At 38.2% G+C, this 72,089-nt stretch overlaps 2 protein-coding genes and 2 long non-coding RNA genes across 8 annotated transcripts; 3 read left to right on the plus strand and 1 right to left on the minus strand.

The window, feature by feature from the left end:
- Positions 1-9,217: 9,217 nt before the first annotated feature.
- On the plus strand, positions 9,218-9,817 carry LOC148843715 (uncharacterized). The gene is made up of 2 exons (XR_016103224.1): positions 9,218-9,343; positions 9,486-9,817. It is a non-coding gene; the product is annotated as an uncharacterized LOC148843715 (long non-coding RNA).
- A 2,981-nt stretch (positions 9,818-12,798) lies between these two features.
- On the minus strand, positions 12,799-20,531 carry LOC148843716 (uncharacterized). 4 transcript variants are annotated; one of them, XR_016102867.1, is made up of 6 exons: positions 19,531-20,531; positions 18,919-19,069; positions 17,084-17,549; positions 14,889-15,296; positions 13,624-13,779; positions 12,799-13,032 (listed from the first exon to the last, which is right to left on the minus strand). It is a non-coding gene; the product is annotated as an uncharacterized LOC148843716 (long non-coding RNA). The 4 variants fall into 4 exon arrangements; XR_016102869.1 differs by having other exon boundaries at positions 14,889-15,042; positions 19,531-20,000; XR_016102868.1 differs by having other exon boundaries at positions 14,889-15,315; positions 19,531-20,000.
- An 11,215-nt stretch (positions 20,532-31,746) lies between these two features.
- Positions 31,747-34,391, plus strand: LOC148843717 (uncharacterized). The gene is made up of 2 exons (XM_088959931.1): positions 31,747-32,276; positions 33,882-34,391. The coding sequence occupies exons 1-2, from the start codon at positions 31,930-31,932 to the stop codon at positions 34,117-34,119; spliced, it is 585 nt and encodes a 194-aa protein (XP_088816057.1). The 5' UTR covers positions 31,747-31,929; the 3' UTR covers positions 34,120-34,391.
- Positions 34,392-55,304: 20,913 nt separating this feature from the next.
- LOC148843718 (Protein kinase superfamily protein) lies at positions 55,305-59,220 on the plus strand. 2 transcript variants are annotated; one of them, XM_088959047.1, is made up of 10 exons: positions 55,305-55,553; positions 55,907-56,028; positions 56,116-56,234; positions 56,640-56,758; positions 56,839-57,297; positions 57,385-57,639; positions 57,741-57,898; positions 57,975-58,190; positions 58,278-58,427; positions 58,543-59,220. In XM_088959047.1, exons 1-10 carry the CDS (start codon positions 55,376-55,378, stop codon positions 58,678-58,680), a joined length of 1,914 nt encoding a protein of 637 aa, XP_088815173.1. In that variant the 5' UTR covers positions 55,305-55,375; the 3' UTR covers positions 58,681-59,220. The 2 variants fall into 2 exon arrangements, with proteins under 2 accessions (XP_088815173.1, XP_088815174.1); XM_088959048.1 differs by having other exon boundaries at positions 55,910-56,028.
- Positions 59,221-72,089: the final 12,869 nt, after the last annotated feature.

Consider the following 72,089-nt stretch of genomic DNA (forward strand, 5'->3'; position numbering starts at 1 on the left):
TCACTTGAGGCTGTTAACCCTCATGGACCCTTACATTGTAAGGCCTTCATAGCCTTGCCCAAAAGCGTTGTCCTTTATGGCCCGCCCAAGGGTGCTACCCCTTTTTATCCTCTCACTAAGGCAAATTGTTCACAAGACAAATTGTTTATAAGGCCTCTTGTGGCCCTATCACAAGACACATTTTCTACTAAGACGAATTGTTCACAGGAATAAATGACAAGTTCAACATGAATTTGTTTTTCACAAGGCAAATTGTTCATATACAAAAAATGAGATAAAAATCAAAGTGGGTCACTATAAATTCAAAGTGAAGGTACAAATCCAACTTCTAATCCGAAAGTTCTCCTCTAAAGACTTCATATTTAATATTTTCTTTGACCCCCTATATCCTTTCCCTCACGTTCATTAATTGAATTTGCAATGCAACTAGGCTATCAACAATTTTATCCTCCTCCAAATGATGACCTTTCATCCACTTATGATTACTAGCCTTTTTAGAAAGTTCACATATTTCAATCCAAGGTCTTGGAGGTGTTTAAGAGTCTTTACCCAAGATTGAAGCTTTGCCAAGAAAGCTTCATCACTAAAATGTTCTTCAAAGTTGGTTGAAAGGTATTCACAACACTAGTACTACCCTCTACTATTCTGTAGAGAATTGTATTTGGCACAAAACCACCCTAGAATAGATATACAATAGCCTTTTCATTCGTGTGGGGCACTCTAAACATTCACTCAGATAGTGGGTAAAGCACTTTAACCGAGTCCTCAAATTTAGCTTCCACCTCTAGACTCATATGCAAATTAGAGGTTGTTGAGAATCTCAAATAGAACTTTATCTTAATGGATATCTTCTAAATCAAGGCTTAATATGATTAGGTTAACACTAGTGATGTTAAGATCAATGATACATAGACCATGATAACATAAGTTGGCAGCCAAATACACACATAGCATAAAAAATTAGTCGAGTACTCTATGAACTTACTTTTCTTTCCTCTGGTACCCGTGGGAGATGCATCCCATTGTATTGGAGTCTATTCATCAACATTATTCCTAACCACTATTGTACCATGAACCTAACTTCCTTCATTATCCATGAACCTAACTTGCTTAGTCAACAACTGTCAACACATGATTTTTGCTTAGTCCTTTGTTGGAGCCCCCAACTCAACCTTGAACACTTGATTAGACCATTCCAATTCCTTAGAAACATATAAAAAGACCTAAAGAGCCTGAATCTTAGCCTAGAAGCCCTTAGATCCACCTTTGAATATATCAATTAGCAATTCAATGACCCTAATTGAACCCCGACAACACCATGACCACCAAAGCAAATACAACCTTTTAACCTAAAACCTTGAAATACTCGTTTAGATCAAATCTCAGCTCCAAACTCCAGACTTTCATCAACAATCAACTAAAGATTTCATTCAATGGTTTCTGTTAACTGATACAATTAAAGCTTAAAAGCTGCTTCGTCTCACATTGTTGTTACATTAAATTTTACCACTGGTCTCAATTACCTATACCCAACCAACCTATAAAATCCCACTCAAAATTCCCTTATTTACGTCTCAATCAAACTAAGATTCCATTTCAAGCCCTTTCATCGGCTAAAACACTTATAGTCCATATTTCCTTGATCTCAAAACTTTTGAGCCAATCTAACTCCTCCAATTGATCTAAAATACCCCAAAAACCCTACATTGTCAATTTTTACTAAAAAAATACCTAGTTTACCCCTTTAACTAAAAAGATTCTCTTTTGACCAATCTCATTGCCCACATAAATAAAACCTTTATGCACCCTTAGTCCCATCTCTACCCTTCTTTCTTTGACCCAAAATCCCAACCATTCAATGAGTATTTTGATTTGACCCCTCTTAAACCCAAAATAAAAAAAACATCCCCCCAAATTCTTAAAATTACCAAAATACCCCAAAATTTCCCAAAAATTATTAAACTTCCCTTATGCTCGAAATATAAATAAACACCAAAGTTTTCTACTGCTTACCATCACCCTCTCGACAATAGCAACGTCTGGTACTAGGCAATGGTGGTAATTGTGGCCAAGTTTCCTCCATTCCTTGAATATTATTGTAATTTTTTCTCGTTTTCCAACCACCACTCCTAGTAGTGGTGTTTCAATCTCCCAACCTCCTTCTCCTTCGATCTGATCTCTTTCTTTTTCTTTCTCTCCCTCCCTCTCTTTGTCATCATCCTCGACCTCTCCCCCCTTGGTTTCTCCTATTGTTGTAACAAGTTGCAGCGGCAAGACTTGAGTTCAATAACCGATTTCTCTACACTTACTCAATCAACCCCACCGACCACCACCACTCCTCTCTCCCTCTTTTCTTCTCTAACTACGCTCCTAAAACCTCATTGATTGGGCTAGGAAAAAGGGGACCTCCATTGTTATTGGTCACAACTCCATGGATTCCAGTATGCTACAGTCTTTGTCGAAGTGGCCCCCCATTATTGCTACCTCCACACTTCTTGGTTAAGAGTCTTAAGAGTCTAGTGAAATCATTGAAAGTTTTGATATGTTTTATATAATTGCACCCAACTAATGTTATTTTAGTTGATGAAAAATCAAATAAGGTTTGTATAACTGTAAGCGGTTGAACAATCTATGTCTCACATAATCCATTTAAACTTGTGGAATTCAATTCCCCATACGGGCCCCACCTATTGGAAATGAGAGAAAGGTGCCTAACCCCTTCCCTCTCCCATCCAAATCTTACCTAGGGGTGATCATTTCAACCTAGCCTGAAGCTTGGGCCTAATCTTTTGGGCTCATCCTGGATATTTACAATAATATATATAAGTTATTTAAATATATTTGATAATTATATATTAATAAAGATTTGTAAGAAACTAAAATTCTAATCCTACATCCTTAACAAACTCTAATGTAATGATGTTTAATGAAAAATGAAAATTGCAAAAATTAAACCACTAACTAAATTACTGAACCCTGATCTTGACAATCATTTTGTCTGCCCTCTATCTCCCTCACTAGTTTCACAAAATCATTAGTTTCTCTCACATCAAAAGTCATAACCTTTACATATTGCAATTTTGAGTAACCCAACTACTTAGAATTGAAGGACACTCCTTCAAGAGAAAAATTGTTTTTGCCTCCAAGAGTTCAAGTTGCATAGACTGAACCGAAGGACACTCCTTCACCGCCAACCATCAAGATACAAGAGCAAGAAGTGAAACTTTGCAAGGTGCGTTTCATACTTTGGTTCCTTCATATGATAATATATCTATATTTGTGTCTTGTGTCACAAAACACTACTATGGCCTTGAAGATTTGAGATGACCCATGAATATGCCTTTTTGGTTTTTGTTATATGAGTTGAGACAAAGACAAAAAAAAACTTAAAAAGTAATCACAAAAGTAAAGAGTACATAACTTATCTTAACCACTTTTGCTTGTGATTGTGGGTTTAATCAATTACTTTTTTTTCAATGGCTTTGTTGGGATGCACATGCCATGCGTATATGATGATACACCAATCAAAGAAATTTTGGTTTTGGAAGATTTGGATTTAGAATGGATTTTTCCTTTTTTTTATGGATTGATAGCATTGATGGTGATAATCAAGATAATGATCACAAGATTAGCATCTCCCTCCCTTTCTCCCTTCATACTTTTCAATATTAAAAGTTCAAAGGAAATAGAATAAAGGATGACATTCATTTTACATACTTCCCAACAGAACCTAGATCTAGAGCTCTTAACTAGGATGTAGAGTTACCGCTCCCAACCAATCCGTATTCCTTATATTTAGCCATTTAGATGCATTACTATGTAGTAGAGTTTGCCCCACATTCAATACATGCCTCACTAGAGAGTATGCAAAATTGGGCATTTCATTGTATCCCTTAACTATATACCAGTTTAGCAATTTTTGATGCTATTATATTTTGTTTGTTTGAATGGAAGAAAAGGAGATATTATTGAGTCACAAGATAGAATTAGATGTTTGAAGATTTAAGATAGAATTAGATGTTTGAAGATTTCAGGTATAAGAAAAAAGAAATTTGATGACACTATTGTACAATTGTGTCTACATTCAAAGAGACATATCCACTACCAAATCGAACTCAACTTATGTGACTCAAATTTTCAGTTTGCTCCATTTGAAGATGAATGGTCTAAAGCAGGGCTTTTATGTGATTTTGTGAAAGTATTTAATGATCCTACAATCTCTTTTTTGGATCTAAATACCTAACTACCAATTTATATTTTTAATCTGTGTATAACATATGCATGTTTAAGAAAGACTTATAGATCACATTTATCCTTGGCTGACATGATTAAACCAATAAAAATTGAGAAGTATTGGGATAATTATAATTTGGTCGTGTTAATTGTTGTTATTTAGTTCTTCGTTTCAAAGTAAATTTGGTAGATTATTGCTTTAAAAAATTCAAGGTTTAAGTGTTGATGTACATTTGGATGAGGTTATGGGTGCTTTGTATGCTTTGTTTAAAGAATATACAATTCTTACAAGTTCGGCCCCTAATGTAAATGAATGTAACAATGTTGCAACTTGTGGTGGTGGTGAAAAAAGGATGAGGATTGTTGATGAATAAGAGTACTTGAATTTTGAGAGTTATAAGTTCAAAGTGCAATCAAAAGAACCCAATTTGGATTTGGAGGAGCTAGTGCATAATATGATAGAGGAAATGAATGCTTGGGAATGGTAGAAGGGGGATGCATTGAGATATTAGGAACTTGTAATATTGGCACTAGACTTGTTCATGGGCCGGGTAACCCGACAGCCCGGCCCGACCCGCACTCCGTTCTGGTTTGGATATGTAATTAAGCCCGTGGGCCTGACCTCAGGCTCAAAACAGCAAGCTTGATTGTGTTTCGGGCCGAGCTCGGTATTTGTCAAAAAAGCCCATCCCGGCCCGACTCAACATTATATATTTTATAAAATATATAATATGTATTTTATATAATATAAAATACATAATATTTATTAGAATATATATACATATATATATATATATTATATATATATATATATATATTGATAATTTAATATATACATCTATTATTTTTTCTTTATAATCTCTCTCTCTATATTCAGCCGCTTTAGTAATAGTAGCGACATGAGCTAGACTTCGGACTTGGGCTTAGGCCCAGGCTTTGGGCTTTTTATGAGGGCCAGGCTCGGGTCCAAGTTGTAGGCCCGATGGTTAGGCCAGTCTCGGGCTCGAGCCTTAGAAAAATCTATTAAAGCAGAGTGAAAGCCCGACCCGAGCCCAGCCCGACCCATGATAGGTCTAATTGGCACATGATGTTTTATCTATTCCAATTATAGCTGTAGCTTTAGAGTTTGCATTTAGTATTGGAGGAGAAGAGTGGTGGAATAATATCACGCTTTACTTAAGCTAGCCAAAAACTATTTTGGCATTTATTTGTCTCCAAGATTGGCTATACGAACAATAATCTAAAGGTAATTTAATTTTAAACTTTCTAATAAGTATTTATTTTCTTTTAACACATCAATAAATATTTAGTTTTATTATCTTTTGTAGATGTTCATGAAGAAAAAGACAAATCTTCTAGTGATGATAAATTTGAAGTTTAGAGTGGTTGCAAGTTTTAGGTAAAATTGAATCATTTTCAAGATTTTATTACTTATTTATTTTCATTGATATGAACTATTTTTTGTTAATTTGTTAATATGCTTTTTTATTTCACTTTTTATTTGTAGGAGTTGAATGTAAGATGGATCACCTTATTATAGAGATGTTTAAAGATGTTTTGTGGATATTACATGACAATGGATGGTTCCTTTTTGATAGATATTATAGGTTCTTTTGTTGTTATAATTAGAATCAACTTGTTACAATTATCATTTTTAGCATAGTGACAAATTGTAACTTATAGATTACAAGTTATAATTATTTATTTTCTTATAATTTATAAGATTTTTTTTTCTTGATATTAACTATTAAGGTTACAAGTTTCTTATACCAAAAAAGTCGTTTACAAATTCCTTATATGTTATAGTATACAATTGTTTAATTTTGTTAGGCTTGGAATCTCAGTCCAACCCAACCCTTGATCACCCCTAGTTTTACCCTTATTGGGTTAGCTAGTGCCTTAAGAGTTACTATTAAATGAAAAATGACTTTTGATGTAATTCCAAAGATCCCATTATCTCTATTTCACTTGATTGATGGGTGGCCACCCCATTTCAAACCAAGTGAGTTGGTTTTCGATGTTCACAACAGTGTAGTAAACAAGATTGCAACAACCAATTGACACAAGAACTAATAAAAGTATCTGATTTTATTTGTAATTAATGTTAATGCATACCATCCTATTGGAGCTAAGGGCATACATTGTTTATCACTAGAAAACCATTAAAAGTAAATATGGGGAAGTTATTGTCATTTGACATAGAACTACTTTTTGATTTAAAACTAATTTTGGGCAATTTTCAAATTACCCCGTCTCTTAAATTTTTATCTATTTGTATAATTGGGAGCTGTGACTGATGGGGTAATCTATCACAATACAAGGGTGAGATATGTATCAGAGGTGGGGGTTCGATATGCTCAAATTACTTCACTTTTTAAAAGGGTTATTTATTAAAACACCCTTATAGTTCGTAGATTTACTAAAATGTACCTTATGGTTTTCATCTTACTAAAACACCCCTATAGTTTACGATTGATTTGCTTAATCGACCTTCCATTATTTAATAGTAGAAAATGACAGTTTTGATCTGAAAATCCATTTGAATAAATCTAATCAAAAGAAAATAAAAATGAAAATGTCATTTTTGCCCTTAGTAAAACACAAGTAAGCACTATATTTGACTCTATTTAGTCAATTTTATTTTATGTATGAAGAAGTGTTAAGGGTGATTTTGGAATAAACAATCATGGGATCTTGCCCTTGAATGTTTTCCTCTCAGCTTAGGTGATCATGTTACTATTTTCTGATAGCAAAACAAACACTTCTTAATTAAAGGTTGACTAAATAAATAGGTTGCAAACTATAGGTGTATTTTAGTAAAATAAAAATAATAGGATCAGTTTAAATAAATTAGGGATATCCTGGTAAATGATTCTTTTGAAAATTCCATATGTCCATATGCCCAAAGCTGTCGGCTTAGGTCTAAGCCGTAGGTTAGCTCCTTTTGCTGGTAGTGTTTGCATAATTGATCATATATATATATATATATATTATTTTTTTTCATTTCTCCATCTGAAAGACACTATTATGGTCGTAGTGATGATGAGATGAGAGAAGTTCTTTGAGAAATCCATCAAAACCCTACAGTGTTTATCACTGATTGGCTTGAAAACAAAAAAATTTCAATTTTTTTAGTATTGAACCGTTAAACTCAATTTTTTAGTGTTGAACCCCATCAAATGCTCATATCAAAATAATTTCAGTTTCTTTCATATTATTCCTAGCACAAGTCTTCCTTTAAATACATTATACAAAAAACCTCAGATCTACCTCCAGTCACAGTCAGTGCCATCCACAGAATTGGACTCCTTTCTTACGCGTCATGTTTGGAGTAATAAATTATGAGCTTGTGTTTATAAATATAATACAATACCGGAAAAACTTACAGCCAATCAACAATCAGTATCATAAAAGAGGTGATCGATCAGGAAGTGTTTATCAAAATCACGGGGTGTTTTGATTGGTCAAAGCTCTTTGATACTATGTCTTTTGGGTATCTTAGATTTTACATACACACACACACATATCTATATATATATAGTTCTGCTATGATACTGAAAAGATGTGATATGAGAAAAGCTCACAACCAATCAACTGGTATCATAAAAGAGACGACCAATCAGGTGCTATTAATCAAAATTCATGAGAGGTGGTTTGATTGCTCAAAATTCTTTCGATACCATATCTTTTCTCTATAGTAGATTTTCCCATATATATATATATATATATATATATATATATATATATATATATATATATTAGTAGAAATTCGCCAATGGGCCGGTATGAAATAGATTCAAAACTATGTATAATTTACTTCAAGTTAAGAGGACTTGCTGACATGGCTACCTTATTGAGCCTTTTTTTTACTAAGGTAAAGGTTCTCTAATTGGACCAAGTAGGCAACTTCCCTATATGATCTGTCATATTTGTGCCATGTGGAGGGATGATGTGGCCAATCTGAGCCATGCAAGGTTGGGATTCTCCTCTGTATTTGCAACCTATACTCAATTTTTGCACTCCATGTCAGCTTTATATATCTCACCTTTTATTAATTAGTGTTTTCCACAAATAATATTAGGTCTTTGAAGTTCTAAAAGTATCACCTAAAGATGAGTTTATTCCTGCCATATGGCTAGTATCTTCTTAAATTGGGGTCCAAATTGACCCCTTAATAGAGGATGTTAGTACGAGGAATATGCCGTGTCAGGTGCTACATTATTGGGGGTCCCTAACCAATTTGCCACGTGGAAGATTCTTGGGTCATTTATGTGTCCTTCTGAAAAAAAGCAGAATAATTAGCAGAGACCCATTTTCTTAAACTAATGATGATTATGACGGCAACAAATTAAAGATGCTCTCAAGCAACTTAATTAACTAGAATAGTTTCAACCTGTCCCAGATAGAGCCTTCATTTGGTCAGAAGCTTATTCAATTTACATTTGGTTTGGCTAAATTAATAAACCTTTTTCATTAATCTAGGGGCAGATCTTAATTCTCTAGTTGTGTCAACACTAAAACCATGGAAGAATGGAACAAAGCCGAATAACCATTTTGACCTGTCAATGGTGATCACTATCAGACGTTATTCCGTTATTTATGACTGAGATAGTATAATAATGTTGTGATACTCTCTTAACTAATGGATCTTATTAATTACTTTTGGCAATTCAAACATTAAAACAAGATGACAAACATTATATATTTAAGAGAGTAAAAACAAACAGGAAGAGAGCTGATCTGAATTTGACTGAATTTGGACCATTCTGCTGCCAGTAGAATTGATCAGAAACCTCAAACCTCCCCCCAGTTTTCAAAAAGTAATGGTTGCACTCATCTGGTCAAGGTTCAATATTTGAGGCCATTGTCCAATGAAGAAGAAGCAATATAGACAGTCCTACACGGTGTTCATCATGACCATTGAAGAAATCCAGTCTATAAATATTCATGAGCTAGTTTTCATTGAGAAACACAAACAGACAAACGACCACTGTGTAAACCAAATAATCCTTCGTTTCCCTTAATCCATGGCTCAATTGCGTCTATCCATGCCTAAAGCTTTGTTTCTAACGCCCAAATTGAAACCCATCAATCAGATGAGAACTGTAATGTAAGCTTATCTTGGTTTGTTATAATAAGGACCGTTTTACTTCGACATTTTTCTATATCGTTTTTAATCAGTTGAGCAACCTTTCATGGTTATATAAATGTTATTGAATCCTTGTTTTTTGTTTTCCTTTCGATTTCTTCAGAAGGTATGCGACGTCTGATTCACCGAACATAAGTAAGGGCGACCCTCCTCAAACCAACTGTGCTCTCAAGGTCACGGATAGAGGAATGAAAGAAAGGAGTGTGGCTTACAGTGGTTCTGTTGAAAGGAAAGAGATGAAGAAAAAGAAAAACAACTCAGGAAAAGTTGATACTGGTGATAAGGAGCAAGAGAGTGATAGTAGTTGAACTCCTGGCTAGTTTATGTTGATTGTTTTTTATACTTAATTATATTACATGTGGATTTGTCATGGAGATTGATTCTCACTTTCTTTGTAAAAGAAATTTGAAATGAAGGTATGTACGTGGGAATTAATCAGTTGATTTTGGTTTAGTGACTCTGTTCGAAAACAATGTTCTAATCATCCAAGTAAGAGACATGTGGTAAGTGAGGCTTGGAGACTGAAATTCTAACTAGGGAGAGAGGGTCACAGTCTCACAGACTCACAGAGTCACAGCACGAGACCTTGCGACTTCCATTAGGGGATCTTTAACAGGGTGGTGATAACATCCTCGTGAGGAAAACCTTTAGACAAAAATAGTTGGATTAGAACTTTTCAATAAAGAATTGAAATAATACAATCTGTGCCCAAAGAAAGAGTGTAGGGCTGGTCCCCATTGTTGACCCTCAAATCCTTTCTATCTATATTATAATATAAAATGGAAAATGGACCTTAAGGTTATGTTTGGTTTGAAGGAAAAAGGGTAGGGAAAGACAGAAAAATCAATACAAGGGTTGTAAAAGTTTTCCTATCTTTTCCATCCTTTTCCTACATTTTTCTTCAAACCAAACATAGCTTAAGTATTTCTGGATTTATAGACACTGAAATATCCCAATTTCGGAGTTTGACCCTTCTCTATTGTGAGGAGGGAAAATGTATATTTGAATTATGACTTTTCAGTTCATATAATCTTTCTCATTAATTTCTATATTTAAAGTATTAATTCGTATTTATTAACTCTTATATTTAAAGAATTTTTGTCTCTCACCATGGAATTCCAATAACTCCATCCCTCATGGCTGTTGGATTGGCCACATGTTTAATCCTACAATTGATATCAACCATACATATGCTCCAATTTACATAGTTGGTTTTTAAAATTAATACTAACTATTCGTATTCTTTAAATAAAAACGGTTTTTATGGGCCCAGATTTGATTTCGTGGGCCTCTCATAAACAGTCCACTTTTTTCCAATCCAGTACAGAATTAGGATATAAAAGTATCGTCATTATAATTAGCGGTGCAAGTCGGGCGGGTTGATGGTCAACCAGCCCTGGCCCTAAAATTTGGGCTTAAAGTCCGAGGCCGGACCAAGTCCAATTTTCTCAACTCGAGTCCAGTCCGCACTGTAATTTGATGCACTCAATGGATTCGGGTTGGCCAATGAGCTTACTCTAAAATTAACACACACATATATATATATGCAAAATTAACACATATATACATATGTGTATGGTTGGGCCGAGCTTAGGCCGGGTTCGGACTACCTAAGGGCTAGGCCCGGACCTGTCCTGAAAAATAAAAAAGCCCAATTTCTTGGGCCTGAGCAACGACAAAATCCAAACCCAGCCTGTATAAACAAATGAGTGATAGATCATCTTCAGAACCAACATTCTAACTTGTAATTCTTCTGTATAATTCCTTTAGATTCTTCTGTAAATACACACACCCCTGAAAGCAATTTTGTTCGTCAAGAACAGTGTCGCCACCCCAAAATTCCTATGGTTCTAGATTCATATGGAAGAATGAATAGTAGGTGATATCCAATTCCTGTTCAAAGTTCTTTTTTCATGCAATTAGGTAGAAGTTAATGGATAGTGGGAATAGTAGAGCCTGATGGCACAACTCAAAAGGAATTCTATGCTTGGTTAACCCTAGAATTCTAACCAATGAAGTTATTATTCTAGGTTGTTTCCAAACAAAACTAGTACATATATATTTGGGGGGCGTTATTTTTTAGGATTTTGAGGGGGGAAATTTGGTCAATGGGATTTTGGTTCCCAATGACTAAGAATCCTATGTTCTTTTTCCAGATTTATGTGGGGATTATGGAAAGTTTATTTTCTTGGGTACCACTTACCCGGCATCTAATTCTTTTTATTAACCATCCAAACATTGACAGAAAAAAAAAATGAACAGTCCCAAATTCTAGCTTCTTCTAAACAGTCATGAACTTTTTTGAATAGAAGAGGCTAGGATTTGGGACTGTTCATTTTTTGTCAACGTCTGGATGGTTAGTAAAGAGAACTAAATGGCACTCGAAGGGAATTTGTGTCTTTTTCAAAAATGTCACTCAATGGCTGATTAATGGACTGGTTAATGAAAGGTACTGGATTGTCACATTTTGAAAGCTTGGGTACTGAATTTTCGCATTTTAAAGTCTGGGGACCAAATTGTCACTCGAGCCAAAGCACAGGGTACTGATCAAGAATTTTTCCTAAAATTTAGATCTATACATATCTACATTAGTTTTAAATTGCTTAACATGAGATGAGTATGTATACTTGTACAGCACATACATTTGCAAGAAATTTAAAATTCGAAAATTATTGCTTAGTATAGAATATTTTATGTATTGCTGTAAAGCTAATTAGAAAATACAATTAATTGCAGATGATCTTACTGAAGATCATCTGCAATTAAGGTGGGTTATGTCATCCCCTGTATTGTCTTCTTTGTTAGTAATTTTTATATTCAAGTATTAAGGTGGTGGGCCCTCCACCTGGAGTAAAGTTTGAGACTAGAAAAATGAACTCTCTTGGACAAAAAACAATACAATCAAATACTTTGAGTAAATTTTAATAATTTCATTTGTATATTAATTTTATTTATATATTTTATAAAATGTATAATTACTACTTGTCTATGAGAGAGGAAAGTTAAACAAAAAATCTAAATTAATTATTGGATTGAAATTCTAAGGTTAAATTTTGTTGTAGTTGCAAGAGCTGAAACAAAACTTCATATGTTCGTTTAATGATGCATGTGAATTAGTAAGATATAATTAAAATATTGGGAAGTAACAAAAACAATTACCTAAGAGGAATTTATCCAAGCTGGTATTCTGCAAAAATTCATAGATGAATAGCCTTTCTACTCCTTCTAGGCAGAATCCTAACAGCTTAACAAGATTTCTGTGCTGAAGTTTGGCTACTAATAGAACTTCATTCTTGAACTCTGTATCTCCTTGTCCAAAAGTTCTAGAAAGTCTCTTTACAGCCACATTTTGCTCACTTGATAGAGCACCCTAAAGGGTGTGGTAGAAGAATTGAAATTGAGAAAAAATCTTATAATTTCATGTGAAATGAACTAAAATTAAGATATGCTTCAAAACCAAAACATAGTATTTCTTTTTATATAAATAAAAACAGATTTACATTTCACTAATGATCTTATTCTCATCACATTGTATACAACACCAAATCCACCCTGTCCAAGCTTCTTATGAATAGAGAAGTTGTCTGTGGCAGCCCTTATTTCATCAAAGTCAAATTGCAAGGATTCCACATTTATAATGTCATCCGCATCTTCACAAAATAGAAGGGGAACAACACAGTCAACAATCTAATCTAACGAATTAATTCAGGAAGATAGATTCTTGTAACCAATACTTTAAAAGTCCACCATAAAATGAAACAGCTTTTCTATTTGGGTAGCATGTCATGGATTCAACCATCAAAGTCAAGCAGATGATGAAAATATGTATATATTATTTATGTTGCAGTTTTATAAATTTGTTATATTATTTATTTTTTATAAAAATATGTATGTATATGATGAAAATAGTTGAAAAGATACTTGAATTTATTTCTTTTTATTTAAAGTATTGTAGTTTATTTTTCTTTTAATAATTTATTAATTTTTCAAAGAATTAAATTGGATTGAATCATATCCTAATATCTAACTTCCTCATCTTTGAATTCAAATCAACGTTTGTGAGGTCCGATTGAAACTTAGGATTGGACCGGATCTGCTATTCATAGTATCAGATTGGATTCAGATATATATATCCTGATTCAAATCCAATCCGATCTGTTTGTATCCCTACACCCAACCCAAAATATAATAAACAAATAGAATTCCTCTGAGATAGAAGCTAAATGATAAATGGTAATTACCTTCCACTTTTTCATTTGGCTTACCACTTGTTAATCTCCTCTTCATCTTCTTCTTCCTTTGTCGTAAACAGAGGTAGAGAATAGATAGAACCACAACTAGAATGACTGTTGGAATGGCAACAAAGATGATAATTTGAGATGAACTTCTCCTCTTTCCTGAGAACACCAAATGAATTTATATTATATGGTGTAGATATTGGATGGACTTACAAGCATTTCCAACGAATATGTTTAAGAGACATTATACTAGCTTTCTATAATTCATATTCATTAAACCCTTTAATTTTTTTCATGTCATTCCTATATATATTTGTTCATCCCCTTATTTTATCCAGCATAGGTGACAGTTACATTTATCTACTTGTGTGCCCATAAGAAATAATTGATATATTGCAAGTTGAAGGAGTAGAAAGGTTAGGAGTAGATAAAAAAGGACAAGGTCAAAGTAGTAAGAAATATAGAAATACATATTTGCATGCAAACATATAGACATTATTTTAATAAATCATTCATATATTCATATATGCATACATGCACACATATACAAATACATGTATGCCATTTTTTAGTGTAAGGTAATTAACCAATCCAAGCCCAGGCCCAATCCGAGTGTAATGAACCATGCTGCTGAATGCCCTTTTAAACTGTTGATTAATTGGCAAATTGTAAAGATAGGTTCACTGTATGGTTCTTTTAATATCATAGACCTTACAAACTCCAACACTGTGTTTGGTTTAAGAGAACTTATCTCTGTGACATGGGCCTAAAGTTATACTTGAAGTAGACACCAATTTGTTTGTTTGTTTCTCCTCTTCTTATCTTATTCAGAAAATTTCTTTTTTAGTATTAATTTTCCCTTTATACTATTCTACTTCTGTTGGAGGAGGAAAGGTGATCTTTTAGCAATTCTGTTCTGATTATGGATTAGTATTTTTCATTTTCTGATCAAGCTTTGGTTGTTTTTCAGTAGGGTATATGGAACTAAGAAAATTGATGAAGATGCCAAAGTCAGTAGTCTCATTGCTTCGTTCAGAGAATTAGTATTTTTGTTTTTTGATCAAGCTTTGGTTGTTACTACGGCCTTGTAATAATGATTCATTCTCAATTTAGTTTCTAGTGTATGTATCTGATTTATCAACTTAACAACCATTGGATTAGAGATGTACTTCCTTTTTTCAGTTTAACAAAGTTTCCTTTTATCCTTCAAGAAAACAAGGGCAGAAGAAGAATAATGAAGAACAAAAAGCTCATGAAAGGTAACCTACTCATGGTGCCATGACATTAGAAGACTTCTTGATTAAAGCAGGGGTTGTTGCTGAAGCTTCAGATAAGCACAATGTAGGTGTTGATATTGGAGTTGACCCAGATCCAGCTCGCCCACAAAGTTTCTCATGGCAAGTTCAGTGGTTGCAGTACCCACTCCATCCAATGCAGCAGCAGTAGCAGCAGCAAAAACAACAACAATAGCCTCAACATTTGTAGAAAACATCATGGGGGTTTACATTCCAGGCTATCCAGAAAGAAGGGATGCCCCCAATAAAACTTGGGGTCATCCCCAATTTTTAGGAAAATGCTTGGTTCAAACCAAAGGCTTCAGAGCGATGCCCCCTCATTCAAGGGGGGCATCTCATCCCACAAACTAGAAACTTAGCAGTTTCAACAGTCTGCTTCCCCTGTTCAAATCAATTCAAACTGATCCCAATTTCATCCTAACTTGATTTTAACATATTCTAATGATTATGTTAGTGGCAAGAGGTTATGGTTATTCATTGTGATCAACTTACATAAAAACACTGTGTAAATAAATACTCTGACAAGCCCAAGTATCAAACACCATGGGGACAATACAGGAATATGCATAAGTGTAGCTTTTTTTCTGAATATATAAAAGGAGTTCAACATAAAAAGAAATAGTTCAGTGTGGGTCACAACAAATTGTTGTGCTAATTTTTGTATTTAAGCTGGGTATGCATTTTTCACTTTCTATTTCCTCTTTTTCTGTAGATATAACTTCCTGTTATCAGAACCCTCTGCAAGATTTTATTTTTCTAACATTTCTATCCTTTTCTTAATGGTTAATTTGCTTCTCTTGATTCTTGTATATGTATTTTAGCATTCTACTTCAGGCCTATGTTTTTATTTTACATGATAAAATTTCTCACTAATGTCATGTGATTCATCGTTTACAATTAATTGTTTTTCTTCAAGTTTAGCAGATCCTCATTGAGTTGGTTTGTTTTACAGTGGAAGCTTCATTTATTTGAACTCGAGGAGGAGATGAAGATTGATCCTCTGTCAAATATGTTCTTTATCAGGTACTTTAACCATCTTCCAGCATAATTTAATTTAGTATTGTGCACATGTGATACAACATATTAATTAACTTAACCAAATAGCAAATGTATTTCTCATGGGAGTCTAAGGTTATGTTTGGTTTGAAGGAAAAGGTAGGGAAACCTATACAAGTTTTGTAAAGGTTTCCCTACCTTTCCCTACTTTTTCCTTCAAACCAAACACAGCGTAAATGTTCCATGGAAAATTTATTGTTGTGACTCCATATTTTTTTTCTTTGCTTTGGGGGAGGGTGATATTTTTTGATTAATGAGGGGAGTGGAAACTCAGGTTCATTGGGTGAAGAGAACTGCAAATGCCTTTGCTGATAACTTGGCTAAACAGGGGGTGGGAAGGGGTGAAGAGAACTGTATGGTTTTCTGGACTAGCTTCATTCCGGTGTCGCATGAGTTTCTTCTACATATCTCATGTATTGGTTGCTGGGTCCAAATAGGTCTTGCCACCGGTTTTGGTTTTCAGTTTTAACTACTAGCATGGTACAATCTGCAGTTTTCATGGGTTTTTGGGGCCAAAGAAAAATATTTTCTGGGGGTTTAGAAGTGCTATGATGCTTATGCTTCTCCAGGTATTAAATACCTTGGGGTTTTACATTCTACTTCACAACTGAATATTTGTGTTTGCATAATAGTTCTTTACTAGTTGATTACTTCAACTTCATAAAATCTCTTTTTCCCATCACACAGCATTGATACACTTGGATTCATTCTTAGAAATATTTGAAAATGTTGAGATTATCTAGTGAACTGCTTTTTCCCCCAGATCAGTGGATCTAGCTCCCATGATTCTTCTTGCGAGAAGGATCTGTGTTATTTTTAATAAGAAGATCTGATATCAAATCTTATGATTACATATTCTTATTGATAAACTTCTGATTGGTTACCAACTTACCATTCAAAACAGGATGTTTTTATAGTATTAGTTTACCAAAAAATGGTCATTCAACATGAAAGTATGAAACGTCCGTTCTTAAGAAAATTTAAATAAATCTCTTTAAGTTATAAACTTATAACTAACTCTTCCTATCTTCCAGGGTAATTGCCTAAAATAAATTCCATTTGAGATGATAATGGATATTTTACCAAATAGAATTCAGATATGATCAAAGTACCTTTTGATCAGATTTAGGTAAAGGCAATATTGGTGCCTTAGCTACTACTGGTGTAGATGCTGGTACTGGTGCTCGAGCTGATGTTGGTGCTGGAGCCACTATTGGTGGTTATGATGTGATTCTTGAACTACCTCCACATCTTCTTGAGTGATTTGGCAAGACTGAGATGAAGATATTGGTGTTGGTCCAGGCTACAGCAGCTGAATTGGGGTTACCAGAGAAGGTGTTGATGTTTCAGACTGACTTGAATTGGATGTCCCAACTATAGACGGAATAGACTAGGGCATAGTTTGATATGGCAATGTTGGACCAGGAGCTTTCTTAGGCTTGTTGGGGATTGGTGGTACAATGGCATTTATATCTAGATTGGTAGTAAAGAGGAAACCAGCAGCAAACTGGAATTCAGAGACACCATAGGAAGAGCAGTTGAAGGGGCCTTATTTTATATCAAACCAGGTGCAATTTCCTGTGAGAAAGAAAATATTTAATAGTTACTACTAACTAAATAGGGGACTAAGTAATACCACTGAAGAATCTATTTCCTGATACATAAGTCATTGGATGTAAAAATACTGGATTAGTTATAAAATATTTAATAGTTACTACTAACTAAATGGGGGACTTTTTTTTTTCCATTGTTGATGTTGAGAGTTTTGTATCTTGTGCAGCCTAGCTAGTACATCTTTGGTATCAAGGAAGCCACTGCAACCTGATAATAAAAAGCATATTGATGAAGAAGATGCTTGTTTTGTTGCTTCCTCATATCCTTTGACCCTTCTCAGCCTAAAGTCTAAATAATTCCTTTTTAAGTTATCTGTTTATAACTTATTTTTTGTTTCTGGATCTGGATTATCCTTAGCCATACTTAGAACTGCAGAATCTGTTCTAGCATTAAAACCCAGGACAACCATTGCATCAACACTTAATGGTTCTTAATTGCAACCCATATATGTGCTCACTCCATTCTCATTTTGTTTCTCTTCTAGTTTTACTCAAAGTTAGAGGAGAAACACCAAACTCTGGAGGCAAAGAGAACCCAAGTTGAAGCTAGGACTAATGTACATTACTTTCTTTAGTTTCCCTAAAGCATTAGGTTACATGTTGATAGAAAAAGACATGGATTTATTTGACAGAGGATATATGTTAGTATCTATTGTTTCTGGGGTATTTTCTAGATAACATTTACTTTTATCTCTAACCATAAACTGATTTTATTTATGAGATTAAGCGAAGGACCCCCTTTGAGATAGATAGCTAATCCCTCCATGGGCACAAAATATTACTCTGTGTTTTGATGGAAATCCTCACATATTCACTCAAAACATAATGACTGATCTCTTTATCTTATAGACATGTTTATAGATTGTAGGGATTGACCATTTCTACAAAAACTAAAACAGCAAAAAATTTCAAACTAGCATACATGCTTACTGCATGTATGTGATCGGGTATGAATTGTAATTGTATCTTATTAAATGGGTTAGGTGGAGGCTTTCCAACCTAAACATCAGGATGTCTAGCATATTGTGTACACTCTATTCTTTGATATAATACAATAAAGCTTTTCAGTTACCTATCAAAAAATATCAATAAAGCATTGTTGTTAAGGTATGAACACATGATGTCTATAATAGATTCAACTTCTTGGAACAATATTTGTTGGTCTTTTACTTTTTAAGGCTAGAAAAGAAAGTCATATTGGCTACTAATTCTTGCTAAGGACATTCACAACAGCTTCTTTGATTTTCTATATGTGCTGTCTTGACAAGATATAAAAGAAATTCAAGTTTAATCCTTGAGAGTGTTCATAATGATGCAGGAAAATAAATACTCACAACAATCCAATGTTTTTACTCCAAGAGCCGCCCAAGTCACCATTGCAGACCAGATGTGTGTAATGAAAAGTAGAACAATTTAGCACCCGCACTACATCTCTTCCTCCAACCATATGTTTTCCATTCAGAATCTTTAGCAAAGTAGTCTTCCCTACACGAGCACTGAATAACATTAAGTTTACAGGAGAAAAGGGGAAAGAACATGATAGCTTTATCCAACAAATTCATTCCAGTTTACCACCATCACAAAAAGGTCATAAAAATGTCAACAAGAAAGCAGTGTTATGAATCTTATGTCCAACTTCAGTATGAGGCAGTAAGATTTTAATATTTTATATCTGTGTCAACGTCAAGGGGTTTGCACAGTTAAATTTGTTGCACTAATGTATATGCCATGTCTTTACCATCTATGCTTCATAAATAAACTAGCATACATGCAGGTCAAAAGGTTCCCCACCGATGAGCTAACAAATATGACGAGAAGAAATCATGAAGAGAATTCATCTAAAGGATCCAAGCTAATAGAACGTAATAAACAAACAACAAGACAAATTCAAAACAAACAGAAGACAAGGCAATCTGAGATACATTTCATAGATGGAGGAAAAGGACCTTCCCAATTCTCAGGTACATGGCATATCCAGAGAAATTTCTCCACAAGTACGAAATCCACATTGAGATCCAAGAGTGGTAAGGTATATTTGGAGAAGGGGCTTGATTATGAGAAGTCTACCGCATCAGGAAATGAAATCGAGCTTTAGATCCAAGGAGGTCTCCTACTTCTTACTTAATTCGAGCTTCAGAGAGAGGTGTTGTTCCCGATGCTGTCACCCGTGAGAAATCAGAAATTGCCCATTGAGAGAGAGAGAGAGAGAGAGAGAGAGAGAGAGAGGAGAGTGGGAATACGAAAGTGAGAAAATAGAAGAGAGGGACTGCGGGAGGGGGGAGAAGCCTGGGTTTCACGGGGTGAAATGTAGCGGTAGCCAGTTTGGCATTTAGCAGCAATTCTAGATGACAGCGTTGGTCTGGCATTTCTAGCGGCAGTCACCCATGTGCCAGTTATGGAACTGCCGCTAATGCCCATTTTTCTTGTAGTGGAATGGAAATTTATAAGAAATGTGATGGAAAGAATGGGCTTTGGGCAAAAGATCATCAGTTGGTCATGCTCTACATCTCCTCTCTATCTTATCAGTTACTAGTGAATGGCAATCCTACCTCAAAATTCTTCCCTTCCCGTGGACTCAGGCAGGGGGATCCTCTCTCCTCTTATTTGTTTCTAATAATATTTGAAGTTTTATCCTTAGCTTTTCACAATGCTCATGTTAATGGTTCTTTCTCTAGGATTAAAATCAATCGAGACTGCTCCACAATTACCCTTTTGTTTTATACAGATGATTCTTATATCTTCTCAAGAGAAAACTTTGTGGAAGGAGGTGTGCTTATGGAAATCTTGAAACAATACGGGAAGCTTCAAGCCAAAAAGGTGAATTTCACAAAATTTGAAATTTTCTTGACTCCAAAGTCTAACCTAGGTTTCAAAAAATCATCTCAAGAATGATGGGTATAAAGAAAGTAAAGAATCCTTCAGACTATCTGGGTCTCCCCTCCTCTTTGGGAGAAAAAAAAATGAACATCCTTAATTACCTAAATGAAAGAATGGAAAATAAAATAAAGGGGTGGAAATTTGCTTTTTTATCAACTATAGGGAAAGAGGTAATGATAAAATATGTCTTGACATCTATTCCTTCCTATGCAATGTCTTGTTTCTTGATCCCAATTGGTATATGTAAGCAAATTGCAAAAACTCAAAGAAACTTTATGCGGGGAAAAACAAAAAATCAGAAAAAAATAAACTAGATTAAATGGTCTAATGTTTGCAAAAGTACTAAATCCATGGGGCGTGGGTTGGGCTTTAAAGACCCTTACACCTTTAATATTGCTTTGTTGGCAAAAATGACTTGGGGATTCTACTCAAACAAAGAGAGTTTGTGGGCAATTCTGATAAGCAAATATCTTTCTAGGAAAAACATTTGGAGTATAAAAGCCCCCTCGAATTGTTTGTGCTATTTCAGATGCCTTTTGGCAGGTAGAGATCTGCTAAGGGAGGAGGCTTGCTAAAATGTGGCAATTGGAGAAGACCTGGATATTTGGGAAGACCCTTAGATTCTTGGGCTTCCAAATTTCAAGCCCATAGGTCCAAGGCCTAGGCTGAGCCCTTGTAGAAAGGTGAAAGACTTTATAAACCCCCAATTCAAATGTTGGAAACTTAATCAACTGCAGTCAATGTTTACCCAATCTATAGTAACCTGCATCACCAATCAAGTCCTGCCTAGATTGGGAGGTAAGGACAAGCTCATTTAGACTCTGGACCCAAAGGGTAGACTTTCTGTTAAATCTGCCTATCAATTTGCTGTAAGAAAGGATCTTAGATTAACGGAGGAAGGTTATCCTCCTATCCTTTTAAGCAACATTTGGAAGAAGACTTGAGCCTTAAAAGTCCCTCCAAAATTAAAGCATTTTATATGGAAATGTTGCCATGAGAGTATTGCAATTAATCAAATTTTGGTTAGAAGGAATATAAAATCAGAAGGGAAATGCAATGTGTGTGAGAAGGACAATGAAAATATCTTGTATGCTTTATTGTATTGTGACCATGCTAGAGCTAGATGGTTTGGTTGCAATCTTAACATTCTTGTAAATAACTTTGTCTCTTTCAATTCCTTTGTGGATTGGTGGGCTTGGTAGTTAAATCAAGAATTTGTTTCTTTAGAGTTATTGAATTATCAATTATTATTTTATGGTGTATTTGGAAGGCCAAAAATGGATTTGTTTTTGAAGGATCCTAACCTAACCCTTTTATCACTTTGATTGTTGCTCCAGGAGGATGAAGTGAAAAAAGATTCCCTTGAAAAATCAATCATTTGTTCATAGGCTAACTAGGTCTTGAACAACCTGCTTGTCTACTGGTTGGATGTTTCCACCAGATTGGCTTGTTCCCTTGTTGGCTTTAGAAGGAAGAAGTTTAGTGTCTGAGGTTTAGGAACCTCCCTAATTTTCTTAGTTTCCTTTTCTACTTTTCTATTTTTCAGTTGTTGTTGTTGTTGTTTGGTTTTTCCTTGTGTCTTGTTTTGTGTGTTGTTGGCCACTCCATTGCAATCCATTTTCTTACAAAAAAAAAGTCAAACTCTTGGTGGATTACAAACCAATTATCAACAAGAACAGACATTTCTCTAAACAAAACACCAAACCAAAGAAGTTGAACTTATTATTATGCAAAATTCAAAATGGATGATGAAAAAAAAAGGTGACGAAAAGATGATTTCATAATGAAGCCTTTATTCAGTGAAGTAAGTAATCCAAGATTTATGTCACTTCTATTATTATCATTATAAAGCATTGTCAGCATGTCCAAAACTTTCCGCTTAACCTCATCTTGCTCTTTGTTTTTCTTCTATTCTTTCTCTAAACCCTTTCATCTTAAAGGAGCATCAAACCTCAAACAAAGGATAACATATGCATGAGACAAAAAAAGGAAAAAAATAGAAATGTGCACGTGTGTGTGTCATTGGTGGCATGTATGAAATGCAAGAAAATGATGTGAGGAATCCTTGGTTAAGATAGGGCATAACCTATCAAGGGGAGCAACTTAAGGCTGTTCAGCAGGTATGAAGAAGCCTAGAATTGGAAAATTTAAATGGAAAGGTGATTAAATTGCAGAACTGTCTAGTCTATCTACGTACCCCTTGTGAAGGATTAGACTAAGCGTAGTTTGGGTTATTTACAACTTTAAATAAAAAACAACAAAAGAGGAACACAAAACCAAAGGCTCAATTTGGAAGGAGTATGAATACAAATATGTAGAGTGCAAAACCTTATATTTTGTATGTATTTGCACAGTACATATTTGTATTTGTACTTCTTCAAAACTAAGCCAAAGGAACAAAACTCGTGGTAAGTCGCTAAGGATGAAAATGTTCCACTATCAATAAGATTCTGTATTGCATGCTGAAGAGGAACACACTGAATGGTAGGATGTCTTGGCATTTAATGATAATCACGTAATGTACTCGATTTGAACCTTTGAGGAAGTGGATTTGGAACTAGCTTGGGCTGAAGTGGAATTACATGTCCTTCATGTACCAGTCGAGGAAGTAATTGAGAGAAAGGCACTGGGAGTGGAGTAAGCCTCTTCTCTTAATCCTTTTATATGATTGTGAGGGAGAAGCATAATGCTTTTGACCTGAAGACTCAACTCGTTGATAATTACCAATAGTAGCTTTCACTTCTTTCAGTTACTTTTGACTTAAGACTTAACTAGATGGTGGAGGGTTTGTAGTCAGACTACTGCTTCCCGACCAAAAGTCATGCTCAATTATTTTTGCAATAGTGACTATGCCCTTGAAATCCTGATACTTCATGAATGTTGAGAAAGGTATCTCTAAGGTCCTCAGAAACAAGTCGATCATCTCCTCCAAAGGGATGGGAGTCTTCAATTGAGTAGTAGTAAATCTCCATCAATATGCATATTCAGCAAAAGATTCCTTTAACGCTTTCTGCATGCCTTCTAATGTCCCTCTTTTCAGGGCTAGATCTATGCCATAGTCAAACCGATCCAGAAAAGTTGTGACCACTTGGTTCAAGTCTTCTTCTTATCTATTTGGAGTGATATGAACCATGTTAGTGCTTCACCCTCCAAACTCCTGTAGAAAAGCTGAACGATAACCTTTTCTTCTACTCCAAACTAAAACTTCTCTCCACAATATGTGCTCAGATGCACCTTAAGACTTCTTTCATTATACTTCTCAAAGTCTAGAATTTTGACCCCTTTTGGAAGCTCCAACTATGAGTATATACATAGCTTGTTAAAGTCTTGCGCAAGAGGGGTCTGTATGTGCCTTAACTCCAAATCATTTTTTTTTAACTTGGTTACATCTTCGTAGATGGGTACTATGCTCAGTGGCATTATTGTGCTTGGTAAAGGCTGATGTTGATCTTCTGTCTTGATGTACAATTCTTCGAGATTCTCAAATCTTGATAACGTGATATTCTTTGAATTCGATGTCTTAACCCTTTTGGAACTAGATGGCATAGTCCTGGATAAACTCTTCTAATTCATAAATGTGATTAGCAATTTCATCTTTTTAATCTTTATTTTTTGTTTTTACTCATTTTAACTATGAATTTGCTTTTATTAATGCAACATTTGTTTTATTTTTTATTAAATTCTTTGGCCAACTAAAGGGAGTGAGAAAATCAACTAGAAGCTATGTAGTGGGAGGCTTGATTTAACTCAATTAAGATGGGATGATACATAAAGCAAAAACCATGAAATGCTGACAAACTAGTAAGAAACCAACGGTAAAACTAGTCTACCCCTAGTTCGAAACCCGATGGGGTGAAAACTCAAGCAGATAAAGAAATATGCATAAAGCTAGGAGTTAAATCCAAGGGTAATGATGGAAAGGTAGGAGTTAAGTAGTTGAGTGTGATGGGTGTTGATTTATTAGGCTCTAGTTGCATTAGAATGGGAATGAACTACTTATGGATAGCAGATAAAGGCAATTTAGGAAGACGGTCAATATTGCTCTATGGATGGAGCAAGTAAACACAATTTAGGAAGACAACTCAAGATTTCTTTATAGTTGGAAAAGCAGCTAATGCTTCTATAGTTGACTAGGCAAAATAAATATTGCAAAATGTAGTACAATGGAAACAAGGCGGACCTCCATCCTGGAAAACATAAAAATTAGGGAAATATTTCCAAAACATATCCAACTGAGAGAAAAAACTAGGTTCAGATTAAAACAATTGTAATAAGTAGTTTATTTGGGTTACCACAAGTTTGAAACAAAATACTCAAATTATTCTTTTCAATTTTCATTTTATGAAAGAAAAAAGAACACATCCAATCATTAACAATAAACAGACATGTTTCATTTAAGGACCTAGAAATGTTTCATTTACTTCTAAACTTGCAACCATAACCAAAACATACAAAAGAAAAATGATATTATCTTACTATTTTTATTTTACCCATTTATATTACTTTTCCTTGTTATTTTTTTCTTTTTTTTGCTTATTATTTTTTCTTTCTTTTTTTATGTTTTTGGTTATTTTCATTTTTCTTATCCTTATCTTCTTTTTGTTTTGAGTTTTATTATTATTTATCATTTATTATATATATTTTTTGCTTTTTATTATTTTATTTTTACTACTTTCAAAATTTTATTAGATTTCTTCTTGGTCTTTATTCCTACTTGCTTAAAAATCAATCTTGTTATTTTTATTAATTTTCTTATTATCTTTTGGAGAATCCCACTTACTCTCTTACTTTTTTCTTCTCTTTTTAAAGTTTCATCCTTTTTTCTTTTTTGTTTTCTCTCATTTTTTCATTAATTTTATTTTATTTCATATTTTATAATTTTTTGTTGTGTTTTTACTTTTCATTTTTTTTATTTTTTTATTCTTTATTCTTTTGACATTTAATTTAAATTTTTTTAATTTGAATTTTTATCTCATTCTTTGATTTATTACTTTTATTTTTATTTTATCATTTTTAGGATTTTGGTCTTTTTATATTATTACACTATGTGGGTCTTACATTATATATATTCTTAATTCTCAACTTCTTTTTCTCGTAATATGACTAATTATCCCAAAGAAATATGATTAACCCTCCCCACTATGTTTGTTTTTTCCTTTTTTTTTTTTCCATTTTTCTTCTTTTTCCTTTTCTATTTTCTTTTACTTTTACTTTCTTTCTTTCTTTTTCTTTCTTTTTCCTTTTTACAACTTCTTTGAAATTTTATGTTTTTAATTTTCTTTCTCTCATTTTGTTCTCCTCTTTTTTAAGATTTTTATACTTATCATTATTTTTTATTTATTTGTTCATTATTTTTTAAATTTAATTCTTATTTTTTAATTTTTTTTGTTACATTTATGCTATGACTAATTTTTCTTATCCTCTAATTAAATATCCAAAGAAATTATTCTTACTCTTAATAATTTTATTATTTTTTTCGTTTTTCTTCTGTTTTTTCTCTTTCTTCTTCCCTTTTCTTTTCATTTTCATTTATTTATTTGTCATGGGGCTAGTCGACAAGGCCCCATGTGGCACTCAATTGGGTCGAGTAAGCCTACAAAAGCAAGTAATAGCACACAAAAGGCAACAAAAAAGGTACACGAATTAATGAAAAGGCTCATTGTATTGCATAAAATGATGGTAAGCACAAGAACACAGTTTAACCTTTACATGTTCTTAGCACACTCAACTACCTACCTCCCCTCAAACAGTAAATTAAGCTTTTGGGGGAGTGACATAAGAATACATCAAAATGTTGAAAAATCATACTAGTAATTATAATAATGCCATTGGCATTCTCCCCATACAAAATACACATGTTGCCCCACCTAATATACATTAGAAACACTCTGATGGCGTAACACGGTCATGGTAAAGGCACTTGGTGGTGTGGAAAAATGGTCACTATATATATATATATATATATATATATATATATATATATATATATATATATATATAATGTCTCGATTAATCCAAAAACATTGCTAATCTTCTCTACCTTTCTAAAATATTTTTATTTTTTATTTTTTGTTTAGTTTTTTATTTCTTATTATATTTTTGATTTTTTTATTTTTAGAAAATTGATTTTCTTTTCTTACGTTCTGTATTTTTTTCTTCTTTTTCTTCTTTGCCTCCCTATTTTTTAGTTCCTTTTTTTCTTTAATTCCCCTTTCTTATTTTCCTTTTCTTAATTTTTTTCTTTCATTTCCTCATCTTCTTTTTCCTTTCTTTTTTCTTTCATTTTTTGACTTCTTTTGTATATGGTGTTTGATTTTTTTTTCTGATTTTTCATATGTATTTTATTTTTTGTTTATTTTTACCTTTTATTTTTTTGTTTTTTTTTGGAATTTTGATTTTAATATTATTATTTTTTTACATTTTTATATATTTTGACTTTTTTCTTCCCCTTTTTTCTAATTTCATGCTATCACTTTCTCCCGTTTATTTTTTTTTTATTATTTGTTTTTTCTTTTTCTATTTTTATTTGTTTTATTGTATTTATTATTCTCTTTTACTCTTTAGTTATTACTTATTTATTATCCGTTTTTGGATTTTTATTCTTGATTGATTTTTTATTTTATTTTTCATTTGATTTTTTAATTTTCTATACTTAGCATTTCTTATCTTCTAATTAATGGTATGAAAGGAATATGGCTAATCCTTCCCATTTAATATTTTTCTTCTTTTCTTTTTCTTTCTTTTTTTCTTTCTTTTTCTTTTATTTTTATATTTTTTTAGACTTTTTACTTATCATAAATTTGTACTATTTGTTTATTATATTTTTTTGGATTTTTAATTCTTGATATTTTTAATTTTTTATATATTTGTTATATGATTAATTTTTCTTAATTAACCAAAATAAATATTGTAATTTTTATTTAAATGATTTTGTTTTTTCTTATTTTTTTCTCTTTTCCTTCTTTTTTTCGTTTTCCTTTTTCCTTTTTTTTCTTTTATCTGTTCTTTCTTTTTTTTTTCTCTCCTTTTTATATTTCTATTTTTCTTGATTTTTTGATTTTTATTTTTCTTATATTTGTTATTTTATTTATTTTGAATTTTTATATTATAATTTTTTGGCTCTTAATTTTTTTATTTATTGACACTTTATTTTATTTTATTTTATTTTTTTAAAAATTTGTTATTTTATTTTTTACCCTTTTTTTCTTTACATTTTTATATTTTTTCTTTTTCTTTTTCTTCTTTAAAAAATTCACCTTTATTTTTTTGGATTTTTATTGATTATTTTTATTTTTGTTTTATTTTTATTTTTGTGTATTTTTGCTATTGTGGCTTTTCTCATATTGTTTATTAAAAAATATTTCTAATCTTTCATACCCCTTTTTATTTCATTTATTATTATTATTTTTGTGAATTTTTATTTATTACTAAATATTTGTTTTAATTTTTTATTTTATGTTTTATGAATTTATATATTTTTATTTTTATTTTAGTTTTATTGGACTCTTGATGTTTTATTTGTTTTCTGATTTTTTTGATTTTTTTTTTATTTTATGTGAGCCCCACAAGGGGCATGCAAGCATACAAATCTGAGGTGGCTGACATGTGTAATGTGATGCATGAGGGGAGGGTTTGACACCTAGACTCAAGGCTCCAACAAGGTTTCGAATCTTCAAATCTCCACCCATTAGAAAAATGGGCTTCTTTGGTTAGTGGCTACTAGTTCAACGCATTCAGTGTGACTATTGGGAGTGTGAGTGAGCAGATAAGCAATAATAGAAATAAAGCAATAAACAATTATCTAATAATCATAAAAAATTAATCAGTTATATATATATATATATATAAAGCAACAATCAAGCAAAACGGGCTCCACCTATTGTCCAAGAACTTTCTAGTGGAGTTGCCAATCTGTGAACGTCAGGAAATGGCTCAATTGGGCTAATTTAGAGTTGCCACCCATCATTTGAAGGAAATGAAGGTGATGGGTCCTTTGAGAATGGCATCAGAAAATGGTTTTGTATTTATAGTGACTCTAAAGCCTAAAGCACTGACTAACCAATCCATGTAAGACTTGGATGGGTGAAGGAAGGGGTTAGGCACTCATCTCCCAAACATTTAGAGATGATATCCAACAAGTTTAATGGCTTACTAGAAGAGGAAAAAACCATTAGAGCTTCAAATGATCAGAAAATCGAGACTTGATGAAAGCAATCGTGTGCAATAATTGACTATTGAGGTTTAATGCACGACTACTTCAACTATTAGAGTTTAAACTCTTTAGTAGACTCTAGTAGTGGTTGACTACCAAAGCCTGATAGCCAACTAATGTAGTAAGGAATCTTTTTTCTCTGGTAGTCGACTATCACCATTTAGTAGTTGCCTAATAAGTGCTACGGGGTTCGACAATCACAACTAGTTGGTTGCCACCTTTCAGATATTTAACTACTAAGGACAATCTTACCTGGGATGCTCTAGTAGTCAATTCTTTAAGGCTAGGGAGTTGACTCCAAGTCCTCAAACTTGATTTATTGACCTTTTCACTTAAGTTAAGCTCCAAGAAAAACCTAAAGCCCTTCCTATCTTAATCATTAGTACTTAAAGTTGTGTGGTAACTAAAGTAGGTCTGAGATAAACCTTTATTGTGCACCTTACAATTGATTACATCAAATTCTATAAAAATTAAAGAAATAATTAAGCCCTTGAATTTGATTTCATTAAATTCTTTGAGAGGAATTTTGAATTTGATTACTTCATTTTCTTTATGAGAGAACCCTTTCAAAGACATTACTACTCTCAATGAATTTGTTACAATGAAAACAGATAAAATCAACACAAAAAGTTAGAGAAAAAAGGACCTAAAAGCCTACCTATGTGTTAGGCTAACAATGAATTGAAAATATTGATAACCATACCTATGTGATGCCGTGATGAATCATCCAACCATACGTATGTGTTAGGCTAACAATGAATTGAAAATATCGATAAGTGTAATATTTTAGTTATAAAATCAACTGAGTAAAGTTGGATATATTTATATTTGAATCTAACCAGTATAAATGCATTTATTGGATAATAAGTAAATGGGTTAAATTTGGCTTGACCAACATAGAAATGGATTGGACAACAATTTTACCTAATGGATCCACTAAAATCTGAATCTAGATTATTGATCAACCTGCAAGGCCTAGTGGCAACAATTTCGATGGATGTCACAACTCCTTTAATGTCTCTATGATATTGAATCTAATCAGTTGAAACATTGTGACACCAATCCATATATCAAAGGGATTACTTATATTTATAAACAAAATTCTCTTAAATTTTTGCAATTTTTTCTAATTTTTGAAAAATAAAAAAACATCAAACATGGATGTAGTTGTTTGAATTTACTCACAACCAATTCAATTTCCTATTTATTAATTAGTAAAATGAATCCAATCACTCCCTTATAAAACACAGACATCTTCTAACATCAGCCTGTGAATTGAAGCACAACACAATTCTCTTCTGGTTATGATTTTACATAAAAGACTAGCGGAGCCTGTGCAATGCATGGAAAAACCCGTTATGGTAGAAGAGATTAAGACTGTGTTTGGTTTGAAGGAAAAAGTAGAAAAAGGAAAGGAAAGGTATGGAAACTCATACAAGGTACCCCACCTTTCCCTTCATTTCCCTACATTTTCCTTCAAACCAAACATACACAGCCTAAGGAGAAATGTAAACCTTACATCATTTAACTGAAGAAAAAAACTAATGAAATAAACCATAAATTAATGTAATTAAATCAGCAAATAAATCCACTTAATATTTATAAGAAATATAAAAGTTCATAACGAATACTACACATAAAGCTTCTTAGTGGCATTGGAGCCCTATGATATTTTCCATTAAATCAAGCTGATATAAAGTTAAATTATTTTTGTTATTCATTATATTTTTATTAATTAATATATGTTTACAGCGATCATGGTTTCTCAGTTATTAATAATACAATTTGACCTGATAAATCGATCAAATGGATGGTTTGAATTTCATTAATAGTTCCTAGTTCAAAATTTTTCCATTGGGCTGCATTTGGTATATGTTTGGCATCGATGCTGCATATACAGCACTGCCATATGGGTTGGAAACACCGTTTTCTAAAAAAATGGTGTTTTTTTTTTTTTTAGTTTGGAAACATATCTGTCAGGTAGGAGGTTTCCTAGGGCAACAACAACACCTTTTGTTTGGTACTATTGCTCATATTTGTTTTCAGCACTGGTACCCATTATAGGAAGTCCACGTCACTGTCACATCATATCCTCGTTGGCAGCAGTGAGTTCTAAATTGAGAAAAATTGAATTTGACATTTCCTTAGATCACGCCTTTTCGATTTTCAAGGTGTGGTTTGGAATACCGTTTTTTATGGAAAAACGATTCTAAACATGTTATCGTTTTCTGGAACACCGATTTTTCCAATGTAATGCTGATGTATCACCGTTTTTTTTAACAACGACATCGATAAACACCGCATTGGTTGAAGTGCAATTTTATTTGCACTAGTGCAAATGCATGGGAGTTCAAATGAAAAAAAAAATGCAAATTCTCATTTAATTTTGTTTTGGGTTTTACTTTATTCTGCTTCATCTTTTAGTTTGCTTCATTTGTACCACAATTAAACCAAAAAACTAAAATTTAAAACAAAAAATAGACCAGAATTTACACTCAATTCATTTGTCGGTTTTGCATCAATACAAATTTATTTGCATTGCAACCACAGCCTTACTGACAATTTTTTTTTTTGTGTATCTTCATTGAAGAATGCTTAATTAGGTCTTGATATATAAAACACTATTATGAGCAATCCACAGCTCCACACTTCATCTATGATTACAAGTGATAATTCTCTCTCTCTCACACACGGCATAAAAATTGGAAAGAAGTCTCAAAAAGCATGAGCGGAGTGTGCTATTGAGGTGTCAATTGTCAGACTTAAAACCATCAATAGATCACCCCCCGGCCCTTCGATTGGGTTCTAGATTCCAATCTAAGAGTATAACCAAATCTCCAAAAACCCATCTCTCTCACACCACTAATAAAAAATTACTCTTGCTAATTTTGACCTAATCGGTATCTATTCTCATGCACTTCATCTCTATCTCTCAAAGGCATTTTATGTAATTATCAACCATTTCCAGTGCCACTCACCGCTATTAACACAGTCATCAGGCCCATCACATAAGGAAATAAATAGTAACCTTTTAAACTCCACCCTTAAAGTCCAAAACCCACTCCCTATTTTTAAGCTCTCAAACTTTCCCTTCCTCCATTCCATATTTCCATTTCTCTCTCTCTCTTCAACTCACAACGCTTCTTCTGCATTCTCCTAACACTAAAAAGAAAAAGAAAAGATAAAAGAAAGAAAAGGCCACACTCTCTCTTTCTCTCTCTAGAACATCACATCACAGAAACAATCTTTCTCCGGAATGGAGGAGTCTCTAAGGAAGCTTGCTCTCTGGTATACCAAGACGTTCAAGCCCATCATGACCCACGACGAGTTGGAGCCAATCATGACCACCCTCGGCTTCGTTGGCCTCCCCTTGTCATCCTCTCCGGCCGCCTGCACCGGCGGCGTTGCCTGGAAAGAGTACGTCTATTCCGCTGGTGGGTGCCGGAACCCATCACCGACCGAGCCGCTGCCCCGGCCACGGCTGCCCTACCCGAGGATCGACGGCCTTCACACCTACACCTATCGTGCGTTCATCGATGCCGTCACCTTTTACATTGGGAACGGTGATATTGGGAGCGATATCTCTGATATCTTCCATATTAGGTCCGTGTTTTGCTCTCTCTGTTATTCTTTCTCTCGTTGCTTTCTTTTTTTATTAAAATTTCTTTATTTTTTCATTGATTTTGATGCAATGATGCGGGGAGAAATGCTTCTATTTTTGTGTTTAATTACGTGGGTACCACTGAGTTGCCCTTGTCATGATTTATTTATTTATTTTTAAATCAGAGATCTTTTGAATTTTGATTCGATTGGTGGGTATTATTTGGAATTTGGAAATTGGAATACTTGGCTGGGCTTAAGGGCCCTTGTTCATGGGCTTGGGCTTTAGATTTCAGAACTGTTTGTTTTCTATTTTTGGTTCTCTCCGTGCAAATAAATGGAAGCAGAAAGAGAGGCCCAATCAAAGGTGGGACTGTGACATGAGGCAAGTTGTGGGCCCAAGCCCAAACTACTTATGGGGCCCCCTCTCTCTAGAAACTCGTTGTCGGAAAACTTCAGTTAGAATTCATGCTGGGCCCGAAGGGACACAAAGATGGGTACTGGCCACAAATGTTTTCCACGTGTGTGAGTGTTAGGTTAGACCCTGGAAAGGAGCTTGCCGTTTCTAAAGCTAGAACTTCCGAATTGATCTTAACAAGGGACCCACCGCCCACGCATGAGGGTGAGCTTTTCACCGCTGGATTAGTGTGATGGGGGGACCCACCTATGAAAAGATCAGTCAATCCAATCTCTAATGGTAGATATATACCGTTTTTGTATTTCTTGTACTACTTGTAGTTGCATCTGACACCATCTATCTAGAACCTTATGCATGGGGTCCATTGGATCAAGTGGTGAGACTGAGACCCACATGAATCGTAGCACTGTCTGGGTCTGCATTATGTGTCAATCTAACCAATAACCAAGTTTAGTGTTAAAAGACCAAATAGTCCCCGTTTATGGAGCGGATCTGAATGGATCCGACCCGACCCATTGGCAGCACTACGAGTAGCTGAACTGATATAATGTTCCGGCTTTGGTGTAAATAGAAGGTGTATGAAGTATGAAGCAACGTTCGGGTTAGATCTTTATGTAGAGTTGGCACATATGTGGCACGTGCGAGCTTGGGGGTCCAGAATCATGTAGGTCCCACTAACCTGCTCTATACCAATATAGATAAAAGTTGTGTGATAAATTAGATGTTTGGCAGCACAAGCACAACTAGCCCATTCATCCTACTTTCTTCATTGGCTGGCTTCAGCTTGTTTAGGTTCTGTTTGGTTGTTAAGTAGTAACTTCAGTTTGCAACCCCCGTTGTTATTGAAAGAAAGAAAAAAAGAGAAAAAGAGAAGAAGAGATTGGCTTGGTCTGAACTAGAGGAGTAAAACCAATCAAACCAAAACTGTAGGCTGTGTTTGGTTGCATTGCAAGTATGATAGTGCAAATGATTTGGATGCAAATTCTGATTTGTTTTTGTTTTAAACTTCATCTTATTTTGTTTGATTACAATACAAATAAAATAAAATTAAACCTAAATTTGCATTCTATTCATACACTCCCTTGCATTTGCACTAGTACAAATAAAATTACACCGTGACCAAATGCAGCCGTATGGATTTCTCATAATTAGTGGTTGAATCAGATTGTATTGTTTGTGTTTTTTTTCAGGGGCATGCCACTCCATCGAATTTACGACCGGCCCTTCGATAAAAAGTTCCGGAGATTGGATGAGGAGGAAAGCATCTATGTTTTCAGAGAGGGAACTCTGGATCAAGCAACATTTTTAGTATATGATAACAAGAATAACAATGTCAGCATCTACAGAAGCAACAATGTCATCATCCATAGCAAGGCCAACAACACTGGCATATGCAATCTTGTTCCGTTGAAGGATATCATAGTTTGATCTCTTCAAATTCCCCCTCAAGAAAAAAGAAAAAACCCCAAAATTTTGGTAGTTAAATTTTGATAAACCTTGACCTAAAGGTCTGAGATGTATCTCTTATTCAATGAGAATGGGTTTTAGTGATGTATCTATAATTTAGGTTGTATTTGGTATCATTGTTGTTTTTACTGAAAAAAGTTGAGGTTTATCAAAGAAGTTATCTTCCACCGAAAAAAATGTATGCAATGGATTGGTGTTGGCATTTATAGTAGAAACATCAAATTTAGCGTGTTTCATGAACAAGTGGCAATAGTATCAGCATTTAATACTAAAAATGGAATTTTTATGAAAACAGTGGCCTATTGATAAACCCCAAAAGTTTCTAGTAGACTCTTGACTTTGTGCAAGTTTTCTTGTTCTTCTCCCCCTCCCTTCCCTCTTTCTCTTCCCCTGGTTGTGGTGCATTCATGCCAAATGGATGACGAGGAGATTTTACGTAACATCTCAAGTCTACTGGTTTCTCCTTCTAACGCTATTATATCGGCTTCCAATGACGATGTTCTCCCAAAGGATGAGTGGTGTAGATCCCTGGTTTTTAAGGTCATCACTGATAAAACTTTACGAGTACCTGGATTGCGGGAAATGATCTGTAAATCGTGGAAAATGAAAGATTCTGCCGTTATGGAGTTTGGCTCCTCTTCCTTCATGGTACGTTTTCCAGCATCCTTTGACCGGGATCAGATATGTGAAAAAGGTCCATGGTTATTTGAAAATGATTTGTTAGTCCTTCACAAGGCTGAACCCAACGTTCAACCGGAAGGTTACCAATTTACTACAACAAATGTTTGGGTTCATCTTATTGGACTGCCAGTGGCTTATCTGAATGTTAATGCTGTCAAGAAGGTGGCTTCTTCTCCGGGTACTCCTTATGAGCTTGCAAAAAACGAGGATCAGAAATGAAGCTAGTTTGCTCGTATTAAGGTTGTCATTGACATCAGTAAATCTCTCCGTCAATCGGTTCCCTTCAAACTTTTAAATGGGAATATCATTCAGGTCGATATACAGTATGAACGTCTCCCTCGTTTTTGCACTTTTTGTGGCTTAATTGGTCATGAACGTCGGATCTCTAATGCTCTGGTTGATTGAATTACTAAGAATATCAAAGTTTCTTCTCCTTCAAAATCTGCGTCCAGTGTTAAGCTTGGGTCTAAGTTTCTTCTCCCCCTAAAATCGACCAGGGTTTACATCCTGCCTCGCCGGTGGATGAGTTACAGAACCCAGACTCTTCGACTTCTCTTGCCCCTCATGCTGGGGACGTTGAAAAATACTCAACTGTCTTTGGGAGCCGAAAAGGTGGTGGATAGGGGGCTCACGTACAACCTTTCCCATGCAGGTCTGGGCGGTGGGTCTTTAGTTCCCAGTGTGGACGTGGCTCCAAATTCTAATTTATCTCAATCAAACTGTTGTAAGACTACCTCTTCTTGGATCCCTCTCTCGAGGCTGTGGAGATCTCCAATGACTGTTCTCGGCCCCCTGTGGTGGCTGATGTGGGAAGCCGAATTGTTTCTGATCCTAATGCTCAAGTCTCCACTTCTGCCGTGCCTATGCTTGTGGACCCTTCGATTCTTGCTTCTGAGTTGGTCCGGAAAAGAAAATATTTAGATTTGTGTGAATCCCATCTAAATCAAAAGTTTCTTTGCATATCAGGCTTAAGAAACAGACCCGAGTTGGGCCCCCATCAGATGTTCTGAACTTGGACGAGATGGCCGTGGTGGCAGGGCCCAATTTGCCCCACCAGGAATCATGAGAATTCTTGTTTGGTGTCGTCTGACAGTTGCATTCTTTCAAAGATTCCTCCGTAAACACAACCCGGATATTTTCTTCATTTGTGAAACAAGGAATGGCCTTAATCGTTTCAAAATCTCTTCTTCGGTGGTTCTCCAACTTTAATATTGAAATTATCCCGGCTCGGGGATGCTCTGGCGGGCTCTGGTTTGGTTGGTCCAGCAAAATTTCCATTGATTTCATTAAGATTACTGACAATGCAGTGCTTTGCTCTATCCTCAATATGCCTCGTTATTGTAGATGGGACCTTCTTTGTTACTATGTTCACTCTTCATCCTTGGTCCGACAAAAATTTGTAAACGAGATCATCTCTTATGCTTTTTCGACTGATATACCGTGGTGTTTGTGTGGTGATTAGAAATCCGGATGGAACATGGACCTCATCTAATCCGGACTTATCGGATTTTAATGTCCCTGACATTGTCCAGTCCAGTCAATTTCTGATGATGACAATATTTCATTGTCGGAAATCCCAGATGAGTTGGAAATTTCCCAAACTCTTTTTTGTATGGGCCCTTGGAAAGCTCCTCCTGCTGGTGCTGGCGTCTTCCAGCACTGTTGGGAAGCGTTAAAAGCTGAAATTATTCCCTGGGTGCAAAGTATTTTTCGAAATCCTTCCAACATTAAAGAGGTATATAAACTTATAGTCAAAATCATCACAAACAGGCTAAACCCACTTCTTTCGAAGATTATTTCCCCATTTCAGTGTGCCGAACATTTTGAGGTTCTCCATTCCATGAAACGTCAAAAAGACAAATACGGGTCGTTCATGCTTAAAAGCTTATGACCGTATTGAGTGGGCTTTTCTCCTAAAAACTCTAAAATGTTTTGGATTCTCTAAGGACTTCTGTAATCTGGTTTTCTTCCCCCAGCTTCGTACTAAAGTTCTTTCTAGAATGCTGGAAGCAAAATGTTCACAAAATTTAATTCATGGGTTCAGATTTGGTAATTCTGGAGTAAAACTTACACATTTACTCTTTGCTGACGATCTTGCCATATTCGGTAGGTGCTGCTCTTCTGATGCGGAATATATTTTGGATGTTCTTTACTCCTGCTGCAAATTGTCAGGGCAGGATTTAAATTTCCAGTATTCATTTCAGTGGTAACACTCATAGAAGAAGAAGATCCATCATTCTTTCGACCTTTGGTGTTACCTTTCTGAAGGTGAATGATAAATATCTTGGTGGGCCCTTGCTTATGGGTAGACCTAAGTATTGGAATGGAAGTTCTTAGTCAAAAACTAAGGTCCAAGCTAGCGGGTTGGAAGAAGCGTATTCTCTCTCATGCTGGCTGATATGTTCTTATTAAATCCACTTTTCAAGCTGCTCCCCAATATATCATGCAGACCTATCTCCTTCCAAAGAAAACATGTTCGGAGATGAATAATATCTGCAGAAATTTCTGGTGGTCTGACTCTGAGAATGCTGGTCTTCATCTTAGAAAGTGGGGTCATTGTTTTGTAGACCAAAAGCCTCTGGTGGGCTGGGCTTTCGTGATTTTGAGTTAGCCAATAAAGCCCATCTCATGAAATTGGGTTGGAGATTACTTAACTTCCCTTTGGCTTTGTGGGCTAAATACTTCACGTCCTCCAACTTCTGGGAATTAAAACCAAAACTAGGGATATCCTACATATGGCGGGGTATTCTTGCTTGCAGATCTCATCTTCGCAAAGGGTGTCGTTTGATAATTGGTAATGGGTGGAGAGTTGATGCCTTATCCGATCCCTGGCTTTCTAATGTTGTGGATCTTTCCGTCCGGCCCCATAGAAAGCCTCCTATGAAAGTGGCGGATCTTATCAATCATCAACCAATGACTTGGAACCAAGCTCTGATTAACCACATCTTTCAGCCAGATGCTGCACAAGAGATTCTCTCCTTGGCTCTCCCATTACATAGTAATGTCATGGAGGGTCAACTTATTTGGTCTCTTACTCCCCATGGGCAGTTCACCACCTCTTCAGCATATAGACTTCTGGCTTCGGACCTGCCTTGTCCCTCTAATGCAAACTTTCTATATGGTGAATGCGAATGGTAAAAATTTTGGAAACTCAAATGGATCAGCCCTAAGATCATGATCTTTATCTAGAGGGCCTTAAATGATGTGATCCCCACAAGGAATAAGTTAAAGTTTTGGAGGCCCAATTTTGACTCTTGTTGCCCACTTTGCTTGTCTGAGGAGGAATCGGTCGATCACTTATTCCTCTTCTGCCCAATTGCAAAAGCAGTCTGGTTTGGGTTTCTGTTCTGATCTGTTCAAGCATTTCCCTAAGCTGATCTCTTTTTGGATTTCCCCAGGATCAGCTTCTCTCTCCTCCCCTCATCCCTCTTACTCATTGGCATTCTCAATCATCTGGCATCTTTGGTTGGCTCACAATGTAGTTATTTTTTGTGGAGTTGTATGCCCTCTTCAATTGATTATCTGTAAAGCCCGGGAATCTTCTGTTGGGTCTTTGGATGGTGTCTGTCCAACTTCTCATAACCCTTCAAGTATTCTTGCCCCAGTCCCTCCTTGCAGATGGAGTAAGCCTCTGGCTGGTCTGGTGAAGATTAATTTTGGTGGTGCAACCTCTCCTGTTCATGCAAGTGCCGGCTGTGTCATCAGGGACCATTGTGGAAACTTGATCTATGCCCGCGTGGTCCCTTTTTTCTCGTGTCCTGCTCTGGAATCTGAAGCCCGTGCTCTGCTGGAAAGTCTCCTTTTTGTTATATCCTATGGAATTTTCAAAGTTGTTTTTGAGGGTGATTGTGCTACTCTGATCAACTTGTTGTTGGAGGATAATGGTATCCCTCCGTAGAGTGTGACTACACTCTTTCTCAGTTGCAAGAATATACTTAATCATCACCCAGAGTTCTCAGTAGTCTTCTCTCCTAGATTGACTAATAAGGCGGCTCATGCATTGGCTCAGTTTGGTTTGTCATGTATTCATCCTTTACCTGGTCCTCTGCTCCCTTGTTTTTAAAGAAGATTGTACTTGCTGATTCTGCTGAGTACTCTAATGAATGTTAGGCTTCTTTGCTTTTTACCAAAAAAAAAAAAAATTTATAGTAGAAGCAACAATGATACCAAACATACAACTTTAATTAGCTTTTGTTGAGATGACTTTGTTAGCTAGAGTTGTTTTAAAACAATAGATATATAAGGCTAAGGCTGCAAATGATATATGTTTGCCCGGGTTCAAAATTTATCACATTAAGAGTGCTCTAAATTCAATCTATTTATAATTGGAACAAATACATATCCACTCCTATCTGATCCAGTAAAGTCCATTTGACTTGATTTAAATATATATTCTCTCATGTATGATGTATACTTAAAATTTATATTGTATTAACTATTGAAGTTGGTTTGAATGTAAGTGGTTTTTCACTAAGGTGTCTGGTCCAAGTTTCCTACAAGTTATTTTCATTTTTTACCAAAAAGAAAATTCATTTCCTTTTGTTCATGAAATACAACATCAAAGTCATTTTTAGTTCATTTTATTAATAATATATAATATTTTGGTCATCTTTAATTTATTAATACCATTCAATATCCATAGCAAATCAAATTCGACTAAAATCTGATATAAATTTGACCAATATGATCAAATTATAGTTTGGATATAAAAGAATCAAATTTGGATTTTCTTATATCCAATTTGAATTTTGGGTTTGTTTGCAGCCCTAGAGATTAATGATAGGCCGGTGCCAAGAGAAACTTAAGGAAGAGATCTACAATACCTTCCCATCCATTAAGGATATGAAGGCTCTAGGTCTGGATGGGCTTAATGCCCTAGTTTTAAAGAAATATTGGGAAATTTGTATGTAGTATGGTTAAAGCCTCCTTTCATGTTGGCAGGATGAACATGTGTCTCAATAGGACGTTCATCAATCTGTATGTAGTATGGTTACCACCCCATCAGTTTGTGCAATGCGATCTATGAGATTATTTCAAAAATATTAGTTAATAGAATTAAATCATTTATGGATTCCATAATCTCTCCTTACCAAAGTGCTTTTATTCCAAATAGGCATATCACTGATAATATTCTTATAGCCCATGAAATGCTTCATACTATGAGAAAGAAAAAGGGCAAAACAAGGATTATGGCCTATAAAATTGATATGGAAAAAGCCTATGATTGTCTAGAATGGGACTTCATTGAGAAAGTCGTTGATAAGTTTGGATTCCATTAGCAATGGATCAAGTGGGTAATGGAATGTATTAGATCTATCTTTTTTCTAAATCCTTATTAATGGTTCCCCCACACAGCAAGTGTAAGCTTCTAGAGGCATCAGGCATGGGGACCCGCTTTCCCCTTATATTTTTGTTCTGTGTGTTGAGGCTATGGCTTGTAAGCTCGATAAAGGAAGCCGACTCTGGGGATAAGCTTGTGTGATGTGCAATTTCAAGAGGTGGTCCTAGAATCCCAATTTTACAATTTGCTGATGATTGCATTATTTTGGCTAAAATCTCTATTGATGTTTGTTTAAAAATTAAAGAAATTGTGGGAAAATTGTTGTAGCATTGGACAATCCCCAAACTACAATACAATAAATCAATTATTAACTTTTCGAAAAATATTCCCAATAGACTATGGAGAATCATGTGGAGGATCCTTAAGATCCCCCCTGAAACCAAGAGTAAAAAAAAATACTTGGGGGCTCCAATTATTGAGGGGAGAGTCACTAAAGAGCTATTTAAATTTCTCAGTATTGAAGAAATGTCTAAAAAGCTAGCTGGTTGGAAAAGGAACACTTTGTTGCTTGCTGGTAAAGTCACGCTGGTGAACTCGATCACTAATATGATTCCTGATGAAGGAAAATTTGGCCCGACCTCTTTATTATGAGACACGTGGCAGAAACGACAGCTCGGCAAAAGGGGTCAAGCCTAAGCGGCAACAAGGGCACACTCCGCCGAACTAACCCACCTTGTAACAGCTCGGGGTAGACTTTGCCGAACTGACCGCCTTGTAACAGCTCGGGATAGACTTCGCCGAACTACCACCTTGTAACAGCTCGGGGTAGACTTCGCCAAACTGCCACCTTGTAACAGCTCGGGGTAGACTTCGCCGAACTACCACCTTGTAACAGCTCGGGACACACTTCGCCGAACTGACCCTTGTTACAGTTCGGGATACCTCCGAGCTCAAGACCGCCTCGCTCAGCACTTCGCATCATCTTCTAGGCACCAAAGCCAAACAAGTCGTACCATGCCTGGCACCAGGGAATTCCGTGCCCGAGGGCGCCACGCCTGACTGACTTGGGATCTGACGTTTTGGCAGCAGCACTCTAAACGGCCACCTGCCACCGCCACTGACGCCACCATCTCCAGTTAGACGGTTAGGCAGTGACGGTTCTGTCTCAACAGAAGGGACGACAGCCGAGTTGACAAGTGCCAGAGTAATCATACCCGATCTGACAAGGGCCTCGGGACGAGTACGCGAAGCGACTATAAGAGCCCCCTGCCCCCCGATAAGAGAGGTATGCAAAAACTTTGCGCTATCTGGTATTACCTTGCTTTTGAAAGATTCTAACTTGAGCTTCGGAGCCTCTACACCGGGTTCCCCCCGGAGCTTTCCCATCTCTCCCGTTTCAGGATCCCTACTACCTCGTTCGAAAGCAAGGCAGCGGACAGCTAAGACCAGCCGGATCACGCTCCATCAATTGGCGCCGTCTGTGGGAAAACGCTTCAAAAAGCCTCCCTCCAAACTTCGATATCCCCTTTCTTCTTTAAAAATCCCAATACTCATGGCCTCCTCCAGCAACATCGGACGCGGCATGGAGACAAACGCCACCGGGGAGCAACTTCAGGTCCCCGTAGTGTGTGTTGGACAGTTCACCATCCCCCTTTCGGCGGATGGGATCCCCATCCTGAACACGCCACAAGCAGTGGCACCCGTAAACCCTCCTACCACAAACGTCCCCTTTCATCTTCCCATTAAGACAACTTTCACTGAACCAACTGCCGTTCCCCTGGCAGCTAGCCAAGACCGGTTGGAGGACCTGGTGCAGTGCATGCGGGCAATGCAAGCCCAAATGCAACAGTTCCAGCAACACCAGCTTCACCATCACCAAGTGCTGCACAACATCTCCCAGTATCACTACCAACAGCAGTTCCCCCAACTGCCACTGAACCAACCACTACTTCCACCTCGCCACCCCGCTCCGAGGCTGGTCAAGGCCTCCCCGCAGGATGGGCGCCCCCGCCAGGCGAAGGCCTCCCGGCCCCAAAACCACCCCAACAGCCAGGCCTCATCCCCAGGCCAAAGAGAGAGAAATGTCATCCTCGCCTGGCAACCCGCGGGTGGGTCGGGAACCTCGCCCGCGAGGTCGGCACCCCGGCGCTCCAAGCCCGAGCTCCCGCTCACCGAAAATCGATTCAGCACCCTGGCGGCGGACTACCAGCACTCCGGGCCCATCGAGGTCGGTAACACGGAGGCCAGCAGCGCCAGCACAAGGCCCGCTCAACGGCGAAGGCGCCGGCGAAGCCGCCAGACCGCCACCCGCGCCTTGTCGGAAGTCAGAGGCAAAGCCACGAGCTCGGACGAGGTCGGGCCTACCTCGGCTCTCTCCGTTCTTTCCCCCCTCGCATCGGAACTCCTAGCGGTCCCCTTACCCAGAGACTTCAAACTCCCACCTCTGGACAAGTACGACGGGTCCTTCGACCCCAACGATCACGTTGACGCCTTTCAGTCGCAAATGCACCTCGCCAGGGCTAGCGAATCGTGCATGTGCGTGGCCTTTACCACCACCCTCAGGGGGGTAGCCCGCACTTGGTACAGGAACCTGGCCCCCGGGTCGATAAAGTGTTGGGCCCAGTTCGTGCAAGTCTTCACCACGCACTTCGTCACCAGCCGACGGTGCCCCAGAACAGAGGAAAGCATCTTCGGAGTGGTCCAAAGAGAAGGAGAGTCTATTCGGGGCTACATCAAGCGGTTCAACGAGGCATGCTTGCAAATACCACGGTTGGACCCCGCAGTGCAGCTCGCGGCGGCCAAAAGAGGGGTGACGCACAAAGAGTTCAAATGGCACATGGTGGCCAACCAGCCCGCGACCGTGGCCGAATTCCTCAAACTCGCGGATAAGTTCATGAGGACTGAGGAAGAGATCAACCAACGAACCGAAGGCAGGAACGAGAAAAGAAAGAGAGAAGGCGAGCTCCCCAACCCGGTGAGTAGAAAAAACCCGATCTGGGAGCCGAAGCCAAACCAGTCCTTCCGGGCCTCCTTAGCAGTTCGGACGGACTACACGCCGTTGAACACGAGGCGGACAGAGATCTTAATGACGATCAAAGACGCTCCGTACGTTAGGTGGCCACCTCGCCTAAAGGGAAATCCGAACGATAGAAACAAGAATTTGTATTGTAGTTTCCATAGAGACCATGGTCATAGCACCGAACAGTGTAATAACCTCCGCGACGAGATAGAGGGACTCATCCGTCGTGGATACTTGAGAAATTTTGTACAGCACAACAATAACAATAAAGCAGGTCGGCAAGGGGAGCAAGAAAAGGATGCACCCGAGTCTAGCAACAGACCTGTCGAACCGTTGCAGAAGCAGCCTCCGGAAGAGAGGCCAGTTCGGGGAACCATCCATGTAATAGTGGGAGGATCCGTAGTAGTGGGGTGTACCTCGGCAGCAGCCCGGACTTCAGTTCGCGAAGTGGCCCTCGAAGAAAGGAACCCCCCAAAGAGGCCAAAGACCGAAGAGCCAATCTTTTTCACGGAGGACGACGCGCGAGGAGTCCACTACCTCCATGATGACGCGCTTGTCATTAAGCTAAGGATTAGCGATTTCGAGGTCAAGCGCGTGCTCGTAGATTCGGGCAGCTCAACGGACATCCTCTTCAAATCGGCATTTGACCAGCTGCAGTTAAAGAGGAGCGAGCTGAAGCCCGCGAACACTCCCCTGGTAGGTTTCAGCGGAGAGGAAGTTAGGCCCCTCGGGAAAATAACTGTCCCTGTGGAAGTCGGCACATGGCCTTGTGCGGTCAGACTCAACCATGATTTCCTGGTAGTCGCGACCCCCTCCCCATACAATGCCATAATAGGGCGGCCGATCACGCATGTCCTACGGGCGGCGGTCTCCACCTACTATTTGGCCATGAAGTTCCCTACGGACTTCGGTATAGGGGTAGCGCGGGGCGACCAGCTCGAGTCCCGCAAGTGTTACGTTGCCGCCCTAAAGGGAAAAACCAAGACGGTCGACGACCTCGAGCTGGAGCGGCCGGTGGAGCAAGGTGAGGAGCGAGCTTCGCCCACGGAGGAAACAGTCGCAATCCAGGCTTCAGCTACGGACCCAGCTCGCACACTAAGCATCAGAGCTTCCATCGAAGATCCCCTACGAGCCGAACTGGTAAGTTTTTTACTCCAAAATTTAGATATTTTTGCCTGGTCCGCGGCCGACATGCCCGACATTAGCCCCTGACTGATAACTCACAAGCTTAATACTGACCCTGTAGTCAGACCCGTTAGACAGAAGAAACGCAACTTAGCCCCAGAACGCTGGAGAGCGGTCGACGAGGAGGTTGAGAAGCTCCTCGCAGCAAACTTCATAAGGGAAGTCCACTACCCGAGCTGGGTGGCCAACCCGGTGTTGGTAAAAAAGGCAAACGACAAGTGGCGCATGTGCGTCGACTATACCGACATGAACCGAGCTTGCCCGAAAGACTGCTTCCCCCTCCCCAGAATTGACTGCCTAGTGGACAGGACCTCGGGAAACGAGTTGCTAAGCTTCCTGGACGCCTACTCGGGCTACAACCAAGTTAGGATGGACCCATCCGACGAGGAAAAAACCAGCTTCATTACCGAGTTCGGCCTATATTGCTACAAAGTCATGCCCTTCGGACTAAAAAACGCCGGGGCAACTTTCCAAAGACTTGTAAATAAGCTGTTTCGGCCCCTAATTGGTACGAAGATAGAGTGCTATGTAGACGACATGGTCGTCAAAACTCAGTTTTCACAAGAGTTAATACAAGACTTAGATTCTGTTTTCCAAATCCTGCGACACTTTAGCATGAAGTTGAATCCCAACAAGTGTGTCTTCGGCGTCACCTCGGGCAAGTTCCTAGGCTACATTGTCAATCGGCGCGGTATTAAGGCTAACCCAGACAAAGTAAAAGCCGTTCTAGATATGAAACCACCTCGAAAAGTAAAAGAGGTCCAGAGGCTAAACGGTCGCATAGCCGCTCTAAGCCGCTTCTTATCCAAGTCAGCAGACCACTGCCTACCCTTCTTCAAGGCAGTCAAAGGCAAAGGGTTCGAATGGACCCAGGACTGCCAGTTTGCGTTCGACGAACTAAAAGGTTACCTCGCTAGTATACCAACCTTAGCCCGGCCCGAGGTGGGCGAGGTCTTACTACTGTACCTCTCGGCGAGCGACGAGGCGGTCAGTTCGGTACTAATAAAGGAAACAGACCGGGTCCAGCGACCCATATATTATGTTAGTAAAATTTTGCAGGGAGCAGAGGCAAGGTACCCGGAGATAGAAAAACTAGCATACGCCCTAGTAATAGCAGCTCGGAAACTCCGCCCGTACTTCTAGGCTCATACAGTCATTGTCCTAACTGACAAACCTCTCAGACAAGTTTTACTCAAACCCGAAGTCTCCAGTCGACTGACGAAATGGGCCATCGAACTCAGCGAGTACGATCTCCAGTACAAACCGAGAACCGCTATCAAGGCCCAAGCTTGGGCAGACTTTATTGCCGAGTGCACTTTCAGCCACGAAGCCCCACAGGTCAAGCCCGAGGTCCCCATTTGCGGCGAACCCGGAGCTCCTGAGCCCATAGAGTTTGAACCCCGTGAAGTAGCATCCAGTGTGGCATCTCTCCTGATCAGGTGAAGAGCGAATTGGGATGAGGAGCCCTGGATCCTTCACGTGGATGGTTCCTCGAACCGGCAGGGCAGCGGAGTTGGAATAGTCTTGTGCGGCCCGAGCGGCACAAAAGTAGAGTACGCGCTACGCTTTGAGTTTGCGGCATCCAACAACGAGGCAGAGTACGAAGCACTAATCGCCGGGCTGGACCTAACGCGAAAGTTAAAGGCAAAACACTTGGTCATCTACAGCGATTCTCAGCTCGTGGTAAACCAAGTTACCGGCAAGTACGAAGCACGCGATCTCTCCATGATCGCATATTTGGCCAAAGTAAAAGAAGCCCTGCTCAACTTCCGGTCACACATCATCAGGCAAATCCCGAGGTCCGAAAACACTGAGGCCGATGCCCTGTCCCGGTTAGCCAGCACGAGTCACAACAATATGAGAACTGTGTACATAGAGGACTTACCTCGGCCTAGTATTCTCGGGGGGACAGAGGAGGTCGCTCCCATCTTAGAAGCAGAGCCGAGCTGGATCGATCCACTCGCGAGCTTCCTGATAGACGGAACCCTCCCTGTAGAATGCAATGCCGCCAAAAGGGTGCAGCGCCAGGCGGCCAAATATGTCATAATAGACGAACGGTTATACCGACGGTCGTACACGCTCCCCTATTTGCGGTGCCTGCGACCTACCGAAGCCGAGTTTGTACTCCGTGACTCATGAAGGCCTGTGTGGCGGACACTTGGGGGGCAGAGCACTCGCCCAAAAGGCACTTCGACAAGGATACTACTGGCCAACGATGAAGGCAGAAGCTGTCGAGATCGTCAGAAAATGCGACAAGTGTCAGAAGCACGCTAACATCCACCATCAACCTGCCTCTGACCTCAAATACCTCGCCAGCCCGTGGCCCTTTGCACAATGGGGCACCGACCTCCTCGGGCCATTCCCACCAGCAGCAGGCGGGCGAAAATTCTTAGTTGTTGCGGTAGATTATTTTACGAAGTGGATAGAAGCCGAACCTCTGGCAACTGTTACGGCCTGAAACATACAGAACTTCTTTTGGAAGAACATAGTATGTCGCTTCGGATTACCTCGGGTTCTAATTTCCGACAACGGCAAACAGTTCGAGGATATCAAGTTCCAAGAGTGGTGCCAGGACATGGGGATTCGGCAAAATTTCACGTCAGTCGCGCACCCACAGGCAAACGGTCAGACGGAAGTAATGAACAGAGCCATCCTGCGCGGACTGAAAGCACGTCTGGATCGAGCTAAGGGATTGTGGGCTGAAGAGCTACCAAGTGTCTTATGGGCTCACCGAACGACCGAAAAAGCAGCCACGGGAGAAACCCCCTTCAAACTCACCTACGGCACTGAAGCGGTGATCCTGGCAGAAATCGAAATACCAACGTTGCGATTACAAACATACGACAATCGGATGAACGGAGACGGGTTACGCACCAACCTCGACCTACTGGACGAGGTAAGGGACCTCACGCACATCCGAACAGCGGCATACCAGCAGTAGGTAGCCCACTACTACAATAGCAGAGTAAAGCGACAAAGCTTCCGAGTCGGCGACCTGGTCCTCCGGAAAATTATGGTGCCCGAACCCGGCGTCGACAAGCTTGGACCTAATTGGGAAGGTCCCTATAAAGTAAAAACAGCGCTCGGGGGCGCATATGAACTCGAAACCTTGGAAGGCAAACGAGTACCCCGAACGTGGAACATCGTGAACTTGAGGCAATACTACCTATAAACCACCTAGCGAAGTGGACGAAATCAGGCCCTGTGCCACAAGGCAAGCCGAGGAACTTCAGCACATTATCAGCTCGGCAAAAATTAGTTCACGGCATAAAAGGCCACGGAAATTTAAAAACCCGGCAAAGAAACAGCTCGGGGAAGATGAGCAAGGGAAAAAGACACTCCATTGCAAGAAACAGTACATTGGCAAAAAAAAAAAAAAATTACATGCCCGGAGCCACTTCTTCGCCATCGGAAGGCACTTCAACAACACCCGAAGGCCCTGCCTCTCCTTCAGAGTCCGACTTGCCATCGGCAGCATTGGTCATCTCCTGAGTTATGTGCGAAGTGGTTATGGCACTTACATCGAGGTCGGGGTATGTATTCCGGATCATCCACCGGCTCAACTTGAACCCCCTCCTGTAAGAGTCCACCATCAGATCGTCAAAACGCGGGGAGGCAATGTAGTCTTCAACTGCCTTCTTTTTGGTGTCTTCAATGCCTTGGGAGAAAATCTGTGCTCTCTCTCTAATGTCCTCCTGAAGATATTCGACTTGATGCTGCAAATCCAACTTCAAGTCCGTCATGTGCTTGACAACTACCCCCATGGCCTCGGCGTCATGCTGAGACCTCGCCTGTCTGGCCATCGCGACGTGAGCAGCCTTTTCAGCAGCGTAAGCAGCCGCCTCAGCAGCCCGGGTATTTGCCTCTGCAGCACGGAAGGCTTCTTCAGCCGCATGAGCAGTAGCCTCAGCAGCTCGCGCCTGTCGCGAGCTCCTCTCCACTTGGGTAGCCAAGGCATGAATTGAAGAATTCACCTACCAAAAGAAACAAGTGAGCAAATAACAGCAGAAGCAACAAAATAAAAAAGGAAGACGGAATCTCACTTACCACCATGGCATGTGTTACGGCGCGGCAAGCGACCTGATTCAAGGGAAGATCGGTCCACGCCGCGACCTCCTCGGGGAAAGTAGCATCCCTACTCTTTTGAAGAGCGTAGTTCGGCATCAACACGCTCCTAAACTCCTCTTGAGCTCCCGAGCCTGAGGGCCCAACCCGCGTATGAGCAGACCCGGAGTGAGGAGCACTTGAGTACGCAGGAGCGCCCGTATGAGTGGTTTCAGCGAAAGGCGCCCCGGCAATCTCGTGCACCGGTGGAGTCACTTCGGGCTCCCTAGGCAGATCCTCTGTCATATGATCTGGGGCTTGGGGCTCCTCATCCAAGGGCAGCTTAGTATGAGTTCGCTTGGCGACCCGCTTCCTCCTCTTCATACCTTGGAACAAACTTCCGCCGCGAGTTCTCTCCGCATCCATCACACCTGCAGAACGAGTTCGACATCAGAAAAAATGAAGGAACATAGCAAGCAAGAAACCGCATAGCCAGAAACCTACCCGAACTCAGGCCGACTACAAAAAGCTTAGCCTCCGTTAAGTAGTGGTGGCACTTTAAGCCTTGCCGTGCCCACTGCCGGAGACCCTTCACCGTTTCTTTATCAAGAGTTACGCCCGAGTCGGGAGCGGCCTCACCCCACCCGGTCTGAAAGGGCCATCCTTGTGTACTTCGCACGCCGAAATAGTCCCGCTTCCACGTCGGTACCTTGTTAGGGAGATCGTGCAGAAGCTTAAAACCCTAGCGAGGAGTAAGGTAATACGCCCGTCTCCCCCCAAGAAGAGGACCCGCCTGTCTTTTGAGCATCAAGATAGAGGAGAATATCTCTAAGTCCAAGGGGAAATTCTGCTTGCAAAAAAGGGATATCGTCCCCACCAGGTTCCGAATAGAGTTCGGATGAAACTGGCCAATGGTGACACCGAAGTGGTTTATGACTTCGACGAGGAGGGGATGGAAAGGAAGTCGCAACCCTACGGCGAGCTGCTCTCGAAAAATCACGATCTCGTCGAGACCGTGTTCCCAAGGAAATCTACCCAAAGGAATGAAATATGTGTACCCCCCAGGAAGATTGTAGGACAGAAGTATGGATTGAAGCCCCTCAGGCGTCATGGTCGAAGGACCAAACCTGTCTAGCATCCGACCTCGGCGGGAGGTAGACGCCAAACTGCCCGAAGCAACTCGGCCCACTAGTTCATAGTCTTCAAGCTCCACCTCGGGGTCACTGAGGCAGTTTGGGGACACGGCTCGGTTGGTGGAACCTACGTCGGCCCTACTCGAAGAATCGTCTGAGCTATCAAAGCTAGACATTGGGGAAAAGATAGATTCAAGAAAGTACTCACCGGAAAGTTTGAAGAACAAGCTAAAGAATCGTGAAGACTGTATAACCAGCCTTGACGCGACCTGGAAGAGACAGACGTGAGTTGGAAGGTTGGACGCAAACTCGATAGACAACCGCAGAAGTGACAAACCAACCGGGGTCCCCCACTATTTATAGCTACAGTAACCAAGAATCGACCGTGCAGACTGAAGACGATCTGACGGCCCACGTTCTTACCAACCGCGGAACCCTTAAAGTCGAGACGTGATTGGTGCACGTCTTTCCGAAAAAAGCAAAACGTCAGCACGTCTTTTTGAAACCGACGTCGCTTCGACACGCGTCTCTTCGAATCTGACGCGTCGCACGTCTCCCTGACAGTCGACGGCGTGCGTACAGCAGTGGCGTGCCTTTTTGAAATGACCCGCTCACGTCCCAGCGGCGCGAGTTGGTTTGAAATTTAAAACGCACGGTCTCAACCACCAGCGTTTTTGAGTAAGGCACGTTTCCAGCCTTCTCGAAAACCGAAAAAACCCTAGCAAAAGCGTCTCGTACAGTGAAGGTTTGAAGGACGGGACAAATCTACAACCACCTCGTGAAAACTCCCCGCTCCATGGAAAGGCCCTTGGCGCAAGGAGTGGGGGGCAATTGATGAAGGAAAATTTGGCCCGACCTCTTTATTATGAGACACGTGGCAGAAACGACAGCTCGGCAAAATGGGTCAATCCTAGGCGGCAACAAGGGCACACTCCGCCGAACTAACCCACCTTGTAACAGCTCGGGGTAGACTTCGCCGAACTGACCGCCTTGTAACAGCTCGGGATAGACTTCGCCGAACTACCACCTTGTAACAGCTCGGGGTAGACTTCGCCAAACTGCCACCTTGTAACAGCTTGGGGTAGACTTCGCCGAACTGCCACCTTGTAACAGCTCGGGACACACTTCGCCGAACTGACCCTTGTTACAGTTCGGGATACCTCCGAGCTCAAGACCGCCTCGCTCAGCACTTCGCATCATCTTCTAGGCACCAAAGCCAAACAAGTCGTACCATGCTTGGCACCAGGGAATTCCGTGCCCGAGGGCGCCACGCCTGACTGACTTGGGATCTGACGTTTTGGCAACAGCACTCTAAACGGCCACCTGCCACCGCCACTGACGCCGCCATCTCCAGTTAGACGGTTAGGCAGTGACGGTTCTGTCTCAGCAGAAGGGACGACAGCCGAGTTGACAAGCGCTAGAGTAATCATACCCGATCTGACAAGGGCCTCGGGACGAGTACGCGAAGCGACTATAAGAGCCCCCTGCCCCCCGATAAGAGAGGTATGCAAAAACTTTGTGCTATCTGGTATTACCTTGCTTTTGAAAGATTCTAACTTGAGCTTCGGAGCCTTTACACCGGGTTCCCCCCGGAGCTTTCCCATCTCTCCCGTTTCAGGATCCCTGCTACCTCGTTCGAAAGCAAGGCAGCGGACAGCTAAGACCAGCCGGATCGCGCTCCATCAATTCCCCAATTTGTTATGAGAGCATTTAAAATTCTTACAAACTCCATTCATTCGAAAAAATGTAAAGGAACTTTATTTTGTCGAAATTATTCCTTGTGGGATGCTTACCTAAATAAGGGGGTTTCGTGGGCATAGAGGGGGATTCTTTCAGCCCATGATTTGATGAAAAGAGGTATGGGGTGGATCATTGGTGATGTTTCAAAAAATTAATTTTGGTCTGATAATTGGGCGGGAAATGGCCCATTGATCAATGAGATTAACCAAGAAAGTGTTGAAAATTTGAATATGCCTGTTTACAATGTTATTGACCAAAATAGGCTGATTTGGAATGAAGAGCTCATTAACTCTTTAGTTCCAAACCGAGTGTGGTGCCTTATAAAAACCAGTTCTATTTCCCTCTACCCATTTGGATGATCATTTTATTTGAAGATTCACCTCATCTGGTAAATTCTCGGTCAGCTCTGTTTACAAAGGGTAATGCAAGGTTAATGGAGTGAATGGTACGTTTGATAAATCTCTGAAATTTGTGTGGAATCTAAATCTTCCCCCTTAACTAAAATTCTTTATGTGTTTTAAGTGGGAAGCTCCCTAACAAAGATCGTTTTCATAACAGAGGGTTAAATATTAATACCGAATGTTGTCATTGTGGTGAGGAGGAAAATATAGAACACCTGTTCCTAAAGTGTCCTTAAGGCTACGTATGGAAACAATGCAAATAGAGTGTAAATCCTGGTTCAGGGTAAATTTGCACTCTGGTTCACTTTTGCCTGTGTTTGGCAACATTACATTTACGCATTGACAGATGACAGATCAATGCACATTTACATTGATAATAAGATGTAAAAGTAGGGTAAATTTGCACTCTGGTTCACTTTTGCCTGTGTGTGGCAACATTACATTTACGCATTGACAGATGACAGATCAATACACATTTACATTGATAATAAGATGTAAAAGTACATCAATAAAAAAGAGTTAAATTTGTATTCAAGTGGACTTTTGATAAAAGAAAAGGCATATGCTTTATTGGAATTTGTGTTTGCATCCATTACAACTAAAAGTCAGTTTGGTAAGAAGGTAAATTTGTTGGTGCAAAACTAACCCAACTTTGCATTTTATATGGACCATTTTACACTCTAAATATTTGCATTCACACTTATTTGCATCATTTCCAAACACAACCTAAAGTGTTGGGGTCAAGCTCCCCGAGCCGAGTGATTCTAACTAGTCATTTCGTTGTTGGTTGGAGTAGGAGAGGATGGCTATTGATTTAGCCAATTCGTATTTGAAAAAAGGAGGAAGTTTCTATTTTTCTTTGGTTCATTTTGAAGGTTAGGAATGAAAAGATTTTCAACAATATGATCCCTTGCCCTCACTCTCTTATTACAAGCAATATTTTTCGAACCGTCGTTGACCCAGACGATTAGACCGTTCAAACCGGAAATTGTTTAGGCGATCGATTCCATTTTACCCCAAACCCGGTCTTTGGTAAAAAATTATTGAATTAGTCAATGAACCGTTGACCCAGACAGTTTGACCGTTGATCCATTTGACCCAGAGAATGGTTTGCAGTTTATCAAGTTAGAGCAAGAATGAGAGAAGAAGATTTCTCATATTTGAGATCTACTGGAGAGAGAGAGAGAGAGAGAGAGAGATCAGTTGAGGGATGTGTGAGATAGTGAGAGAGATCTGGGAGAGCAGGCTAGAGTCTAGATGACAGATCTGAGAGAGAGAGAGAGAGAGAGAGAGAGAGAGAGAGAGAAATCTCATATCTACTTTCATTGCCGCTGCTATAGTTTGCCATCGCCGTCGCTGTCACTATTGCCATTGTAAGTTGTCGTCATCATTGCCATTGCAGCCTGCAAGTGACCTCCTCCCCCTCTTCCTTCTTTTTGTCATTTTCTCTCTTCTAAACTCTCTCAGCCATTGACAGTTTCTCGCATCTCTCTCATTCTCAAACAGTCAAACATTTTTTCTCTTGTACTTATATGCATCTTACCCTAATATTCCAATCTAATGGGTAAGATGACATATTACCAGTTACAATTTTTAAACCGTTTGAACTGTTTGAACCGGGTGGTCAAACCGCTGACCCAGAAACCGGTGGCTAAAATGGTTCTGTTTCCGGGCCAGTTTTTTAAACCTTGATTAGAAGAGATCCAATTTATGTGGATGAAATCAATTCTACTAACCCCCCCAATGCTGATGTAAGTATTTGTAAAAGTTGGGTGCAGGTTGTATGGAAATGCCCGATAGAAGGCTCCATCAAAATCAATTTCGACGCCACATGTGACTTGAATGGTAATTGTTATCATCTTGGCCAATCCTCGACGTTAAAGCTTATGGGGTTAGAGTTACTACGATCAACACTTTGGAAGCTTGGGCTGCGTACGAAGCTATCAATCTTGCCATCAACTTCAAAGAGGTCCCGATCTCCATTGAAGGTGACTCTAAGTTAGCTATAGACTGCCTGAAGAACTCAGTGGAGCCCCATGGAGGATAAAGAATATCATATCTGAATGCTCTCATCTGTGTTATCTCCTTAAGCTGGAGTTTCCTTCCATCATGTGTAGCTCTGTTGTCCTTATTCCTTATTACCAAAAAAAAAAAAACAAAGAAAATAATGGGAAGAGTTTAGATACATGGTGAATGTAGTCATAATACCTAAAAACATGAATTGTTGATTAACCTCATTTTTACAATTGTGAAACTAAGTCTATAGTCCAAAAATTAGAAAGGAAAGAAAAATAGCAATAATATTAGTAAAAAAAATAAAAATATTGAGTAATTCTAATACTCTGGTCTTGTGGCATGTGAATAGAATTGGAAATCAACTTTCACTAGGAATTTCAATTCTGTATACACTCTATACAGTTCTTGCAAAATTTATAACCATGAATGGTCTGACGTGACGAAAAAAGAAAACCAAAGATCTGGTTGCAATAAAAATTAGTCGTTGATCGGTCAAAACTTTTCCAGTATTCCCTACAAAATTAGTCGAACCAATTGCGCTTTCTGAAGGCTGTGTTTGGTTGCAATGCAAATAAATTTGCACTGATGTGAAACTGTAACAGTGCAAATGATTTGAGTGTAAATTCTGATATATTTTTGTTTCAAATTTTAACTTATTTTGTTTGATTGCATTATAAATGATGTATATTAAGACATGAAGCAGAAAAAAATAAACCCTAAAACAAAATTAAATGAGGATTAACATTTTTTTCATTTGCACTCCCATGCATTTATACCAGTGCAAATAAAATTGCACTGCAACGAAACACAGCCGAAAGAACAAATATTGGGCCCATTTTCCACATGATATAGGCCCTGTAGTTGTAGGTGGCAATTTACCCAAATTTGGGCCCATTGGGGCCATTTGTCTTTGTAAATTGTAACCCTTGAAGAATCCCTGGACTTTCCTACTTTCATAGCGTATGATAGATTTTACCCCACCATTGAATAATAGATGCACCTATGATCAAATGGCATGGCTTCAATCTTCTTCTATTCATTTGGGTATTCGAATTCGGGTGTCTCTTAGCAAAATTCGGTCATGTTTGGCTCAATTCTCATTCTTTCTCATTTTTATCCAACATGATATTCTAAAATGAAAAAGAATGGATAAAAATAAGTAAAATGAGAAATTATTACAATGAATCAAACACTTTTTTTTAGTAACTTCAAAATGAAGCTTTATATTTCAAATCATGGTAATATATATGCTGGGATTAAAAAAATAAGGTTCTCTCTCTCTCTCAACGGATCGAAATGTCTTCTCGGCATTTCATTCATGATGAAAGTAGACCTATTCGAGTGGCAAGTTGTCCCCCAACCAATACAAAGTAATGCTTTTGACTTGTATATATTGAACCATTGAGCCTTCTTTGTCTTCCTTAGCAAGACAAATCAAATAATGTTCACCACCTTTGCTTCCATCCCAAAGCACCAACCAAACACTAATTTAGTAGAAAAGGATAAAATACATGAGAAAGCAAACAAACAAACACACTCATACACTAATTACTTCTTCCCCTGCCACTGTAGCAGCTTTCTTATGCTTCTTAAACAAGAAAATTTGAATGAGAGCTAATGTGGCCTTCATTCCTCTTTCCCCTATCTGGACCTTAATCATTCCACTTCCCTCTACATATTCCTCAACCCAGTGTAAGAGATCCAACTGCCAACCACCATGAATTCTATTCAAGTTCAAAACATTGCTTACCAAGAGGAGACAATGGATCCTTCGGTTCCTGCAAAAATACTCATAGGTCTCCCTCTGGATGCAGATGTGAGCAAAGAACTTCTCTTGTGGGCTATCCGACTTGTTGCTCGTCCAAACGACACTGTAATTGCTTTACATGTTCTTGGTTAGTATATCTCTTGGTTTGCTTTATACTATTTGGATTGTTCGCTAGCTATATCGTGGCAGTATAATTAAAATGTTGGCTCAGTTGAATTTGGATAAGTTTTCTCAATTTTTTTTCCGTGGAAGATCACAATTGATCATTCAGAGAGATTATGTCCTAGTTCATTGATTGTACTCTCTCTCTCTCTCTCTCTCTCTCTCTCGTGTGTGTGTGTAATGGTAGTTAGAACTAGGATAACGGTTAATTAGAATCATTACATGATTGTTGGTATAGACCAGCAATGATGAAACACTTTTTTTTTTCTTTTAGTTAAAGCCATTACCCATTTCACATCTTTGATCGCTTTGTGACAGTAGTGAAGCAGGGATCAAAGAAGCTTGAACCCAGTAGAATCAATCGAACCCGACTTCGTCGTGCAAAAGCTTTCGTAATATCTGCCCTCGGAGAATTTGTTGAGACCTGTCTGTCTAAGCAAGTATGTACCCACAGTTCATGTGAATATATAACATTATCATTTCTGGAAGAGTAATCTGAGTTTAATCTCCTTGTTCTTCCGATTCAGGTCAATCTTGAAGCTAAAGTGGGGAGTAGCTCAAGTGTTGGAAAAGGTCTGATTGAGGATGCCGAAGCCATTGGAGCTGATTTTCTTCTTATTGGTGGCTCGAGAAACCGGCCACAGAGGTGAGAGACACTCTGATCTTTGGCAAGTTAAAGCTTGAAAGTGGCAAGTTAAAGCTTGAAAGAGAAAGATTAAAAGAATGGGTCGAATTTTACTATATTGAATAACTGTACATGGCTGAATATTTATACAAAAATAATAAAAAATAAATTAAAAACAATTATAAGAATAGAAGCAGAGAAATAAGGAAGGGTCTTCAGTAGGAAACTTGCTAAAAAAAGAGTTTCCTTTTTACTCTGATTGATCTCTCTTTGATAAGGGTTTTTTGTATAGTAGCTGTCCTTCTTTGACAGGAAGACTATAGGCTTCTTTGATAAAAGATCTAGGTCTCTCTTTGATAAGAATGCTAGAGCTCTCTTTGGTTTGAAGTAGCTGATGGTGATGGATTGATTTTTCTTTTGATATAGTTCACTCGAAACTACTAAATACTGCTTCGAGCACGCCCCAGAAGGTTGTTCAGTTGTCTCAATTGGGAAACGTGGGCAGCCCCACCAAGATTCGAATTCAGAGTCTATGCCATCTGGAGGTCAGTCAGTAGAACTAAGACCTCAGTGATGCTCATTTGGTATCCATTTGTACATTTTTTGAACTATCATCTTGTAACAGGTTTCCGTCAATCAAGTTTGAGAAGACAAAACAGTGATGCTCATTTGAGTAAGACTATGTCGCCGATGCAGAAGCTTTTTGGCTTAAAGAGAGGAAACTCTGTAAACAGAACCCACAATCACCAACTGAGCCATCATTCCCGGAGTGCAAGCGCCTGTGAAGAGCCTTCCCCCAGAGCTGTTCTGGATGGACCAGAAGGTGGACCTCATGACATGGAAGATGGCTTTAGTTTTGGAGACTCCAGCATCACTGAGTCCCCTCCTCTAGCACCAAATTTTCAACGTCGTTCCAAGACATGGAAGCGTCTGTTGAGAAGGAAGCTTCTCTTTCCTTTCTTCTGCATCTATGAAACACAAAGAAAGGGAGAAGAGGGATTATCTGACAAAGAAAACCAGAAACCTTCTTGGAGGTGCTTCAGTTATGAGGAAATCTCAAATGCTACAAACAACTTCCACCCGGGTAAGAATGCTTGCTGTTTCTTTGTTTCAGTGTGCTTATAGTGATATGGTAGTTCTCAGATGGGTTCTTGGTTGTTTTGAATGGCAGATAATATGGTGGGGCGAGGAGGTTTTGCAGAAGTATATAGAGGTGATCTCTGTGATGGACGTACTATAGCAGTGAAGAGACTAACCAAGGAAAACAACAATGAGAACAAGGAGAAAGAGTTTCTCATGGAATTGGGTATAATAGGCCATGTCTTCCATCCTAATACAACTTACCTGATTGGATGCTGCATTGAAAATGGGCTCCATCTGATCTTCAACTTTTCTCCAAATGGAACTTTGGCATCTGCATTGCATGGTAACATGAAAATTGAACACATAGAACCAGCTCTATCTGTTAATGTTACTAGAAGATTGGGTCACCCATTTATAGTTCTTAACCTCAATCATGGTCCTTAGGTTCTGGTGGCAAGATACTGGAGTGGCCAGTGAGATACAAGATTGCAGTTGGAGTTGCTAGAGGTCTGCATTATCTTCACAAATGCTGTAAGCACAGAATAATTCACAGAGACATAAAGGCATCCAATGTTCTTCTTGGGCCAGACTTCGAACCACAGGTGAAGAACCCAAGCAGATCCATATGAAAACTTCTTTTGAGTGGCTTCAAATTCACTCTGCTTTGATTTTCCTTAGATTTCAGACTTTGGGCTTGCGAAATGGCTTCCCACTCAATGGACCCACCATTCTGTAATTCCAATTGAGGGCACGTTTGGATACTTGGCGCCAGAGTACTTCATGCATGGAATTGTAGATGAGAAAACTGATGTTTTTGCATTTGGGGTCCTTCTCCTGGAGATCATTACTGGTCGGAGGCCGGTTGACACATCAAAGCAAAGCCTTCTCTATTGGGTAATGTGGCACCTGTGCCCTTATTAATCAAAGAAGTTATCCAAATTCAAGATGATTACTGAACTTTCAATGAGTGTTCATGTGCAGTCAAAGCCCCTTATAGAGTGTGGAAACATTTCTGAACTATCTGATCCGAATCTTGGAGGTAAATATGACATGGGCCAAATGCGTAGATTAGTACTCACCTCTTCCTACTGCGTAAGACAATCTCCTGTATGGCGTCCATCGATGAGTGAGGTACATGATTTGTCTATCTTTGTGTAATTTGGGTAAGTTACAGCTAGCTATAGGCTATAGCTATAGAAGATCGAATCTTCAAGTTATTATATGTTGTCTGTAATTTCTTCTGTAGGTATTGCGACTTCTAACAGAAGAGAACCATTCAGAGATGGCACGGAGCTGGAGAATGACAGAGAGAATAACGGTTGATGAGATGGGTAGTTTTGACATGGATGTTGATTGCTGGTCTCCATCGAGTCCATCAAATTAGGAGGATGAATTCCTTTAATCTTCATTTGGTTAAGCAGGTTTTGTTGTGGATAATTTGGTTGGGATTTAGGGGAGATTGAGAAATAATTTATTCATTATTGGTTCCCAAGTTAATTATCTATACATTCTTTCCACCTGATCAACAAGAACTGCCAAGGTTTCGAGACTATAAACAAATACAGTCCCATGATGCAAGAGAAGAATATGAACGACCAATGAATTTCTGAAATTGAATTACAAGTTAACTTAAGTTCTTCAAATGGTTTCGATTTCTGTAACTGCTTTTCTGCTTCTGTTCTTTTCCCTTGGAACTAACTGCCTTGGCCTTTGTTGAACACCATGTAGTCCAATTATGTTTAATTAATTGCTCCAACATTTGTAATTTTTATTGAACCCTTCTGGGGGTGTAGTGTTTGCTTGGAGAAAGCACCCTTATTGCTTAAGCCTGTACAGCCCTGGTAGATGTGTGGCTCCCTGAAGCTTTGCACGCATTAACTAATGCGATTTCAATGAATTGAACTTCTAAGGTGGATTGGCCCCATTTTGAAATCCTCACTTCTGATCCTTATGGAATTGAATGTTATGTTTGTAGAGCAAATTCATTAGAACTAGTACAAATGCATTGGAGTGCAAATGAAAGGATTGAAAATTATGGTTCACTTTTACTTTGGCTGCGTTTAGAAACGATGCAAATATGTGTGAATGCAAATATCTAGAGTGTAAAATGGTTCATATAAATTGTAAAGTTGGGTTAGTTTTGCATTGACAAATTTACCTTCTTACCGAGAAGACTTTTAGCTGTAATGGATGCAAACATGAACTCTAATAAAGCATATATATATTTTTTTTATCAAAAGCCCACTTGAATACAAATTTAGTTATTTTATATTGATGTACTTTTACATCGTATTATCAATGTAAATATGCATTGATCTGTCATTTGTAAATGTGAAAATGTAATGTTGCCAAACTCAGGCAAAAGTGAACCACAGTACAAATTTACCCTGAACCAGGATTTACACTCCATTTGCTTTATTTCCAAACACAGCCTTCCGGATTTACTTTCCTTGATTCAGACTTCTTCATTTCAAACAGAGTACAACCATAGAACCTGAAACAAAGGTAAACCAGAATTCTCTCAAATCATATGAACTCCCATACTTTTAATGAAATCACAGTACAAACAAACCCAGTAGTGTCCAGAAGACAGAGATACACACTCCCATACTCCATGAACTTCCAATTCCATTTCAAATCAATCCGATTGGATAGCTTAACTACTAAGATTGAATTGTGTCTATAGAAGGTTAAAAGGATACAACTCTCCCACAAGGAAACATATCATTGATGGCTAAAGGCATACAACATCATGTATATTCTCTACCGGTTGTCTTAATAAACAAGCTAGGCATCGACATAGTTGTGCTACTACCAGATCTCTAATTAAACCCAGTCAATAGTTGTTGTGAGTGAAGTAGGTTGTAAGATTACGTGCTTTGATTTATTGTACACATGCATGCAATAACACCACCACCATGAAATTGAACCCATTGGAACTGGGGAAGCCAAATTATATGTATTTCCCATTCCATGTGATTTTTTTATTTAACTTAAAAATTAAAATTTACAATCTTATCACAAATGTTTCAAATATATTTAACCATATTTTTAAAAGTTAACGTTTATACATAAATACGAATAGTTATATCTATATCTATGCTACTAACAAAAGAGCAAATAGCCCCATTTTCTGGACTTTTTATTAAACATTTTTATCCTTTTATCTAAGCAACATACAACGGACATAAAAAATGGTATATATGTCCTTTACTCTCACTCCAAAAGCTGTCCACTTATAACAGTTAAGAAACTGTTCATGAATTATAAATAGTTGTCTTGGAGATATTGTCACATACAAATGTATATATATTAAGTGGGGATTAGGGGCCCTCTAGGAAGAGTTTTCCTCATCCCGCCCTACCCACGGAGGAAAATCATCCTCATCCCCACCCCATTTAGGACAAATCTCCACCTGGATGGGATAATGCCATCTTAAGGAGAAAAGGGGTCTTTCAATTTGGTTGGATAAGGTTTCTCAACACAGCTAGACACAACTCAAGTCCAGTGACTGAGCCAAGGCTTCTTAGTCAAGCAAAGGGACATAAAAAATGTATTGGCTTGCAATTTTACTAACATCTAGCACATCCAGCATTGTAGGGTTTTCATGAATCAAAACCCTGCCAATGAAAAAGCATGAATAAGACATTTCCAAAGAAATAATTGGCTATAACTGGGCGCTTGTGAATTGTGATAAATATCACATCATTGATCATCTCTTTTATGATACCAGTTGATTGGATGTATGTTTTTTTCAACGTATCATAACCGAACCCATATATATATAACCCTGTTCAATGTTAACTTGACCCAAAAACTAAGCCCAAGTCAGGGCTTCTTGATTCTTAAATAAAACCTTGGGCTGGGCCACTGGGACAGGTTATGTATGGGCTCGTTTACCCAAATTTCATCCATCGAATGATATGAATGTCTTTTCCTCGGTATTTTTAACTCGTCATTGACCCAACTGGTAAAACCAGTGACCCAGTGATCTGGTCATAATACTGGTTCAGACCAACCTTTAACTAGTTGATTTGATCACCGACCCGTTGATCTATTGATCCAATCCGACCCTCTCAACAGATTAACGAGTTCTTGTATTATTTTTTTCTTGGGTTTTCTTTTATATTGATAATATCAGCAAATTAACAATATATTATATATCAATCAGACTACCAGGCTTTCCCAGGTGGGCATAACTGGTTGTGGTTGGATGACTCAAAAAAATTTTATTGGATGTAATAGAAGTTTGGAGCTTGGGTATTTGAACAATGTTACACATTGTTGAACATTTCAGAGGGCGTTTTACTTGTTTGACGCTAGAAGAATCAACCTAATTAGTTTCTTTACCTCAGATATAGTCAGACTCGGTTTGATGATTTTAGGATTTTACTAGTAGGGACTCTGTATAATGCATGGGTTTTAAGTGAAAGTTAAATAATAAAAGCATATTCTTAATAGTTTTATATTTTAATCTTTTAAATAATTAATAATTAGTTATATTTTATATACCATTTTTAATGGTGTTTCACAATACAAAATTAATAACAATTAATTTCAGTTAAATTGTTCATCAAACCGGTAAAACTGACCAACATGACCCAATTCGATTCGAGTTAGTATTTACCATCTTATAATAGACAATATCAAACAACCATATTAAATAATCTACTATAATGGGAGAATGTGTTAGTCTTCAACACCAGCATTGTCGACTTGGCATTGCAACAACTAATATAATCAAATGTTATGTTCTTCATCGTCATCATTTGCCATATCTAAATAAGTGTGATTGTTCCCTTTGTGAGGCTTGCCACACTAGTAAAAGTCATAGACTATCTCTTCCTTCTAGTAATTCATTAAGTATTATGCCATGGCTTTCATTATTATGTGTTATTCGTGGATGATTATTCTAAATATTCATGGATTTGTTCTCTTCATCATAAATCTGATGTGACTAATGTCTTAATTACCTTTTAAAAAACTGGTTGAAAACTATTTTAATTGTAAGATCAAAAGTAGACCAATATGGCTAGGGAGGAGAGTATAAAACTCTCTCCAACTAGTTGGATGACAAGGGGTATATTACATAGCGTTTCTTACCCCTACACCCATGAACAGAATGGGGCTATAGAGTGTAAACATCACCATGTGATTGAAACAGGTTTAGTGCTCCTACAACAAGCCTCCATGTCTTCTACTTTTTGGAGTTATGCCTTCAAAGCAGCAATTTATGTTATCATTCGGCTGCCTACTATGTTATTGCATTACATTTCACCATATGAGAAGCCATTCTTTGAGATTCTAGATTACAAAATTATCAAGACCTTTGATTGCATTATTTATCCATGGCTAAAACCATATAGCAAGAATAAATTGGATGCTCGCTCTCTTACGTTTGTCTTTTTAGGATACAACCTGATGAAGTTGTTTTTCGGATAGATAGGTGAGCTGCATAGAAGGTGGCTTGGATGCCGAGCTGCCTAGGCAGTCCTAGGAGGTTGTTTGGGTACCGAGCTGGATAGATAGGCGAGCTGCATAGTTCTCTAGAGAGACCTGCAAGGAAACAATGCCAAAGTGCCCGGGTTGCTTTTACCCGGTGTGGGCGCTCTGATGCCTAAATCGTACCTACCTCTTCGAGAGGTTGTGCCTAACCGGTCTGAAGTCCTCAAAGGTAGCTGTGTACGTAAACTAGTCTTCGTGCCTTGATCGGTTTCCTCTGGAACATTCAGTGTGGTGGCCAACTTCTGAGAAACCTGGGAGTGATGGGATATGCATGCAGAATTGGTCGGTGAGCACATCCCGTACGTCGCCACTTGGACCTCAATCAAGTCGGCAAGCCCTCGAAGGAGGTCGCTCTTCACGTCGAGACCAGTTCGGCTGGTGACGAGGTGCCATAGGCCGGCCCTAGACGAGGTTCTACTAGACGCCCTAAGTTGTGGATGAGGTCACCAGTTAGGTTTCCACCAAGTCGGTGAAGGCAGGTCGCCATGTGTGACTCCATCACTTTGGCTAAGGCAAGTCATCGCATAGGTGGTGTTTGAGTGTCATCCACCTGTTCCAAGATGCCATGTGTCATGTTGTCACTAGAAGGCCAAATCTGCCCTCATCAATTTCCCCTCACTCCTGAGATGAGATCATCTAAGCGAATGGAGTAGAGTGTTCCTTTGGCCCAGAGTGACCAATTTGATGAGCTCATAGCCCTAGGCGTCGGTCCAGTTTGCTCCCCTGGTTGGAAGAGTGTAACTGTTAAATGTAGTCTTACGCAGGACCTCACCATCTTGATTAGTGGGGCATAGGAGCAAACTCATTTGCATGAGGAGTGATGAAGCACATACCCCGAGGACATCTACCTTATTAGGGATGCAACCGTTAAGGAATTATGCAATCCGACCAAGTACCTCAAAAGCAAAGTTCATCATGTCATCCTCAAGAGGGGCTTCCAACTGTGGACTACCTTGTCAGGTCGCTCCACTTAGGTAGAATTCAATGCAATGTTCCTCAATCTGGTACTCGAAAGAGTAGCTGACAAGGTCGACGCAAAGCCTAAAACTGAGGTGGAGGTCGACTATGAAAAAATTAGCCAAATTTGCATGTGAGTCTGCCATGGTGCTGAAAGCGAACTAGTCTTCCCTTCCTTTGTTTCTCTTTCCCTTTTTTTTTTCAGGGTTGACGATGAGATGCTGATGTTCTTTGAGATTGATTTAAGCATGTTGCTGAGCTACATAAACAGGGGGCCGACCTACTTAATTCGGTCTACCTATTGTCATCATGTTTCTGAAGTTGGCTTGAGGGCACCTTAGCTAAAAAGCGGTATGGCCTTCCCTTAGAACTCAAATTGGCCAGGTCGCCAAAGCGGATGGCCATTCTGTAGTAGATTTAAATGTGAATGCTTCTATGACTGGGCTAGTCGTTCATATTCCCCCCCCCTTGTGATGGTTTTGTCAATACGTATGTTGCTGTCAGCATTGGATGGTAGGTCGGTGCCACGGCTACACTGCATCAGCCTCTCGGTGACGCTAGTTGTCTACTCCTAAGAAAAGACATAGGGAGCTCAACCTGCAAGGACGACCACACAATCTATTGGCTGTTGACTCCCATAGGAGCCACGAAGGGCTTGACCTGTAGGGGAGACCTTGTGAACAGACTGATGAGGTTCGTCCGGGCCGAATTGAGATCGACAAAGCTACCTAATCTATTGGCCATCAACTCCCGCAGGAACCATGAAGGGATTGACCTACAAGGGCGGCCTCACTTTGAGGTGCCTGTCACTGAACTACTGGTTGTTGAGGTCATTCTACTGCTAATTAATCAATGGCGGCATGAATGCACCGAACTTCTCCTCCCATGCCCACATCTGGAGATTCATGCTTCAGCTCATAAAACTACCACGCTTCAATCCTTGCGGAAACTGCTGATGGCTCTACAGCAGGGAGGGGGCATTCACATGAGGTAACGATGTATTTATCTAGGGTAATGGGAGTGTTGGGTTCGGCATAGTTGCTACTCCAAGAAGTGCTAGGGGCACTGAACCTGCTTGACTATCACAGAGGGGTTCTCAAGGTTCATCACGGATGCTCTTGCCCCCCCCCCCTCAGTAACTGATACTTTGTTCTTGATGTTGGTGCTGTTCAAAAAATGTCATTGAGTTGATAAAGGTGAAAACTAGAAGGCATGAACTTAGAAAACTAGAAGGTGAGAACTTAGCTTTTCGTTGCGTATCCCATAGACAATGCTAATTGATGAAGTGGATTTTTGGCAGCTACCATGTAGAATAGCAAGTTAAAAGTCAAGTTAGACAATTACTGCTAGAAGGTGGCTTGGATGCCAAGTTGACTAGGTAGTGCTAGGAGGTTGTTCGGGTGCTAAGCTGGGTAGATAGGCGAGTTGTGTAGTTCTCCACAGAGACCTGTAAGGAAACAATGTCAAAGTGCCTGGGTTGCTTTTACCCGGCGTGGGCACTTCAATGCTTAAGTTAGTACTGAGTTTTGCGAGTTGAATGCTAGTATTCTAGTATGCTTGTGAGTAATAAATCGTACTTACCTCTGTGAGGTTGGAGGTAAGGCCTATATATAGGCGTTGTTTGGCATAGACTTCACACATCGCGTCCAAGATCTCTGGGAGGTTGTGCCTAACCGGTCCAAACTCCTTAGAGGTAGCCGTGCACGTAGACCAGTCTCTGCGCTTTGATCGATTTCCTCTAGAACATTCGATGCGGGGCCAACTTTTGAGAAACCTAGGAGTGATGGGATATGCATGCAGAATTGGTCGGCGAGCACATCCCTTAGGTCACCGCCTAGACCTCAATCAGGTCAGCAAGCCCTCGAAGGAGGTCGCTCTTCACGTTGAGGTCACTTTGGCTGGTGACGAGGTGCCACAAGTCGGCCCTAGACAAGGTGCTACTAGCTGCCCTAAGTTGTGGGTGAGGTCGCCAGTTAGGTTTCCACCTAGTTGCGGAGGTAGGTCACCAGGTGGGACTCCATCACTTTGGCTAAGGCAAGTCATTGCATAGGTGGTGTTTGAGTGTCATTCGGCTGTTCCGAGATGCCATGTTTCATGTCACTGGAGGGCCAAATCTACCCTCATCACAACCCTTCATATAAGGGTTATTTGTGTTTTCATCTATCCTCAAAATGCATGTATAACTCTTGACATGCACATTTTAATAAATACTCTTATCCAAGGATTAACGTATCAGTATCATGTATTGTATCGGACAACTTGGATACAAATATTGATACTGATACACTTAGGAAACACATGGATACAAAAAAAAAAAAAATAGAAATGCTTGGATAAGCTAAGGAAATGCATACAAATTCAATAATTATATTAATAACTTCAAGTTTAATGTCAAAATAACTATAAATAATGTATAAATACATAGGAATTGTATATTTTAATGATATATCTGAAGAAAATATATTACTATTAATATAACGGGATGCATATATATTATACAATTTTATTGATATTTTTATTAAAATCCAAAACACAAAAATATGCAACTATTATATTTGAATTATTATATAAGTTATTTTTTATTTTACTATTTTTAATTTTTTAATATCAACTAAAAATTAATTTGAAAATTTTTAGTAAATAATACTTTTATTTTTGTAAACAATAAATATTTATATAAAATTTAAATGAAAATATTAATTCATAATTTACAAAAGCATTTAATCTTAACTTAAAATATATTAAATCTATTAAAATTTTGAAGATGCATATCATATGAAAATTCATAAATTTTAATTAACAAACTAATTATTCCGTTATTAATATTTTTATTTTTTTGAACTTTTAAAACAAAAAAAAAATATTTTTTATATAAATGTAGATTAGTGGATATGATAGATTCAATCTATATTATATTCTCAAATATTTTGTAAGCAATATTTTATCTTTGTAAATAATATTTTATATTGTTATTTTAAATAACAATATTTAAAATATTAATTTGTAAACAATATTTTTAATAATAATATTTTATATTTTTATTTAATGAAAATTAAAATATTAATTAATAATTTATAAAATAATTTTTATAATATATCATGTCTACATAAATAATTTTAAGTATTAAAATAATTATTATATTAATAATATTTTTATTTGTATAAATTTATTAAAATTAAAAATCATTTATATATATATATATATTTATGTAGATTTAATAAATTATTTATTTTATTGGTTTATAAAATAATAATTTTGAATATTATTCCTTTTACTTTATACTTGGAGTTATTGAATATATTATTTGTTTAGATTAAATGTAAGCATTAATGTTAATAAAAGATAATTTATTTCAGTTGTTATCATAAAATAGAAGATGGCTTAATGGTTAAGGTCTTTGCACATTTGGGTGCTAGGCACTTGGATTTCAGGGATCGAATCCTGTTAATTGATTTTCTAATGAATCAATTTACTATTAAACGTGGGTTCGATATGCCTTTGTATTGGTGTGTATCGACCAATACAGTGCGATACATACCGATCCAGTGGTGTATCAGACCGATTTGCACAATGCCAATCATGGTGTATCTTGTATCCTCCTCTATCGATACTAATACAATATGCCCCATATCGGGCATATCATGTCGATATTTTAATCCTTGCTCTTATCCTTGTACAATAGCATCACCTCCTAGTGGATTTTCTACACCAATAGATTTTGGGTACTCTCATCTTTTCTATCACCACGTGTTTTACACAAGTTTCCAAGGATCCTAAGTGGTGTCAAGCTATGACTGATGAGTTTAATGCCCTTATAAAAAATGGAACTTAGACCTTAGTTTCACCGCACCCCGGTCAAAATGTGGTTGGTTGTCGTTGGGTCTTCAAATTTAAATGTCATCCTTAATGGGAGTATTGGATGCTATAAAGCATGCTTTCGCGGATAAGGAAGAAATGAAGAAACTTATCTCGTTACCTTGCCAACCTTCCCAACCATAGAAGGCTTACTATTTTGAGACCTTGGAAAACTATTGTTTTGAACTTCTTCTAGATTGAGAATATAGGCAAAGAGGCGAGGGTCTTAGGGAAATTAATACTTAAGACCCCATAACATCACCTAAAATTGACCTCAAGAGAAGTTGAGAGCATGTTTCTCCATATTTTATAAATTCCAACAACCATTTCTGGTGATTTTTTTTGGTAAGAAATAGATCCTAGAAAACTCTCGTATTAGGTTCCCTCTCCCAATCCTTGGAATCCAAAATCTCTCAGTTGTGTGTCTTTTTTTTTTTATGGAGAATGGAGTCACTATCAAAGAGATAAGTCAAATTTCCAAATCTAAGAATTAGAGCCCATTTCCTCTAAAAAATGGGTGGTGACTCTATTCCTTCGAGCCAACCATGAGCTTCCTAAAACTCACAGCTAGCGACTCCACTAGGGAGGTATTAAGGACTTTTGTTGGGTGTTGTTGTGCCTTTTATTGTGCGCTTTTAAGGCTTAGAAGACTAAAAAGAGTTAGAATGCGATTTGAAGTTGCATTTTAGAGAGGCTAAGCATAGTAGATCTACCCAGCCCATTGTGGAATCACATTTCAGCAAGGCTTAACGTGATAAACCTCCCTCACCTATTGAAATCGCATCCTAGGATTTTTTGTTGGGTGTTATTTGTGCCTTTTATTGTGTGCTTTTAAGGCTTAGAAGACTAAAAGAAGCTAGAATGTGATTTGAAGTTGCATTGAGAGGCTAAGCGCAATAGATCTTCCCAGTCCAAGGGGTGTCAATGGTATTCGAAAATCCGATTTTGAATTCGATATTCGACATAATTGAATCAAATTCGGATAATTCAAATATCTAATCGGTCAAATTTAGATATGACCTGATTCGATTCGATAAATATCTGAATTCGATCGATTATTTAATTATTATAAATAATATATAAAATATTTTATATAATTTATATATAATAATTAAGTTATATAAATAATTTATATATTTATATACTTACTATCAATAAAATGTTTATTTTATATATTTATTAATTATCTAAAATAATTATAATCAAATTCGAATCGAATCGAATATTTAATCAGATTCAAGTTCGAATATTAATTTTTAATATCCGTTGGATATCAAATCAAATTCAAATATCAGATTTTCTAATTGGATTCGAATTCGGATATTGACTGATCCAATTCAAATTCGATCTATTTATACCCCTACCCAACCCACTGTGAAATCACAATTCAGCAAGGCTTAACATGATAGACCTCCCTCACCTATTGAAATCGTATCCTAGGCTTACCCAACACAGCTCACCATAGCTCTATCAAACCTAAAACTTCACCCAAAACCACACCATTTCCAAAATCGCACTTAAAGTCTCCCCCATAATTATGCCTCTATTAAAGTCACAACTCTATTCATCTCAATTGCTGCCTAGAACATTAAAATCACAACTCCCTTTAGCTCTGTCATAACTTAAAACTTTAAAATCACACCTCCCTTCAATCCCATTGCAACCCAGAAGTTCAAAGTCGTCACTTCCTTCATGTCCATCATATCACAGAACATCAAAATCACAATTCCTTTCATCTCAATTGTAGCTCAAAACATCAAAATCAAAGCCCCCTTTAACTTTATCCCTACCCATAACATCAAAATCGTAACTCCCTTCAGTTCCATCACAACCCAAAACTTCAAAATTGCTGCTTCATGTCCATCGCAACTCCTTTCAATCCCATCGTAGTTCAGAAGTTCAAAATTGCAACTCCTTTCAATCCCATTGCCACCCAGAAATTCAAAATTGCAGCTTTCTTCATGTCCATTGCAACCCATAAGTTCAAAACTGTAGCTTAATTTAGTCCCATCGCATCTTAGAACCTCTCCTATTGCACCTCAAAGCCTTCCCATTGCACCTTAGAACATCTCCTATTGCACCTTAGAACCTTCCTATCGCACCTTAAGACATCTTCATCTCACCTTAGTATGCCTTCATTGGACCCAAAATCACACTTATCTACCTTCCTCGCACCTTGTTATTGCATCACTCTTCATCACAGCGCATTGGGTCTATATCACGCTTAACCTTTAGTATCTCTAAAAAAATTTACAGTTACCGGATGACATTCCCTGAATTTCCTGTTTTGTTTTTTTTGCTGCCCCCCCTTTTTTTTTCCTATGGTGTCCTCTTAAAAGGAAAATTTGCAAGCTTCTCTATTTCTATATAATTGGTTATGCTTTGCCTTATCTCTAAGTAATTATAGATGGTAGTTGTTTGCTTGGTTTTCTTTTTATATTTAATTTCTTCTTTTGTGTCCCTTTTATCTTTACTTTCTTCGACAAGCATCAAAAGAACTTAGCTTATGTGGCCACCTAAAAACTTATAGGATTGTTTGTAAACTTGAACATGTGGCTGCATTCCTCCCTTTATTCTTTGCTTTTGTCATTTTTTATCTCTCTTACATGCTTAGACACTAATAATTGCACGCAATCTCATGTAAACAAAATTAAGACCCCATTTTTACCTATTAGAAGGAGGATGCAAGTGTATGCCTCTAGACTTTGGTCCTTAAAGGCTTCACCAAAACCTCAAACTAGCCACCAACCAAAGAAGCCCACTAGTCTATGGGTGGAGGTTAAAAGCTGGCGACCTGATTGGAACCTTTGAGTCTAAAACCTACTTAACAACTTCATGCATTACACCTAGAATGCCCATACATAGAAGCCTTAGATGAAAGTAAGAACCACAACCTTCAAACTAGCCACCAACCAAAGAAACCCCCTTGTCCATGGGTGGAGATTTGAAGGCTAGTGACCTGGTTAGAACCTTAGATGAAATTAGGATAGAGGAATTGTAGTGTAACTAGGACTAGGACACCATCAGTATTTCACTATGTGGTTTCCATCTCTAGAAGTAAGATACAAAAAAATGAATCCCAAACTCTTTAAACCTATTAAAAAAACATATATTTGATCTTTCAATAAAAGAAATCAAAACACCTTAAAAGTTATCAAAGGTTATAACCAAGCTCAAATTTCCAAATATTAATACTTTCACATCTAAGCTAAGTTTTCTAAATAAGCTCAGACCTATCAACATCCCGAACCAAAATCTAATAATGATAATATAAAATAACCAATCAAATTTAAAATCAAAATCTAGTATACAACCTTCATCTAAGATCAAAATTTAAAAATAAAGAGGGTAATTCAAAATTTTCCCACTTAAAAATCCTATCTTGCTACTCAAGGTTGTTGGTCTCTATCTTGGCTAAGTAGATGTATGATTCTTTGAGCTCAGTTCTTGAAAATTAGTATGAAAAGGCCATTTTTGACTCCTTCTATTCCTTATCCTATGTCAATCTCAAGGATAAGTAGATGCATGACTAATGAGTTTATCTCTTGAGAGATAACATCAAAAGGCCATCTTGACCCTCTTCCTTGTCTGAAGTATCTAGTAAGTACGTATATGGCTACTTCATCCTTGATCATTTAGGCCAAGTAGATGTTTGACTCTATGAGTTCGTTTTTAAGAAGCAATTTCAAAAGGACAACTTGATCTTAATACCTTCAAAGCTCTAAGATGTCCAATAGGTACACATATGGTGTAGTAATTGATATTCCCTTAACTAGTATCAAAAAGGCATTCTCATGTTCTTTAATAAACTTTCAAACTTAGATATCTTTATTACAGTTCTCCAATCCAAACTGGGTAGATGCTTGACCCAATGAATTTGGTCTTAGGAAGCAACATCAAAAGGATGTTGTGTCATTTATCTAAGGGTACCTAGTAAATAGACACGATGCTTGACTTTATGAGTTTTCTCTTGAGAAGTAGCGTCAAAAGGCCAACTTGATTTTGATACCTTCAAAGCTTTGAGATGTCCAATAGGTACATAGAGACTAATACTCCCTTAACCTTATTAATAGTAAGAATAGAAAGGATCGATAGAACAACAGGAAGACATGTAATTGGATTAGGACAATAGATTAATAGGCAATAATCTAACAATTCTTTTCTCATCTTCACCCACTATTTATAGAATTTTTTATAGATAAAATTTTCTTCATGAAACGAAATGTGTGATTGTGTGTAATACGCACCTTTTGTGATACACGCTTTATAATTAATATGCGCCTTGTGCGTAAGAATTCGGATTTACTCCTTGCATCAACTTCATAGCATTTTGAATAACACATCAAGAGCATCTACCACACTTTATATTGTCAGTCGCGGGAAAAATTCCCAGATACATGGTTGTTGATACATTGTGAGGTTGGTGTGAAGAAGAGAAAATCCAAATTCTAAATCAGATCAGGTAGTTATATAGTG

Source organism: Nelumbo lutea, chromosome 8 (assembly GCF_056320005.1).
Source record: "Nelumbo lutea isolate HS-2025 chromosome 8, American lotus-T2T, whole genome shotgun sequence".
In the NCBI taxonomy this organism is placed as follows: domain Eukaryota; kingdom Viridiplantae; phylum Streptophyta; class Magnoliopsida; order Proteales; family Nelumbonaceae; genus Nelumbo; species Nelumbo lutea.

Bases quoted from the DNA above. Each gene is read 5' to 3' on its own strand.
- LOC148843717 (XM_088959931.1), top strand. From the start codon at position 31,930: ATGGAGGAGTCTCTAAGGAAGCTTGCTCTCTGGTATACCAAGACGTTC. The intron at 32,277-33,881 runs GTCCGTGTTTTG...GTTTTTTTTCAG, and splicing joins TCTGATATCTTCCATATTAG to GGGCATGCCACTCCATCGAA.
- LOC148843718 (XM_088959047.1), top strand. From the start codon at position 55,376: ATGAATTCTATTCAAGTTCAAAACATTGCTTACCAAGAGGAGACAATG. The intron at 57,899-57,974 runs GTGAAGAACCCA...GATTTTCCTTAG, and splicing joins GGCCAGACTTCGAACCACAG to ATTTCAGACTTTGGGCTTGC. The intron at 58,191-58,277 runs GTAATGTGGCAC...GTTCATGTGCAG, and splicing joins AGCAAAGCCTTCTCTATTGG to TCAAAGCCCCTTATAGAGTG.